This window comes from Taudactylus pleione, unplaced genomic scaffold (assembly GCF_031769625.1).
Source record: "Taudactylus pleione unplaced genomic scaffold, aTauple2 ptg000185l, whole genome shotgun sequence".
Classification (NCBI taxonomy): Eukaryota; Metazoa; Chordata; class Amphibia; order Anura; family Myobatrachidae; genus Taudactylus; species Taudactylus pleione.
In genome coordinates, this window is record NW_028284587.1 from 4325862 (window position 1) to 4397950 (window position 72089).

Below are 72089 nucleotides of genomic sequence, written 5' to 3' on the forward strand. Positions count from 1 at the left end.
TGGGTCATTAGGCCCTGCCCCCTCTGCGGGGAACGCAGATTGCTGGTAAGATTCTCTCCATTCTGCCCACGTCACTAGGAATCCCCCTACATCGTCATAAATGGGCTATATCTCGGAACTCAGAGCTAACTGAGAGTTTTAAATGTCATATTCATTCTTTGCATACTGAAATCAATTAGAAGTAACTATTTTCCCATCGGAAACATTGTCATTGTTGTGCAGTGATAATTAGCCATTAGTATACAGCAAGGATTGAGTATTCCAGGGCTAAAAAGTATGCATGTTGGGAAGGATGAGCTTCAGCCTGACACTATCATGCCCCCTTTTTGTAGGTCCGTGTTTGAATAAGCAATGAATATTGGGACTCGGAGTTATAGTATTCTATGCTGCTGGCCTAAGTGAGACAATAATATTGAGCCTGCCAGCAGTCCTTAGGTTATGACACCCAAAAAGGGAGTGTTCTTGCTCAAAACCGGAGTGTGGGAGGGTCAGGACATGGCGGAATGGGTCCCAATTTCCCAATCGGGTATGATTGACAGCTTTATATGTCCTGTGTGGACTATATTCCAATAACTTTGCTGGCTGACACACTGCTGGGTAAGGGCCAGTCGTGCTGAATTTGCAGCCTCTGCTATAATTGGTTGGCATTTAAAAGAGCATTACACATATTTAGACACAGAAGATGGATGATAGTCTTTATACATCAGGATAATGTATTACCAGTAGCAATAATAATTATGTTAAGAACAGTTCGAGCTGACTTCATCGCTAAGGGTCAGCAGCGGATTCCACGCTAGAACTAACTTTTCACTAACTCGGATCTAGATATATGTCACTTACATTTTTTTTGTAAAAAAAAAAAAAAAACAACTCAGAATAGTAAAAGCATGTCAGCAAATGCGCTATTCTTCTGTCTCAGCACAGCTGCGAGCTCACCCTGCCGGCGTGTGCCCGGGAGATGATTGAAATGTTTTTGAAACAAAACGCTTTTTTGCAAATGACTTGATGTTTTCATGAATAGCGTTATTAGTGCGAGTATGGGTTAAATAAACATGGATACAAATTAGTTTTCAGTAACAAATTTGACACATTGCGACACACGATCAGGATGCTGCAGCAAGGACTGATACTTAAGGATATATCTAATAATAATAGTCCATTGTGTCACTCACGACCAATCACAGCTGAGTGTAATGTCTTTAAAACACAGTTGAACCCTCTGTTCGCTTTGCGTGTGACAAGGAAATTAGAAACAGGCTATTTATATCATGTCATTATCATAATAGCAATTAGGGATTGTCAACTTCTTGACCCAGAACATTGGTCACTGCCATTTAGGGCGGGTATTCAGGATCTGCCCTTAGTATACTGATTTATTCTGTTTGTAGTTTAACGTTTGACACAACGAACATCAGAGACATCAGAAGTCACAATTTATTGAGACATCTTTACATGATTTCTATATTATACAGTATTTTCCTTTATGTCCTCAATTGTCCTAAAATGCTATATTTTTCTAACAATATACAAAAGACACCCAGGTTACTGGTACAAACTAAACCGGTGGTCGTCAACCTTAATTGGGGTGTGAGCTACTCAAGATAAATTAAATGTTCTGAAGAGCTACTAAAATTGTAAAAATAAATTTGTAGCGTTAAGTGGTATAGCAAATGAAGCCACCTATATGCACCGTGCGACGCGATGGGAGATCCGACGTCCAACATATCAGGCGGTCCCCACACATGGTGTGATCGGGTTGCCGACCGCCCGATATGCCGGTTCCCCCCTCCCCCACCCACATAGCGCTGCATGGGATCGCACATCTCATCCCCAGTTCGACTGAACCTGCAGTGAGATCTGGGGGTGTTCTGTACGACCCCACGGGTGCGCGCTCAGTCCGATATCATGTCCATACACGGTACGATAGAGCAGCCAAAACGTACCAATCCGTCAGATCGGCTGCTTTATTGCACCGTGTATGGGCACCTTAACGTTGTAATACTGCAGGCTCTTATTCAGGAGCAATGGCTTGCTTTATCAATTTCATTCTGTCCAGGCAGTGCTGGGCGGGAGTCACTCGTGGTGTCAGTTACATATTTTGCCGCTCCACTGTGGCGTCAATGCTATGGGTGGAGCTGCAGGGAAGCATGTCAGGTGGTTGCCGTAGCAGCTATGGCAATCACTTGAAATGCTTCCCCTTGGCTCCACCCACGGCTTTGATGCCACAGGGGAGTGCGCATGAGCTCAAGCTACTGGTAGCTCACGAGCTACGGGTTGGCGACCACTGAACTAAACTAACATCAGTAAAGGTACGCAGGATAGTGATCCTTATAAAGCCTGAAGAACCAAACACATGATTGCAGAAATAGAGCAGCAGCACCTGTGCTCAGGGCCGGCTCGAGGCACGTTCAACCAGTGCAGTCGGACAGGGGTGCCACCCCATAGAGGGTGCACCCCTCCCAACCATCCCGATTTTCAGCGGGAGACACCCGTTTTCCAGGCACTGCCCGCTGTTCCACCCGTGGGCCGAAGTTTCCCACCGGTGGTCAGGAGGTTGGGTGCCGGCCCCGAAGAAGAGGAATGGATGCCGCGCGCATCCATTCAGTGCAGGGAGAGGGCTGGGGGCAGCCCAGCTACTAAAGGAGTGCTGGGCTCGCCCCCAGCCTGACGTTAAATGGGAGGCATGGCATACAGGCACGCCCCTAATTAGCGTCATTTTTCGGGGGTCTGACCTATGGTAATTAGGCCACGATACCTTTTCACCGCGTGCAGGTTAAGGGGGCATCTGAGACCCTTTCTGCACAGGGCGCGGCTCCTCCTCGAGCCGGTCCTGCCTGTGCTGTTCCCTGAAGCATAAGAGAAGTTGCCTAGCAACGAGCACAGAAGCCCAGTAAGCAGCAGCGACGCTGCCTGAATATCGCTTAGCGGTGGACATAAGTATTGCAGTGATTGGCACTAATCCTAACACGTGACTGGTATGAAAAAGTTAGTTGCAGGGAAACCACTGGCCAGTAGGTGTTAGGGCACAGGGTGCCTGTTCTAGTACAGCCATGTACATCAGTGTTGAACTGGGACATGAAGGACCCACCAGAGCAATGCAGTAGTGGGGGCCCATGCTCAAGGGGAGTGGTCTTCCACCAGAGGGGGTGTGGCCAGCCATCACAGATGCTTGGCTCACCATTAGGCAAATCTTGGCGTAGTTTCTATAGAGGGAACCAAGCCCCCATGCTGATCAGTGGTCCTGCTCCAGCAGGCAACTGACCATCTAGTAGAGTAACCTGACACTTAGAGGATGGGGGTAGGCCCACAGGCAGTGGGGCCCACTGGGGATTTCCCTCGTACCCCTGTGGGCAAGTCCAACCCTGATGTACATGACACTATTTGTAATCAAATACAGATTAAAATGATCTTGGCTGTAATAGGTGTTTGCAGTCTGTATCACCTGTGCAGAAAGTAGCCATCCCAGAGGTGTAGAACGCCCCAGCCGAATCTTTCATGATATTCTGCAAGACAATGTGTGCCTGTCTCTGTTACACAAGCTAGGGCCCTGATTCAGACCCGGACGCAAGCGCTGAGCGCTCGAAACCGGGTCGATGGTGGCCCAGAGCGCATGCGCACGACGGAGCCGGCTACGTAGTGTGCATGCGCGAGACCCGGATAGCGACGGGCAATCCGTCGCTCCAGGTCTCGCACCAAAGGGGGCGTGCTGTCGAAGTTGAGTGACAGCACGCCTCCTTTGGTGGGCGGGCCGGGGGGGTGGCTGCCCAGACGGAGGCGTTCCCATGAGAACGCCTTCCGTCTGGAGGCGGCCCCACTGACATCATAAGTGATGTCAGTGGGAGAGCTTTCGACTCTGTTTGAGCTGAAAGCTCTCTGGGGCTTGCGGCCACGAGACCCTACCACAAGGGTCTCGTCGCAAGCCCGATGGTCGCGAAGACCATCATCCTGGCCGCTCGCATTAGCTGTGGGTGGCAACCCACAGCAATGCGAGCGGCCAGGAGGCCGCTCCATTAGAAAAATAAAAGACGCCCTGATTCAGAGCGAGCGCTCTGTCAGAGCGTCTGGCTCTGAATCAGGGCCTATGTCACTTACCCTAAACTAACATTATAGCCACAATACATAGTTGCCTACCTTTTATAATCTCTTCCCGGGAGAAGCCCGGGTAAGAGAAGCAGCAGGGGGGCGATGGGGCGGGGCCTAACGATTCGCGTCATTAAGCCCCACCCCCTCGTGGCAAAACTGCCGTGATTGGGTAAAATTTATATAGGGGGCGGGGCCAAATGCTGTGATTCACGCAGAATCACATCTTAAGCCCCGCCCCCTTCACGGAGACCCGCGATCGCAGCGGGTATTCTCCTCATTCTGCCCACTTCACTAGGAAGTGGGCAGAATGCGGGAGAAATGCCTACCCTTCTGGGGGTGCGGGGGGTTACCCGAAAAATCGTGAGCCTCCCGCGAAAACCGGGAGGGTAGGCATGTATGCCACAATAGTTCCTTTGAGACTGCTAACACAAATATAGAATATACAGGGACTAGCAATTAGTTTTTTATTTACATTGCAATACAACTGACAGTAACGTTATGTTTGAGCAGGGACCAGCAAAGTCCCTCTTTTAAGGGACAACTAATTTAAGCAATGCACATCACTCGTCGCTGTTAATGTGCAAATTGTACATTACTACGGAAACGATTAAGCCATGAAACATCCTGCATTGTGAGCTTTTCATTTGGAATCATTAAATTCCAGTAGGTTACAAGCAGTTATCAGGTGCGGTGGAATAATACTACATACTGTAGGTGCAGGTACATACTACATAGATATAACAGGACTTACAGCCATAGTTCCTGGCTGCAGAGTTTACTGTGTCTCATAAAAATGTAATTAACTATTGCAAACTTGCGAGGGCCCAGCTAACTCTAATTGAGTGATCAGCGCAGTCTGCACGGACAGAGTCTTGCATACTAATTACTGTATTATCTAACACCTGTTTCCCAACATGGAGTGGGCAGCACAGACTGGAAAGTGTCACTTGCTCGTAGGATAAAACACAGCGTCTTTCCCCGGGACAGAACTGGTATCACTGGGATCTCACAAAGTACAGGCCACACTGTACCAGCAGCAAGAGGACACATTTCTGTAACCTGTACAAATGATCATTCAAGTTTGAGGGAAATATTGAGTTTATCAGACGTTCCCCTCAATACAGGTCACATTTATATTGAAACAGAAGCCATTAACGATAAACATAGATAAATCATCATCTGCAGCTATAAATGATCTTTGAGTGGTTTCTACAACGGGGGGGTCAGCAGTATATTGTACAGGTTGTACAGTAGCTGAATTATTGTTAAACAGCAAAGATGACTATATAAGATGCTGTTCTGATCAGATTTGGGCAAATTGATTTAAGAAAAAAACAATTATCACAATGAACAACATCTGGATGAATTTCTATACAGCTTGTTTAGCAACGAATGGAAAATACATGACTATAGACCCTAACTTCTCAGATGTAATGTGTAACTAGCCACAAATAAATGGACAGTGAAACAGATACTAAGGGACATATTTACTAAATGGCAGTTTTGATTGAATTACGCATTACCCTGATTTGCTGCATGCAGGGAAGCAATGAATAGGAGGTCTTTCTGCATAAGACCAATGACATTCACGGTGGCTTTATTGAAAACTATTAGTGTCAGGGAACAAAGCTCTTCCTCCCATATTTAGGATTCCTTTTTCTTTATGATTAAAGGACCCACATTGTCCCCAGTTTCCTCGTCGTGTTTGGTGTGGGATCCGTCACAATATGGGAACTTTTTAGACCTCCAGCAGCGGCAATACACAGCTTTATCTCCAAGGTCTGCCATATCAAATGCATGTACGACCTTAGGGTTGTCCTTCTGTATCTCTGGGTTTACCATGGATTTACAGCACTTGTCTTTACAGAAGAGAGCTCTGTAAGCCAGATATCCTACAGCTGCAGCACATAACGTGCGCAGTTACCGTTAGTACATTTAACAAACGTACATACATCTACCCCTGTGTCACAAAATTATTTTTAATACATTTCCACCTAAAACTGTTTCCATACGGTAGATTTAAATATAATATCGGCCTTAGCTGGTTGGAGCCGACTGTAGGATGTGGAAGGACTTCTATCAATATAATATCTTCCAGTGAGAAAGTTCTAATCCCTGGACAATATATCAAAGTAGTGCTCTCCGCGCCGTTTACACTTTAAAGTGAAAAGGGAGAACGACAATAATCAGTGGCAAACGCGGGAATTCTAGAGGGGGGTTTCCAAATGCCTGATTTTAGAGCGAGTGAGGCCAGTCCATGAAGACGGTAGAATTAGCACTTAACCAGCTTTAATATGCGTCATACAAAGTATATTGTGTGTCATAGTTCCAGCATACAGTATAGAGGTCCAGCAATCACTGTAACCCATTATATGTAGCAGTAGGGCCAGCCTGCCTGAGCTGAATGGTTTTATTTTAGATGTGGGCATCATTCCAGAGCATTAGAGCAAGTCCGGGAGCCTGGAGGAGCAGCAGAATAACCTAGCACTGCCCTGGACATATATGTACATATTGGGCTCTATAGCAGCACATCCTTAACAGTACATGTTTTCCAGATCTCCAAGTTGGTGCACAGGTTATTTATTACTGGCTGATACATGTAAAAAGATCCACAGGTGGTGCTAATTATTTCATTTGTGATACTAAGAAGAACATGTAGCACTAGTAACATTCTATTATATTACTATTTCTATTGTGGTCATGGTGTGGGCTGGGGAGGGGGGTTTCCAGGCAGACCAACCCCCCCCCCCCCCTGCGTTTGCCTATGATAATATTAACCCTTCTTTTATTATAAGCTGAGTACTGCGCCTCCATCCTTTCTGTGGTAGCACAAGAAATCCCTTCTTTTATTTTAACGTAGGGACGCCAGGAACATAAGCCAAGGCGTTTGGTACGGGCGCAGCTTGAAGACACTGACACAGTGCAATTCTCTCCAAATGAGTTCAGCTAACAGGCTCAGAGAGAGAACAGATATTGAACAGGCTTATGTCGCTGTCAGTACACCGTCCAAAAACCCCAGCCGCAGCCCTATCCTAAACAGCCCATTACTGCGGTGTTTATGGCCAGCTGGAGGCCAGCTATCCCATCCAGAAAAGCGTTAAATATCTGAGCTGCAAAATCAGAGTAATCCATAAACATTTTATTGCGTCATTGCGGTTCCAGATACGGAGGAACAGAGGTGAGGCTGAGCACAAAAACAAGTCCCTGTATAGAATATATGCCAGTGCTATTCCGCACCTGTATCCGGGATACCCTGACTCATTCTTATCCTGGATATGTGGCCTTGGGTTTGCTGTGAGAAGAATCCTGTCAGTTAACATTGACAAATTAAATGTACAAGAAATCAGCCGTGAAAATAGCCAACAAAGGCCCTCATTCAGAGCCGTACGCTCTGAGCAGAGCGCACGCTCTGAATGAGGGCCGGGCTCCATTTTCATGGAGCGTCCTCCTGGACGCTCGTATAGCTGTGGGTCACCACCCACAGGCTATACGAGCGTGCATTGTGATGGTCGCGATGGTCGAGACCATCGCGACCATCGAATTTGCGAGCCGGAGCCTGCGGTTGAGGTTTTCAACCGCAAGCTCCGGAGTGATTTTGGCTCTATCAGAGCCAAAATCACTCCCACTGACATCACTAGTGATGTCAGTGGGCCGGCTTTTGACGGGAGGCGTTCCCGTGGGAACGCCCCCGTCAGGGAGGCACGCCCCCGGCACGCCCACCAAAGGGGGCGTGCTGTCAATCAACATTGACAGCACGCCCCCTTTGATCGGACACAACGAGCGAAGGACTTTCCTTCGCTCGTCGCGTCTGGCGCATGCGCACGACGGAGCTCCCTCCGTCGTGCGCATGCTCAGTCCATAACATCGACCCACTTGCGAGCGGACAGCCGCTTGCGAGTGGGTCTGAATCAGGCCCAAAGTGTTACAGTAACTAAGATTTAAATATTTAACAAGTGGGAAAGTACCTGACCAGCTGAGGGCTTTCTTGTTGTCTTGTAAACGGTTAAAGGACTCATATTCAATTATTACATGGCTGATAACAGAGAGTAGTAGCACTCAGGACCTCATTCAGAGTCGGTCGTTGCGGCCGCACGGTCGTAAGGGAAAAGGGGCCGGATATGAAAATGATGCACTCGCAAGTTGCGTCCTTAAGATCGGATCGTTAGCTGGCCGACCAAGGGGAGGATGCGGCCGTAAGACAAAAAATACGCCCCCTTCTCGTACGCATTACACGTCATCTCCGGCCATATAAGGATTCATCGAGACCATCGGTAACCAGGGGCTGGCTGGCAACTTTTAGCCTGGGGGGCAAATGCATGCAGGCGGCCCTGGCAGAGGAGTAGCGTGTAGCCAGGGTGTCCGAAGAATATGCGTGCTACGGCGCCCCCCCTAAAGTGTTCCAGGGAGGAGGCGGGTCCATATGGGAATAATGTAAAGTAAAAATAAAGATTAGGGCAGCCCCCTGTCGTAGTGCCCATATGCAGTGCCCCCGTGTGCCACAGGAGAGAACACCCTTATGCAGGCCTTCAGTAGTGCCCCCAGTTGTAGTCCCCCCCCTTGTAGTGCCCCCAGTAGTAGTCCCCCCCCTTTGTAGTGCCCCATTAGTAGTAGTCCCCAATTGTAGTGCCCCCAGTAGTAGTAGTCCCCCCCTGTAGTGCCCCCAGTAGTAGACCCCCCCCTTGTAGTGTACCCAGTAGTAGTAGTCCCCCACCCCCTTGTAGTGTCCCCAGTAGTAGTAGTCCCCCCCTGTAGTGCCCCCAGTAGTAGTCCCCTGCCCCTTGTAGTGCCCCCAGTAGTGCCAGACCCCCCCCAGTAAACACAAAATAAAAAAACAAAATAAAAAAAACACTTACCTGAATCCGCGCTCCCGCCGCCATCTGCTCCTCGTCTGTCCTCCCTGGCCGGGCCGCTCTGCATTATGGGAGAGACGTCATATGACATCATGACGTCTCTCCCATTGCCCACTGCGGGAACCGGAAGATGGAGCGGCTCCCGCAGTGGGCGCAGCAGCAGCAGATAATGAGAGTCTGACAGACTCTCATTGGCTGCTGCTTACAACAAACACACAGCTGCCGGAGCCGTCCGGTCAGCGCTACACACGCGGTGCAGTCTGTGTCACAGTGACACAGACTGCACCGGCCCGCATGACGCTGCGGCCCGGGGGGCACATGGCACCCTGCCCCCCGGCCCAGCCCGCCACTGTCGGTAACCATCGGAACTGGTCGTAGAGCTTACGGTTGACCATACCCTCTCTTAAGCACTACGATCATGTCAGTGTAAAAACCACCCATGTCACTTGTGCCATGATGCTACTTTGTTAATTATGCACTCCTATAAACCGTATGCACTCCCATAAAACGCCGTTCGCATAGTTAGGCACGCCTGCGTTCGGATCGCCACTCCCCCGTTATCAAGCACCTTCCCCCGTTACCACCCACAAACTCCTCCATCTGTCACTCAAACTACCGACCTGGCTGTGTTCAAGGAGAGAGAAATTTCTGATCATAGCGGCTAGTTTGCGCACGCGCATTGCGAACTTTACGCATGCGCAGTTTAGCGAACATCGGTGGCGTATGACCGTGCGGCCGCAACGACCGACTCTGAATGAGGTCCTCAGTTACACCAAAAATATGCATATTACAGTTGCATTAAGACAGCTTGTATTATAAGTTTATAATTTACCTACAAATCCTTAATATACAGTAAATGAAGGATGTGAAACCATATAGACACCCTGACCTGATTGGCTTCAACAATATAAGTAGTGCACTTGGTGCTTATCAGATATTTATTACAGGAGTGGGAGCAGTTAGAGCCAGCGTAATAAGGAGCCATAAAGTAAGGTGATCATATAGAAGGCATGAACCATACAGCGGGTATCAGCCATAAGAAGGCATAAAGGTGGCCACATAATAGGCAGGCATCATACAGCGGGTATCAGCCATAAGAAGGCATAAAGGTGGCCACATAATAGGCAGGCATCATACAGCGGGTATCAGCCATAAGAAGGCATAAAGGTGGCCACATAATAGGCAGGCATCATACAGCGGGTATCAGCCATAAGAAGGCATAAAGGTGGCCACATAATAGGCAGGCATCATACAGCGGGTATCAGCCATAAGAAGGCATAAAGGTGGCCACATAATAGGCAGGCATCATACAGCGGGTATCACCCATAAGAAGGCATAAAGGTGGCCACATAATAGGCAGGCATCATACAGCGGGTATCACCCATAAGAAGGTTATAAAGGTGGCCACATAATAGGCAGGCATCATACAGCGGGTATCACCCATAAGAAGGCATAAAGGTGGCCACATAATAGGCAGGCATCATACAGCGGGTATCACCTATATAGTCTTTGGTGGTATGACTAAGGAACATCGCTTGGCTTAGAAATAAGTTTGGGAGTCCAGTCATCTCAGGGGTTAAATGTAGAGGTTTACAACTCCAGAACCTCCGTTCTATGACTGCAGCCCCCATCCTGGGTAACCCCGTGACTGTAATACTCCCACCATGGGTCCAACCCACACTATATCCTGTGTATATAATGCAGATAGAAATAATTCTGCCCAATTTCAGCATGTTTATAAAATGTTTATATTATAGAAAATGCCAGTGCCGCCTCTACATTCAGCCAGTCCCAGGACGCGGCCTATGTGTCCTTTCCACAAGTCTGCGCCTCCTAGATATGCCCGCGGGTAGCGCCATTTGGTATATGTAAGGAAGGGGAGACTTCATAAGCAGCATAGTGGGCTCCTCCATCTGTATAACATCATACTGAAGTCACAGTTGTCTCCCAGTCGATGTCAGGTGTGTGTCCAGCATTAATGCTGCAGTGAGGGGGGGGTATGGATGGACATTACTGATGCCTTGCAGTGTCCCTCCTATACAGCATTACACTTCGCAGCTGTTGAGTTAGGACGCTGTCACTGCGCAGTTCCCGGTGGCATTGTATTCGGAAGTCTGAAAACAAGACCTTCCTTTTCTTTACCTGCGCATGGTCAGACTCGTAGTCAGTCATGCACTTCATATCAGTGCAAATACAGGGCCTGATTCAGAGCCGGACGCTCTGACCAGAGTGCTCGCTCTGAATCAGTGCCCTCCTACCTTAAAATGGAGCGGCCTCCTGGGAATGCCTCCGTCTGGCAACCACGCCCCCAGCACGCCCACTAAAGGGGGCGTGCTGTCAGTCACCATCGACAGCATGCCCCCTTTAGTGCGAGACCCATAACAACGGCTTGGCCGTCGGTATTTGGGTCTCGCGCATGCGCACGACGGAGCTCCCTCCGTCGTACGCATGCGCATTGGGGGAACATCGACCCGTTTGCGAGCGTCCTGCGCTCGCGAGAGGGTCTGAATGACCCCCACAGTCTCCTTCACTCCAGCGTATGTCCAGCACTGTGTGCATAGGTTTTATCTTACTCTACAGTCAGGGTAGGCAGAGCCTCCTGTGTCATACTCCCTCCCCAATCATACACCCTGTGTTTTTATCCAGGTGTGCCTCCCCAGCCATTGACCTCACCGCACGTCACTGATTTTATATATATATATGGAGGTGGACATACACTCGCTGGTCACCACAGTGCAGGGAAGGAGATTGGGGCGGAGTTTCAAGCTGGGACTGATGGGAAAAGTTCCTCCTGACCCTGCAGTTTTGTGATATTTAAGGTTTCTCTTCATATAACGTCATTCTGAGATGGTATTATATATAAAGTACATTTTTATGGAGCATTTTAAAGTTTTATGCTTGCTGAATAGCAAAAAAACGTTAAAGCCTTGTAAAGAGCAATGGCTGGCTCCCTACAAGCGCGATGCTCTGCGAGATGGGAATTAACGAAGAAAATAATTGCGTTATCTTCTCCGTTAACCCATTGCTCAATAGTGGAAATGCTTTATAAAAAAAAAAAATGCAGAAAGGCATTAAGTAAATATGTAATTGCTGAATAGAGCTCTTAGTGAGTGAGTAGATTATACAGGGTTTTAGCATTTCAATCTTGACTTTGATATCTTCCATCCGTTTTCCTGAGCCGCCTGCTGATATGTAAACAGGGACCATTACACAGGACCTGCCTGCACGGTAACTACACGTCCTGTTCCTAATCTGACAGGAGAACGCTTCCAATATCAGACATGGGCAGTGGGTTGTCAGCTCTCTGTAATGCTGTTGCCAGGTAACCATCAGTCGCACGGCCAGCACTTCTATTGCTTTCTACCTAATGCCATTTTACGCTGTTGATTACCATTCCCAGCCCATTGAACCCAGCTACAGCCTGAGACTTCCCTCACATCAGCCTAGTTATTTATTTATTTTTATTTTTTGGCAGTCACCAGCCTGAATCTCCTGGAAAAGTTTCCTCTCAGCCCATTTAAAAACTTGAAATGCTCATTTGAGCTAATGTAAGAGAGTCATTTCAAAACTCCTCTGGCCCAGCACAGAGCCTGGGAACACGGACACTGCGGGATTCACTGCCAAGTCTCTATCACCGTCCGCCAGCCTGGCTCAAAGTCTCTTCGTTTCACGCTCTGGGATCTATGGGCTCGATTCAGACCCGCTCACTAGATGCGTTCGCACGCAGCCGTCAGCTGCCAAAGTATGCAAATCCGGTGATCCCACGGCAAGTCATCAGCACGCCCACTATGTCTTGGCGTGCGATCGCCGTGTGTATTTAGACGCCCACCTGCCTGTCTTAAGACGCCCACTTATACGCGTCATGTCCAGGATGTGTATGCAGCCATCGGTACCATCGAGTAGCATCGGAAGCGAACGCAGTACTTGTGACTTACCATACCCTACCGCAAGCACTGTGAGTGCTTCAGTGTGTAAACAGCCATGTGACCTGTACTACGATGCTGCGTCTTAATTATTAATTAAGACGCTCAGACACGCCTGCGTTTGTACCACCGCACCTCCGTTTCCATCGACCAACCCCTGTCACCACCCCCAAACGGCTCATCCTGTCACTCATTCTGGTGAGCTGGCTATGCGCAGCGAGCGACCGCTTCCCGATCGCATGGACTAGTTGGCGCACGCACACTGTGATGCGTACGCATGCACAGACTGCAAACATCGGCAGGCTGCGTGCGAACGCAGCCTAGCGAGCGGGTCTGAATCTATGTTCTATGCCTTGGAGAGAGATAAAGTACCAACCAATCAGCTCCTAACTGTCACTTTTCAAACACAGCCTGTAACATGACAGATAGGAGCTGATTGGTTGGTACATTATCTCTCTCCTCTTATCTCTCCAAGGCTGAGTACATCTCCCCCTCTATCTCTGGACACAGGTTTGGGGGTTTGGCAATAGAGGAAGGTCTCTAATACCACTTTCAGACATACGACCCAGGAATTTCCCTGCTCAGACCCGAGTTTTTGCTTGAGACCCCCTTTTACACTACACCTGAGACCCGAGAAATTCCAGGGTCGGATACGTTCACACTAAACCTGGGTCTGCCCCTGAATTTGGTGTGGATTTAAAGGGGATACATATTTTCTTTTGTTCACATTAATGACATAATATAAAAATTTGCATTTTTAGAGTAAATACCACAAAGTTTGTTTATTTCCAATGTTTTTTTTTATTGAAAACCAATAAATGTTTACGTTACAATATAAGAAAATTATGACTATAGCCTCTAGAAAGTTGCAGTCTATACAAAGACAACAATTTCACATAAAAAAGTTAAACATAAAATAATACATACTTACATTCGTTTGCTCCCCAGTCATGTGGTCTGGGGGACTGCAGTTGATGTCATCAGCAGGTGCATGGAACAGCCAATGAGAAAGTTTTATAAAAACCCAGGTCTAAAAACCTGGGTCGGATGCATTCACACTAGAGGCTACCTGGGTTGCACCCGGGAAAACCCCTGGTATAAAGCAGGGTCATGGACCCGGGACTTCGACCCGGGTCGTTTCAATTCACACATAGCAAAAACCCAGGTTGATGCAGGTTCTCGACCAAAAACCCAGGTTTTTTCTGTATGTCTGAAAGTGGTATAACAGGGTTGAAGAGGCTGAGAAGTAGATATTTGAAGTATTTGAAGGCCCTAAGTGAATACACTGAATGATGCCCTCCCTAATGGCCACATTATAAAACACTACAGGAAAGAGGGGCTAGAGATTTTCCTACTCACCTGCTTATACAATACGTTATTAATATGAGCGACAAGTCATTGTTAGAGGTGCATTTCGGCGTTGTACTCTGATAAATCGGCTGCCCCTATCCATGTTATGTCCTGGTTATTACTAAATAAAGAACAGCCCTGTGTGCATGGAAAACTTCATATCATTAATTCAGTCTGATACACTATCACAGTAACCTAGTATTTACCGTGGCTGCAGTTTTCTATTAGAAATTGTTTGTATATATAACCTGTCAGCTGTGTGACTGATGAGGACAGGAAAGTAATATCCATTTATAGGACCACATAATAGTCTGATGATTATCATCGCACAGCTGCAGAATTGCTGCTCCTACAAAGCTGAGCCATTTGGAAAACAGAGTGTTAAAAAGTAACTAATTCCCCAAACAGAGGCGAATGGGGGTTGCAGTGAACAGCATGAATGTGGGTGCAGCTGTCATGGGTAGCGTTACCTCCTTACTACTGTCATTTCCAAACCACCCAGTATGTTGGGAGCACTGCTCCCCAGTTTACGTATTTCCCACCAAATGACTGTAGAAGAGAAGGCGTTAATTAGATTGCAACAGTCTCAGCAGCGGCAGCACGCAATTCACCTTCCTTCTGTAACCAGATAAAGCCACGTTTCCATTAGCAGATTACAGCACGATGGTGATGTGTGCTTGTCAGCTGCTGCAATGCTGGGAAACCTACACACTAACATGATTGATTGATAGATGTGGGGCTGTTCCACCCCCCCCACCCACAGGCACAAAAGGCCTGTTATTATGCTTGCATTAACATTTTCATAAACACTCCATGCCACTTGGAGAAGGTAATTACCTGTCAAAACTCCCAGCCTCAGCCTAGGAGACGTGCAGTGCGGCGCTCCAAGGTGGGGAAGCCGAGCCCCTCACTGCTGCTCATTGAGAGCTGATTGGTGGGCCGCAGGTGGAGGGTGAGGTGACAGGCAAGAGAGGAGAGAGCAGTAAGGAGTGAGGGGGGTTTAGAGCACTCACAAGGAACCAGTGACATCACTGAGGCATGAGGAATATAGGGTATATATAGGTAGGTAGGGCTGTATGTCCCTCAGAATAGTACAAATGTATCACTACTGAGAATAACACATATTGCGCCTGAATTAGATGTACACCCACCTGTCCGCACTGCGCATGTCTGCTGAAATGCCTCTGTAATTAATCTATTTTTTCAGTTGAGCACTGCAGCCGATAGGTAAGACTAGCGGCACCACAAGGACTTGTGACTAGCTTTGAGGAGTGGGAATAACGATGATGGTAACACCAGCTGCGCCATCTAGACTATGCTGGTTGCGTTCTGACTGCTCCAGCTGGCACGGATCACCGGTGAGATCGTAATATGGGCCTGATTCAGAGCCGCTCGCGCTGTACGTTCGCAAGCGGCCCGATGTTCTGCGTATGCGCATGCTTCGTTCTGCGCGTGAGCGAACTACACAATGCGATCGCATCCCTCTCGCTCGCCCAGCAAAGGCAGCCCAGGGTAATGAGTGACAGGAGAGGCCATTTGTGGGTGGTAACATGGGCAGGACACTAATAACGGGGGGATGGAGATGTGAACGCAGGCGTGCCTGAGTGTTTCAACGCCGTTTTAGAGGCATGTATAATTAACAGGCAGCGTCATAGTACAAGTCACATGCCTTTTTTTTACACTGATTTCTTCGCAATGCTTGCGGTAGGGTAAAGCAACTGCAAGCGCTGCGTTCACATCCGATGGTGCTCGATGTACCAATGTTTTACTACACTTCCTGGAGATGACGTGTTGCTGGTGGGCGGCTCTGCCTGTGCGATTGGGCGTATGCATACACAAAGTGGCCGCTCGCTAAGACATGGTGGGCGTGCTTATGCTTTGGCGAGCGATCGCTTCCCGTGGCGTCACTTTGACAAATTTGCATATGCATCCAGCGAGCGTACGCAGATAGCGAACGGGTCTGAATCAGGCCCTATGTCTACTTGCAGCTGTCTGACCACATCAGGACTATTGCAGGGAAGACCGTTCCCGTTCGATTTCTACAATGGTAATGTATTGGAGACTATAGGGCCGATGTAAAGTTCGGGGCAAAACCAGCTCCTGGGTGCCGACCTTCACCTGGAGCAAAAAAACTTTTTGTGCTGCAGAGTGTTATTATTATTACGGGTATGTATAATTGGGGGCCCCTATTCATTATATTCACTTTGGCCTAGCAGCCTTCAGCTACTCCCAACGTTACTATCAGCAAGGAGCAGCGGATGGAACAATAATGACACTTATAGACTCTATGCTATACTTTGGGTCCCATTTATTATTGTATAATTGAGGTATAATCCTCGAAAACACCCGTTTTCGGGGGTTAATTACAAATACTAAGTATCCCCCGGATGTATGAAGGAGGGACCGCAGGAGGTGTCTCTGATGGAATGGGTATGAAATACCGCCGGCCGCATGGAAATCCCAATCGTGGATAGGTAAGTATCCACTAACCTAACCTAACCCCCCTAACCCTAACCCTCCTTAGGGGTGCCTAACCCTAACTTCCCCCCCAAGTGCCTAACCCTAATCCCCCCTCTAAGTGCCTAACCCTAACCACCCCCTTCCCCGCTACCTAAACCTAAGTCCCCCGGGGGGGTGCCTAACCCTGAGTCCCCCCCGAGGGTGCCTAACCCTCCCTCCCCTAACCCTCCCGGGGGTGTGCCTAACCCTAAGTCCCCCCCGGGAGCCCTAAACCTAACCTTCCCCCCCTATGATGCCGGGCGCCGGTCTCCCGGGGTCGGGGAAAATGCGGGCGTCTACATCTAGACGCCCGGCATTTCACCCCTGCCGGGATAAGACAGTCGGGAAGCCGGCTGCCGGTATATAGGCAGTCGGCTTCCCTATTGCTTCCCTCTCTGATACCTGCTATGATCCCTCCATTCCCGCTGACAGCCGCTTCCCCCATAGGTTTCTATGGGGGATGTGATGCTACCAGATTTACTAACATCGAGAATGCGATGCACTCCAGTGCTTCGTCTCGCTGGCTGACGCTACCTTCAGATTGTCGTTACCCAATAGAAGTCTATGGGACACATATTGGGACGCCCACTGAGAGGGATCCGAGAGTATCCCCCCCAGCTCCCCCCTCCCTCTAGCTGAGGCTATTGTGGGGAGAGCTGGCCCTTGCGATTTAAATCGCCTTCCTTAGTACATACCACGGTAATCAGCCCTGGTACGTACCCGATCAGAGGCGGGATGTACCACACTGCGGACGCGAAGCTTAGTACATCCCACCCACAAGCTGTGCAGAATAGGAATATAATGCTGCTAGAATATTCTGTGCAGCAAGGCTGTAAATGAGCAACTCTAGACATAAATGTATCGTGCAGATTACAGGTTGCATAACCGCCGTTTATCCCAAGGGTGTCTTTTTGATTATATAATTGGGCGCTCTTTCCCGGAGCCATGAAAATTACAGCCATTAATACAGGAAATGTTCAGCTTTGCGACCTGTTCATATTTTGCTTCGCGATTCCTTAACTGTTTTTAATGAGACATGTTTACCTGGGCGCACAGACGATGGAAATGTCGTGTGCGCTATACGTCTGCAGATCTGCTTAATGCTTAGAGATGTGATACATACCTCCAAACTGTCTGACTGTAGGCGGGTCCGCCTGGATATTTGCCCCTTCTGTCAGCCTATCCCGCTACCTGCATAGATGGTAAGGGGTGCAGTAGTGTACCCCTGACACTGGCGTGGCTGACCATGCAGAGGTGTTTTGACCAATCACTGCCCCCTTTTGGATAGTGTCACGATTCCCAAACGTGAAATGTTAGGAGGTAGGATAGTGTAAGAACAAGGTACAGTAAGCCTTGATTTGGGAATAATAGTACGGAAGGCCTGCGCCTTTAACTTGCAAGTTTTGGCAGAACCAAACGTAAGATTCAGAGAAGTGTAGCTAAAACTTACGTTGTGTAATCCTTACCTGCAGTTGTGTGCACTATCGCATTGAGTCATAAATTGGGGATGTTCATCCGTGATTGTAGTTACAGTGTCTTGTGCGCTAAACAATATTACCACAAGTATCACAAATCACGTGCTATTTATTGGCGGAATATACATTGGTGATGTGCTCTACTTCCCAGAGCTGGCGGTCCCGTCCCCTATGCACGGCACCGTGATGTCACAAGTTTAGGGGGCGAGGCCGGCACAGGGTGCTGCCGCCCTGTTATGGCACTGTGACCAGGTGTTGGTTTATTAACTAGGTACTGTAGAAACAAGTAGCATAAGACACATGGTTAAAACAGGTACAGGCTGTTGATGGTATGCTAGATGCAGCCTGAAGCGTATAGGGTATGCTGGGCCTTGTAGTGTGTCAGGTGTTATATGCACAAACACACACAGTAGATTGACAGCAGGTGGCCTACTGGACTGTGTTCAGGGGCATTTCTAGAGAGGAGGGGGCCTGTGTGCAGTCTCCGACACGGGCCGCCTCCTCTCTGTCCGGTGGCCGGCAGCGCACTGAGCTGTACGCGGCCAGCGCCGGAGTTATAGACTCTGGGTTCTAGACTGCGCCCAGAGTCTATAGAGGATGCGCTGGTCACTGGGAAAATGCCAGCGGTGGCCATTTTCCTGTCGTTTTTACAGCGCTGGACCCCCGCACCGGTGTGGGACTCCGGAGAGGTAAGTAATACTATGGGTGCAGGGCCCGTGTTCCCCGCACACCCTGCACCCATTATAGGTACACCCCTGACTGTGTTGTGGTAGCACAGGGCAATGGGGTCTCTGTACGGCTCCCAGGAGGGAGATTAACTGGCGCACTTCCGGTCATACAGGATGCCAAGGAGGAAAGACGTGGGTTGTAGCCGCGCATGCGCAGGAGGCACGTGTTGGAGGTCAGGTGTCCGTGGAAAGGCACTGGGTCCTAGTGCCCGGCGGCTGCCAGGCTAAAGGGAACAGAGGCTGCACAGAGCACTCCTCTAACACTATTTGTATTCCGTCCTACTACCTTTCATGTAGAGTGCAAGCTCTTTGAATCAGACAATTATTTTCACATAACATCAGATAGGTTTGATTGTGCTGTAAATAACTAATAAGAACTGGCATGGGTCAGAATATTTGACACTTGCCCTCACGTGTCTCCTATATAATGTTCTACAACTGGAAGATTTATTTGTGTCTTATACAGAAATGAAAGAACAAAGAGATAACTTAGCTTTCCTCAAGAAAGTGGGAGATTGCGCAATGTCACACTGTAAAACATACAGGTGACATCAAGACAATGACATCACACAGGTGACATCAAGACAATGACATCACACAGGTGACATCAAGACAGTGACATCACACAGGTGACATCAAGACAATGACATCACACAGGTGACATCAAGACAGTGACATCACACTGGTGACATCAAGGCAAATACATCATACAAGTAACATCAAATCAATGGCATCATATTAGTGATGAAGATGAATGAAGATAGTGACATCATACTGTACTCCTGACATAAAGACATTTACATCCTACCGGTGACAGAAAGATAGTGACATCATCATACTCCTGACATAAAGACAATTACATCCTACCGGTGACAGGAAGATAGTGACATCATCATACTCCTGACATAAAGACAATTACATCCTACCGATGACAGGAAAATAGTGACATCATCATACTCCTGACATAAAGACAATTACATCCTACCGGTGACAGGAAGATAGTGACATCATCATACTCCTGACATAAAGACAATTACATCCTACCGGTGACAGGAAGATAGTGACATCATCATACTCCTGACATAAAGACAATTACATCCTACCGGTGACAGGAAAATAGTGATTTCATATATGTGACATAAAGACAACTACGTCACACGAGTGATATCAAAACAATGGTGCAGAGTTGTGCACAAGTTGAACGCCATTACATTTGCACTGCATGCATGAACATACACATTTATGTGACGGCGCCACTCCTGTCCGTACTCTTGGAGAAATATCAGCGCACCCCTGTACCATCCCTATCCATGATATAGAACATGTCTGTATAGTCAGAACTCTACACAGTCCGCAATTTACTCTACATGACCCTGACACACTCTCACCAACTTACCCACCCTGCAAGCCCCCCCCTCCGTTACCTCCCAGTTACACCAATTCAGATACAACTGAGATGCATATGATACGGAATCGCCCACAAATGAGTATGGTCCATTACAGAGCATGTGCGGCGCTAAGAATTCCAAAACCATTCGCAGAACGGTCTTAGAAGCAACTCTGCATCACCCCAAAGTAGGGGTGAGCGGGTTCGGATTTCTGAAATCCGAACCCCCCCGAGCCCCCCCGATCCGAGTCCGATCCGAGTCAGGCTCGACTTTTCCCGCCTGACTCGGATCTGAAATCGAGGCAAAACGTCATCATCCCGCCTTCCGAGTCTCGCGGGTTTTGGATCCTATATAAGGTACCCGCGTCGGCGCCATTTTCTCACTCGGCTGTGGACAGTGAAGAGGGAGGGTGGGAGTTAGGGCTGTGTAGTGTAGTGTAGTGTAGTGTAGTGCTGCTGTTGTCCACTACTTCAAAGTCCATAGGGGCTGGCTGTGTTGTGCTGTGCTGCTGTTGTTAATAGGGGCTGTGTCCACTACTTCAAAGTCCATAGGGGCTGGCTGGACTGTGTTGTGCAGTCAGTTCTCCATAGGGGCTGTGTCCACTCCAAAGTCCTGTGCAGTGTCCCAGACCTAAAGGGGTGCTGTAGTGTTGTCCAGGGGGTGCTCTGTCCATCAGGGGTGCTCCCCCCAAGTGCTAAAAAAATAATATATTTTCTGTGTTTGTGAATTGTGTGCGCAGTAGCCGCACGTGCATCAACAAAGTAGTGCCAAGCGTGCGCCTGTGTCATAAGTAAAGGGCCGGCTGGCTTGACCGTTAAAGGGTGCTGTAACCCCCGAAAGTACACTCCAGTCCAAACCAAAAAAAAATTATTTTCTGTGTTTGTGAATTGTGTGCGCAGTAGCCGCACGTGCATCAACAAAGTAGTGCCAAGCGTGCGCCTGTGTCATAAGTAAAGGGCCGGCTGGCTTGACCGTTAAGGGTGCTGTAACCCCCGAAAGTACACTCCAGTCCAAACCAAAAAAAAAATTATTTTCTGTGTTTGTGAATTGTGTGCGCAGTAGCCGCACGTGCATCAACAAAGTAGTGCCAAGCGTGCGCCTGTGTCATAAGTAAAGGGCCGGCTGGCTTGACCGTTAAAGGGTGCTGTAACCCCCGAAAGTACACTCCAGTCCAAACCAAAAAAAAATTATTTTCTGTGTTTGTGAATTGTGTGCGCAGTAGCCGCACGTGCATCAACAAAGTAGTGCCAAGCGTGCGCCTGTGTCATAAGTAAAGGGCCGGCTGGCTTGACCGTTAAGGGTGCTGTAACCCCCGAAAGTACACTCCAGTCCAAACCAAAAAAAAAATTATTTTCTGTGTTTGTGAATTGTGTGCGCAGTAGCCGCACGTGCATCAACAAAGTAGTGCCAAGCGTGCGCCTGTGTCATAAGTAAAGGGCCGGCTGGCTTGACCGTTAAAGGGTGCTGTAACCCCCGAAAGTACACTCCAGTCCAAACCAAAAAAAAATTATTTTCTGTGTTTGTGAATTGTGTGCGCAGTAGCCGCACGTGCATCAACAAAGTAGTGCCAAGCGTGCGCCTGTGTCATAAGTAAAGGGCCGGCTGGCTTGACCGTTAAGGGTGCTGTAACCCCCGAAAGTACACTCCAGTCCAAACCAAAAAAAAAAATATTTTCTGTGTTTGTGAATTGTGTGCGCAGTAGCCGCACGTGCATCAACAAATTAGTGCCAAGCGTGCGCCTGTGTCATAAGTAAAGGGCCGGCTGGCTTGACCGTTAAGGGTGCTGTAACCCCCGAAAGTACACTCCAGTCCAAACCAAAAAAAAAATTATTTTCTGTGTTTGTGAATTGTGTGCGCAGTAGCCGCACGTGCATCAACAAAGTAGTGCCAAGCGTGCGCCTGTGTCATAAGTAAAGGGCCGGCTGGCTTGACCGTTAAGGGTGCTGTAACCCCCGAAAGTACACTCCAGTCCAAACCAAAAAAAAAATTATTTTCTGTGTTTGTGAATTGTGTGCGCAGTAGCCGCACGTGCATCAACAAAGTAGTGCCAAGCGTGCGCCTGTGTCATAAGTAAAGGGCCGGCTGGCTTGACCGTTAAGGGTGCTGTAACCCCCGAAAGTACACTCCAGTCCAAACCAAAAAAAAAATTATTTTCTGTGTTTGTGAATTGTGTGCGCAGTAGCCGCACGTGCATCAACAAAGTAGTGCCAAGCGTGCGCCTGTGTCATAAGTAAAGGGCCGGCTGGCTTGACCGTTAAAGGGTGCTGTAACCCCCAAAGAACACTCCAGTCCAAACCAAAAAAAAAATTATTTTCTGTGTTTGTGAATTGTGTGCGCAGTAGCCGCACGTGCATCAACAAAGTAGTGCCAAGCGTGCGCCTGTGTCATAAGTAAAGGGCCGGCTGGCTTGACCGTTAAAGGGTGCTGTAACCCCCGAAAGTACACTCCAGTCCAAACCCAAAAAAAATTATTTTCTGTGTTTGTGAATTGTGTGCGCAGTAGCCGCACGTGCATCAACAAAGTAGTGCCAAGCGTGCGCCTGTGTCATAAGTAAAGGGCCGGCTGGCTTGACCGTTAAAGGGTGCTGTAACCCCCAAAGTACACTCCAGTCCAAACCAAAAAAAAAATTATTTTCTGTGTTTGTGAATTGTGTGCGCAGTAGCCGCACGTGCATCAACAAAGTAGTGCCAAGCGTGCGCCTGTGTCATAAGTAAAGGGCCGGCTGGCTTGACCGTTAAAGGGTGCTGTAACCCCCGAAAGTACACTCCAGTCCAAACCAAAAAAAAATTATTTTCTGTGTTTGTGAATTGTGTGCGCAGTAGCCGCACGTGCATCAACAAAGTAGTGAAAGCGTGCGCCTGTGTCATAAGTAAAGGGCCGGCTGGCTTGACCGTTAAGGGTGCTGTAACCCCCGAAAGTACACTCCAGTCCAAACTAAAAAAAAAATTATTTTCTGTGTTTGTGAATTGTGTGCGCAGTAGCCGCACGTGCATCAACAAAGTAGTGCCAAGCGTGCGCCTGTGTCATAAGTAAAGGGCCGGCTGGCTTGACCGTTAAGGGTGCTGTAACCCCCGAAAGTACACTCCAGTCCAAACCAAAAAAAAATTATTTTCTGTGTTTGTGAATTGTGTGCGCAGTAGCCGCACGTGCATCAACAAAGTAGTGCCAAGCGTGCGCCTGTGTCATAAGTAAAGGGCCGGCTGGCTTGACCGTTAAGGGTGCTGTAACCCCCGAAAGTACACTCCAGTCCAAACCAAAAAAAAAATTATTTTCTGTGTTTGTGAATTGTGTGCGCAGTAGCCGCACGTGCATCAACAAAGTAGTGCCAAGCGTGCGCCTGTATCATAAGTAAAGGGCCGGCTGGCTTGACCGTTAAGGGTGCTGTAACCCCCGAAAGTACACTCCAGTCCAAACCAAAAAAAAAATTATTTTCTGTGTTTGTGAATTGTGTGCGCAGTAGCCGCACGTGCATCAACAAAGTAGTGCCAAGCGTGCGCCTGTGTCATAAGTAAAGGGCCGGCTGGCTTGACCGTTAAAGGGTGCTGTAACCCCCAAAGTACACTCCAGTCCAAACCAAAAAAAAAATTATTTTCTGTGTTTGTGAATTGTGTGCGCAGTAGCCGCACGTGCATCAACAAAGTAGTGCCAAGCGTGCGCCTGTGTCATAAGTAAAGGGCCGGCTGGCTTGACCGTTAAAGGGTGCTGTAACCCCCGAAAGTACACTCCAGTCCAAACCAAAAAAAAATTATTTTCTGTGTTTGTGAATTGTGTGCGCAGTAGCCGCACGTGCATCAACAAAGTAGTGCCAAGCGTGCGCCTGTGTCATAAGTAAAGGGCCGGCTGGCTTGACCGTTAAAGGGTGCTGTAACCCCCAAAGTACACTCCAGTCCAAACCAAAAAAAAAATTATTTTCTGTGTTTGTGAATTGTGTGCGCAGTAGCCGCACGTGCATCAACAAAGTAGTGCCAAGCGTGCGCCTGTGTCATAAGTAAAGGGCCGGCTGGCTTGACCGTTAAAGGGTGCTGTAACCCCCGAAAGTACACTCCAGTCCAAACCAAAAAAAAATTATTTTCTGTGTTTGTGAATTGTGTGCGCAGTAGCCGCACGTGCATCAACAAAGTAGTGCCAAGCGTGCGCCTGTGTCATAAGTAAAGGGCCGGCTGGCTTGACCGTTAAAGGGTGCTGTAACCCCCGAGAGTACACTCCAGTCCAAACCAAAAAAAAAAATTATTTTCTGTGTTTGTGAATTGTGTGCGCAGTAGCCGCACGTGCATCAACAAAGTAGTGCCAAGCGTGCGCCTGTGTCATAAGTAAAGGGCCGGCTGGCTTGACCGTTAAAGGGTGCTGTAACCCCCGAAAGTACACTCCAGTCCAAACCAAAAAAAAAATTATTTTCTGTGTTTAGCCGCACGTATATATCAAATCGATATAACATAAATGGAGGACCAAACTTTCTCCGATAAAAATAAAATAGAGAAAGATCAAGAACCACTTCCTCCTAGTGCTGAAGCTGCTGCCACTAGTCATGACATAGACGATAACATGCCATCAACGTCGTCTGCCAAGGCCGATGCCCAATGTCATAGTAGAGGGCACATACAATCCCAAATGGCAAAGTTCAGGAAAATGACCTTGAAAAAGACATTTAAATCAGCTGAAGAGAAACGTAAACCTGCCAATATGCCATTTACGACACGGAGTGGCAAGGAACGGCTAAGGTCGATCCCTAGTATGTTCATGACTAGTGGTTCAGCTTCACATGACGATGGAAGCCCTCCTCCCACTAAAAAAATCAAAAGAGTTAAGCTGGCAAAAGCACAGCGAAGAACTGTGCTTTCTAAGAAGATATCACAAATCCCCAAGGAGAGTCCAAGTGTGGTGGTGGTTGCGATGCCTGACCTTCCCAGCACTGGACGGGAAGAGGTGGCTCTTTCCACCATTTGCACGCCCCCTGCAAGTGCTGAAAGGAGCACCCACAGTCCACTTGCTGATATGCAAATTGAAGATGTCACTGTTGAAGTACAACAGGATGAGGATACTGGTGTAGCTGGCGCTGAGGAGGAAGTTGGCGAGGAGGATTCTGATGGTGATGTGGTTTGTTTAAATCAGGCTCCGGGGGAGACAGTTGTTGTCCGTGGGATGAAAAAGCCCATCACGGTCATGCCTGGGCAGAAGACCAAACATTCCACCTCTTTGGTCTGGCAATATTTCTATCCAAATCCGGACAACAACTGTCTTGCCATATGTACCATATGTAAAGGTGAAATAAGTAGGGGTAGGGACGTCAACCACCTAGGAACATCCTCCCTTATACGGCACCTGCAGCGCGTTCATAAAAAGTTACTGTCAAGTTCAGAAACTTTGGCTCAGACCGTAAGCAGTCCAGGGACACCTAAATCCCGTTGTCCTGTTGTATCCAAGCGCCTGCAAACCACACCGTCAACTCCCTCCTCGTCAATTTCCTCCTTAGTCAGGATCGGAAGTAGTCCTGCAGGCCATGTCACTGGCATGACTGACTCTCCTATCCGGGATTCCTCTGGAGGATCCTGCATTGCTACGCCTACTGCTGCTGCTGTTGCTGCTGCTGGGAGTCGTTCATCATCCCAGAGAGGAAGTAGGAACACCACTACTTTTACTAAACAATTGACCCTCCAACAGTCCTTAGCGAGGAGGATGAAGTACGACAGCAGCCATCCTGAAGCAAAACGTATAACTGAGGCCTTGACTGCTATGTTGGTGTTAGACGTGCGTCCGGTATCCGCCATTAGTGCAGTGGGATTTAGACAATTGATGGAGGTAGTGTGTCCCCGGTTCCAAATCCCGTCTAGATTCCACTTCACTAGGCAGGCGATACCGAGACTGTACAGAAACGTCAGAAAAAGTGTCCTCAGTGTCCTGAAAAATGCCGTTGTACACAATGTCCACTTAACCACGGACATGTGGACAAGTGGAACAGGGCAGACTAAGGACTATATGACTGTGACAGCCCACTGGGTAGATGTATCACCTTACGCAGTAACAGCAGCAGCGTCACCAGTAGCAGCATCTCAGAAACGCCAGCTCGTTACAAGGCAGGCTACGCTGTGTATCACCGGTTTCAGTAAGAGGCACACCGCCGACAACCTCTTAGAGAAACTGAGGGAAATCATCGCCCAGTGGCTTACCCCACTTAGACTCTCCTGGGGATTTGTGATATCTGACAACGCCACCAATATTGTGCGGGCATTACATCTGGGCAAATTCCAGCACGTCCCATGTTTTGCTCACACAATAAACTTGGTGGTGCAGAATTTTCTGAAAAGCGACAGGGGCGTGCAGGAGACGCTTTGGGTGGCCCGAAAAATTTCTGGCCACTTTCGCCATTCAGCGACTGCGTGCCGAAGACTGGAGCGCCAGCAAACACTCTTGAACCTGCCCCGCCATCACCTGAAGCAAGAGGTTGTGACGCGGTGGAACTCAACCCTCTATATGCTTCAGAGGATGGAGGAGCAGCAAAAGGCCATACAAGCCTATACATCCACCTATGACATAGGCAAAGGAGGGGGTATGCACCTGACTCAAGCGCAGTGGAGAATGATTTCCGTGTTGTGCAAGGTTCTCCAGCCCTTCGAACTTGCCACACGTGAAGTCAGTTCAGACACAGCCAGCTTGAGTCAGGTCATTCCCCTCATCAGGCTTTTGCAGAAGCAGCTGGAGAAAGTGAAGGAGGAGCTAAGACGGAGCGATTCCGCTCGGCATGTGGGACTTGTGGATGAAGCCCTTCATTCGCTTTGCCAGGATTCCAGGGTGGTCAATCTGTTGAAATCAGACCACTACATTTTGGCCACCGTGCTTGATCCTAGGTTTAAAGCCTATGTGGTGTCTCTCTTTCCGGCCGACACAAGCCTGCAGAGGTGCAAAGACCTGCTGGTGAACACACTGTCAGCTGAAGCGGAACGTGACACGTCAACGGCTCCTTCTTCATTTTCTCCCGCAACTGGGGCTGCCAGGAAAAAACTTAGGTATCCTAAGCAACCCGCTGGCGGTGATGCAGGGCAGGCAGGACCAAGTTTGGACATCTGGTCCGGACTGAAGGACCTGGCAACAATTTCTGACATGTCTACTGTCACTGCATATGATACTGTCACCATTGACAGAATGGTGGAGGATTACATCGGTGACAGCATCCAAGTAGGCATGTCAGACAGTCCATACCTGTACTGGCAGGAAAAAGAGGCAATTTGGAGGCCCCTGTACAAGCTGGCTCTATTTTACCTGAGTTGCCCCCCCTCCAGTGTGTACTCCGAAAGAGTGTTTAGTGCAGCCGGGAACCTTGTCAGCGAAAGGCGTAGGAGGTTGCTTCCACAGAATGTGGAGAAGATGATGTTCATCAAAATGAATTATCAGCTCTTCCAGGGAGACCAGCCTCCAGAAGGTACAGAGGGACCTGTGGTGGTGGATTCAAGTGGGGACGAGTTAATACTTTGTGAGGATGAGGATGTACACACTGAAGAGGGTGAGGAATCGGTGGATGAGGAGGATGAGGATGACATCTTGCCTCCGTAGAGCCAGTTTGTGCAGGGACACATTAATTGCCAGCTTGTTTTGTGGGGGCCCAAACGAACCAATCATTTCAGCCACAGTTGTGTGGCAGACCCTGGCGCTGAAATGATTGATTTGTTAAAGTGTGCATGTCCTGTTTATACAACATAAGGGTGGGTGGGAGGGCCCAAGGACAATTCCATCTTGCACTTCTTTTTTTTACTTTGCATTATGTACAGTTTGGGGGCTAGTTTTTCTAACTGCCATCCTGTCTGCCACTGCAGTGTCACTCCTAGATGGGTCACGTGTTTGTGCCGCCCACTCGTGTCGCTTAGCATAGTCATCCAGCTACCTCGGTGCAACCTTTTGGACATGAAAACACTATTGTGAGGTGTGAGGTGTTCAGAATAGACTGGAAATGAGTGGAAATTAAGGTTATTGAGGTTAATAATAGCATAGGAGCAGAAAAACCTACAAATTCTGTGATTTTAGCTGTTTTTATGCTTTTTAAAAAAAAAATACAGATCCAAAACACAAAACCCAGAACCCAAAACACGGAAGGGTGGTTTTGGCAAAACCAATCCAGATCCAAAACACGAAGAAAGATCCAGATCCAAAACCAAAACACAAAACACGAAAAGTGGCCGGTGCACACCCCTACCCCAAAGGCATCATACATGTGACAGAGAAACACCATTACATCATACTAATGACATCACACCGTACCACTCTTCTATACGCAGTGCAGGGGTTAAGATTCATACATTCCCCAGACAGCTAGGATTCATAAAACCAGAATTTTTAGTTGACTTCTTAAAAACTCTTCAAGTGGAAGTTTTCAGAAGACAGAAATAATATGCCTCACAGGCTCCACATTCAATTTTTTATGTCTTTTATCTATACTTTCTTCATGAGGAAAATTACAACTTTTGTAATAACTTGAGCTCGTTTTTTTTATTTCCACAGAGTTCCAATATTCACCTCTCTTAACTTTTTTTTTTTTTTTTAATTTACTTTCTCCCCCATCCCCCCTTAAACCATATTTTATACACACTGGTATAAAACCCAAAGCAAAAGGAAATTAAAAGGAAAACCTCCTAGCTACATTACTGCCAATTATGATCAATGATGCCAGCTGAAGTGGGGAAACCAGGGTCGGGAAGGAGCTATGTGCTCTTTGTAGCCTCGCACCTCCACTTCAGATGTTTCTCCAAAGTGTTCTGTGGGCAGCTGGTAATTCAGGTGAGTTTGTGGGATAGTCCCCCAGTGTCAAAATGCACTTCATATAGTCAGCTCCTGTGTGGCAGGGCCATCTCTTCCATTGGGCTTGTTGAGCAGTTGCCCAAGGGCCCGAAGCTTGTAGGGGCCCGCCAACCCGTCCTCCTGCAGCCACGGCCAGTTGGTAAATTTCTGATATTTTTATAAGCCGGCTGCCGGTGCACTGTATTCTGATCTAACCTCCCCCACCCCATCCCCCCCCCCCCCTGGTGACGAGTACTCACCTCAGTCCCAGTTTCACTTCATCCGCCGGCTTCAGACCAGTCAGACAGAGGACCTCATTCAGAGTCGGTCGTTGCGGCTGCACGGTCGTACGCCACCGATGTTCGCTAAACTGCGCATGCGTAAAGTTCGCAATGCGCGTGCGCAAACTAGCTGCTATGATCAGAAATTTCTCTCTCCTTGAACACAGCCAGGTCGGTAGTTTGAGTGACAGATGGAGGCGTTTGTGGGTGGTAACAGGGGAAGGTGCTTGAAAACGGGGGAGTGGAGATCCGAACGCAGGCGTGCCTAATTATGCGAACGGCGTTTTATGGGAGTGCATACGGTTTATGGGAGTGCATAATTAACTAAGTAGTGTCATGGCACACGTGACATGGGAGGTTTTTACACTGACCTGATCGTAGTGCTTAAGAGAGGGTATGGTCAACCTTTAGCTCAACGACCAGCTCCGATGGTTTCCGATGGTGTAGATTAATCCTTATATGGCCGGAGATGACGTGTAACGCGTACGAGAAGGGGGCGTATTTTTTGTCTTACGGCCGCATCCTCCCCTTGGTCGGCCAGCTAACGATCCGATCTTAAGGACGCAACTTGCGAGCACTTCATTTGCATATCCGGCCCCTTTTCCCTTACGACCGTGCGGCCGCAACGACCGACTCTGAATGAGGACCAGAGTCTCTCTGCATGTGTGGGAGGTCTGATGGGCATGCAGGAGGGTTTAATTTTAATGACCATTTACATTTTTTTCCTGTGAATAGGTGGGTAGGGGCCCCAGTGCATTGTTTGCCCAGGGCCCACACTACTGTTAAGACAACCCTGCTGTGTGGGACAGTATTTGTGTTATAGTTGTGACTCGGACTGTTTCTGCATTGAATGTTTGAACCAGGGGTAAAATCCAGAATAAATGGGAACCATAGAAATAATCTAAAAGGGGGTCTCGTCCTGTCCACCCCAAAAAACTGCATCTTGAAAGCCGCACTGTTAGTTTTGATGAACCGGCATATTGGCTGTTTTGTTGGATTTGCACATTTGTTTACAATAGTCCGAACCTTGAATTGGAGCAATTTCAGCTACAATGAAAGTAGGTGACATCATACTGTAGGTGACATCATACTGGTGGCCAAAAAGTGTGCGACTGTACTTTACAGTGTAACTGTGGTGTTTGCGCTAAAATCTATTACAGTTACAGCCTACTCTGAGGCTAAACTAGAAGCTGGACAATGCTCTTCTGGTCTTTGCTTAAGCTAATATTACTTTTTTCTCTGCATTATATTTGTATAGGACATAGGGGCTTATGTATCGAGATTTTTTCCATAAAATTATGTAGAAACTGCCGTACTAATAGCACAATGCAGGAGATTTCAAAGAAATTTGCAGAAGGCTTATTAGCGCTGCAAATCGCAGTCCCCATTATTATCAATGGGCACTACGATCTGACCCCTATGTACCAAACTCCAAAAAGCAAAGCTTTTCGGAGTTTAGCACTGGTAGTTTACACCACCTTCAGATGGTGCAAACTGCTTTAAGCCTATGGAGGCTTACGAGCAGTAAACAGGTCTTTCGTCGCCTCCAGCCTGCTCCGGAAGCTGACGCTGTGCACATGTGCAGTGTCAGCTTCCCCCAGAGAAGTCATTCACAAACATGAAAGACTTCTACAATATCCTGGGGATGTAACTTGCAAGGACAGTGGTTACTGCAACTTTGTACATAGTGGGGATAATATCCACTGCAATAAGAAACCTTAATAATCGCGGAAGGTCCATGACTATTAATAGATAGGTCCCATCGTTTTAAAACCTGTTACATTGGTTTGCAATATTTTTCCCAGTAACCATGCTTGGCCACAGGTAACTTAATGAGTAACTCAGTAGGTTTGATTTAACCACCTATGCTCAACCATGGATGTAGCGTTCCTGGTAAAACAATTTGCCGGGTGCCGTGTCCCATCGGTGGTGAAAACTGCGGTGTAGCTATCACCGCCGGTAAATAGATGTCGGGCGCATGCACCTGGCATCTATTAACAGAGGAGGGAGAGCTTAGGGGCAGCCCGGCATGTCCGTAAGTGCCGGGCACTCCCCCAAGAGCGATGAAGAGGGGGCGCATCTTAAAGACACGCCCCCTTTCCTTGTGGTCATGCCCCCTTTTTGGTGCACTAGAGTGCCCTTTCGCTATGAACGGCACCCTGCCCAGCGCCGGACCTAGAGTGAAAACCATGGATATCTCTAATACCTGAACTGTTGGGGTGGCTTGTGGACCACGTCTGGGAACCTCTGCTCTATATATATGGTCATAATACTCTAGTTACAAACTACTAATACCCCTAGATACAGGCTGGTAATACCCCTAGATACAGGCTGATAATACCCCTAGATACAGGCTGATAATACCCCTAGATACAGGCTGATAATACCCCTAGATATAGGCTGATAATACCCCTAGATACACGCTCATAATACTCTAGTTACAAACTAATAATACCCCTAGATACACGCTGATAATACCCCTAGATACAGGCTGATAATACCCCTAGATACACGCTGATAATACTCTAGTTACAAACTAATAATACCCCTAGATACAGGCTGATAATACCCCTAGATACAGGCTGATAATACCCCTAGATACACACTGATAATACCCCTAGATACAGGCTGATAATACCCCTAGATACACGCTGATAATACCCCTAGATACAGGCTGATAATACCCCTAGATACACTCTGATAATACCCCTAGATACAGGCTGATAATACCCCTAGATACACGCTGATAATACCCCTAGATACGATAATACCCCTAGATACAGGCTGATAATACCCCTAGATACAGGCTGATAATACCCCTAGATACGATAATACCCCTAGATACACGCTGATAATACCCCTAGATACATGCTGATAATACTCTAGTTACAAACTAATAACACCCCTAGATACACGCTGATAATACCCCTAGATACAGGCTGATAATACCCCTAGATACATGCTGATAACACCCCTAGATACACGCTGATAATACCCCTAGATACAGGCTGATAATACCCCTAGATACGATAATACCCCTAGATACACGCTGATAATACCCCTAGATACATGCTGATAATACTCTAGTTACAAACTAATAACACCCCTAGATACACGCTGATAATACCCCTAGATACAGGCTGATAATACCCCTAGATACATGCTGATAATACCCCTAGATACACGCTGATAATACCCCTAGATACACGCTGATAATACCCCTACATACACGATGATAATACCCCTAGATACTGGCTTATAATACCCCTAGATACAGGCTGATAATACCCCTAGATACAGGCTGATAATACCCCTAGATACAGGCTGATAATACCCCTAGATACACGCTGATAATACCCCTAGATACACGCTGATAATACCCCTAGATACAGGCTGATAATACCCCTAGATACAGGCTGATAATACCCCTAGATACAGGCTGATAATACCCCTAGATACAGGCTGATAATACCCCTAGATACAGGCTGATAATACCCCTAGATACAGGCTGATAATACCCATAGATACAGGCTGATAATACCCCTAGATACACGCTGATAATACCCATAGATACACGCTGATAACACCCCTAGATACAGGCTGATAATACCCCTAGATACAGGCTGATAATACCCCTAGATACACACTGATAATACCCCTAGATACTGGCTTATAATACCCATAGATACACGCTGATAATACCCCTAGATACACGCTGATAATACCCCTAGATACAGGCTGATAATACCCCTAGATACAGGCTGATAATACCCCTAGATACAGGCTGATAATACCCCTAGATACAGGCTGATAATACCCCTAGGTACAGGCTTATAATACCCCTAGGTACAGGCTTATAATACCCCTAGATACTCGCTGATAATACCCTAGGTACATGCTGATAATACCTTAAATTATTCGTACACGGTTCCCGCCCAATATTCTATATTAGTAGATTCATCGATAGTAAAACCCCAGATTATAATACACAACTACACAGCAGAAGATCTAGGAACCAGACTTACAGGGGACTACATGAGGGATAATTCTGTATGGAAAGAGGGAAAGTGGAAGAAGCAGCTGGCGGATGTGAGGTTGATACATACTGTATTGTACAGTATGTGATGTCTGTGTAATCCTGTGTATTCACAGTATCCGGGCGATTGTCGCAAACGACAGCTGTTCAGGTAGTTTGTTATCTTAGTTATAACGCTTGTTGGACAGAACAACCTGTTATATAACCGCACATTGCTCTATTTTACATACAGTGCTTTCTTTTTATAACACCCCCATCTCCCTTGCCAGCGATTTTATTCTAACCCCCAAAAGTGCATTAATATATACTATCTTCATGTATGTCCCTGTCTTTATAATACTGCCCTCGTCTTTATAATACCATCCCGGCTATAGCACCAGTTCTGGCCTGTTATAAATTGGGATAACTGTAGTATAATGTAAAATGTCTGGAAATCAGGCCCCTATCTATGGAAGACACAGAAAATATATTGTTCCTGTGATCAATAGCTGAAAGATGATACCAGTTGTAACAGACTGACAACCACAGCTTGGTGTCACCTCTAGAACTTGTTGTTTCATGAAGCCACTGAAGCCGGGGGTCCCCAAGGTGGCTACATGCCCCCGCTTGTCCACTGAGATGGGAATCTAAGTGCAATTCCCTGCATGAAATCCCACTCACTAATAATAAGTCTGCATGTTCCCACGGAGCTGTGAAATCAGTTCTGAAATTGGAAAATAAGAAAGCATCAATGCATCACAAAGACAGGGGGTCCGGGAGCCTTGTCCACCCTTTGGGTGCTGGAAGGAATATCATTTTCCATATTCAAAAGAACAATCATTGCATTTTGTATCAAGTGGATGATAAGCATTCTTTATTCTCCGCTTTGGCGTCCCCTGTCTCACTTAGGCTAGAGATCCATGGTGATCTCTGCCAGCCACTGTCCTTCAATATGTCTCAACCTTGGCTAGAGATCCATGGTGATCTCTGCCAGTCTCTGTCCTACAGTATGTCTCACCTAGGCTAGAGACCCATGGTGATCTCTGCCAGCCACTGTCCTTCAGTATGTCTCACCTAGGCTAGAGATCCATGGTGATCTCTGCCAGCCACTGTCCTTCAATATGTCTCAACCTTGGCTAGAGATCCATGGTGATCTCTGCCAGCCACTGTCCTACAGTATGTCTCACATAGGCTAGAGATCCATGGTGATCTCTGCCAGCCTCTGTCCTACAGTATGTCTCACGTAGACTAGAGATCCATGGTGATCTCTGCTAGTCTCTGTCCTATAGTATGTCTCACCTAGGCTAGAGATCCATTGTGATCTCTGCCAGCCTCTGTCCTACAGTATGTCTCACCTAGGCTAGAGATCCATGGTGATCTCTGCCAGCCACTGTCCTACAGTATGTCTCACCTAGGCTACAGATCCATGGTGATCTCTGCTAGTCTCTGTCCTACAGTATGTCTCACCTAGGCTAGAGATCCATGGTGATCTCTGCCAGCCTCTGTCCTACAGTATGTCTCACCTAGACTAGAGATCCATGGTGATCTCTGCCAGCCTCTGTCCTACAGTATGTCTCACCTAGGCAGCTAGGCTAGAGATCCATGGTGATCTCTACCAGCCTCTGTCCTACAGTAGGTCTCACCTAGGCAGCTAGACTAGAGATCCATGGTGATCTCTACCAGCCTCTGTCCTACAGTAGGTCTCACCTAGACTAGAGATCCATGGTGATCTCTGCCAGCCTCTGTCCTACAGTATGTCTCACCTAGACTAGAGATCCATGGTGATCTCTGCCAGTCTCTGTCCTACAGTATGTCTCACCTAGGCTAGAGATCCATGTTGATCTCTGCCAGTCTCTGCCCTACAGTATGTCTCACCTAGGCTAGAGATCCATGGTGACCTCTGCCAGCCTCTGTCCTACAGTATGTCTCACCTAGACTAGAGATCCATGGTGATCTCTGCCAGTCTCTGCCCTACAGTATGTCTCACCTAGGCTAGAGATCCATGGTGACCTCTGCCAGCCTCTGTCCTACAGTATGTCTCACCTAGACTAGAGATCCATGGTGATCTCTGCCAGTCTCTGCCCTACAGTATGTCTCACCTAGGCTAGAGATCCATGGTGACCTCTGCCAGCCTCTGTCCTACAGTATGTCTCACGTAGACTAGAGATCCACGGTGATCTCTGCTAGCCTCTGTCCTACAGTATGTCTCACCTAGGCTAGAGATCCATGGTGATCTCTGCCAGCCTCTGTCCTACAGTATGTCTCACCTAGACTAGAGATCCATGGTGATCTCTGCCAGCCTCTGTCCTACAGCTAGGCTAGAGATCCTAGCCTAGCCTAGGCAGCTAGGCTAGAGATCCATGGTGATCTCTACCAGCCTCTGTCCTACAGTAGGTCTCACCTAGACTAGAGATCCATGGTGATCTCTGCCAGCCACTGTCCTACAGTATGTCTCACATAGGCTAGAGACCCATGGTGATCTCTGCCAGCCTCTGTCCTACAGTATGTCTCACCTAGACTAGAGATCCATGGTGATCTCTACCAGCCTCTGTCCTACAGTATGTCTCACCTAGACTAGAGATCCATGGTGATCTCTGCCAGCCTCTGTCCTACAGTATGTCTCACCTAGGCTAGAGATCCATGGTGATCTCTGCCAGCCACTGTCCTTCAGTATGTCTCACCTAGGCTAGAGATCCATGGTGATCTCTGCCAGCCACTGTCCTTCAATATGTCTCAACCTTGGCTAGAGATCCATGATGATCTCTGCCAGCCACTGTCCTACAGTATGTCTCACCTAGGCTAGAGATCCATGGTGATCTCTACCAGCCACTGTCCTTCAGTATGTCTCACCTAGGCTAGAGATCCATGGTGATCTCTGCCAGCCACTGTCCTTCAATATGTCTCAACCTTGGCTAGAGATCCATGGTGATCTCTGCCAGTCTCTGTCCTACAGTATGTCTCACCTAGGCTAGAGACCCATGGTGATCTCTGCCAGCCACTGTCCTTCAGTATGTCTCACCTAGGCTAGAGATCCATGGTGATCTCTGCCAGCCACTGTCCTTCAATATGTCTCAACCTTGGCTAGAGATCCAAGGTGATCTCTGCCAGCCTCTGTCCTACAGTATGTCTCACTGCTGTACAGATGCAAATCATTTCAGTGTAAATTGGAAAATGTGACTCTCAGCAGGTCCTCCAATCTATGAGAACATGTAAGTAGGGCCAGTTATGGTACGTTAGTAAAGTGTGCCACTGGCAGATGGGTCACTGGCGGACAACCTGGTACTGCCAAGACTCATAATGCCAGGACGATTAGATGTCTGCCTGCTTATACAGTATGTGCAATTATATCCTACATAAAGCCTGTATATAATATCTGCCATGTTTATTTTAGTGCTTAGAAATGTATTACCTCACCGTGCACTAAGAACACAGAGATTATACAAAGTAATATACTCCTGCTCTATATATGGAAATTCACACTTGCCAATGGTTTAATATCATTTCAGGGCACATTGCTGCCAAGTCTGTGAATTGGATCATGTCACACCAGTATGTCTCCAGCAACATTCAGCAGTATATCCCAGCAATGTAATGTCATGTTTATTAATTTTGTATTTTCTTTCAATTTAAATATTCCTCTTTAATAAATAATAACTTCTAAAGCACAGGTAATGAGAATAGATGCTCAAGGAGGCATAAAATAAGGAATTATTGATTTGCCGGCAGGCAGTGCTGAAATATATGTCAAATCTGGGCCTGAGGGGTCTATCTATGATGCTAAAGTCTCTATCTCAGGCAGTTGCCTGGGTAGGGGGGGTATTGGTGCCAAAAGTACTGGTACTATCCTTGGATTACTATTGTGTTCCCCTTGAGACGTTTTTAACATGGGAATATCAGTTAAAATAACACATAATTAAAGTAAACACACAGCACAATGTTATAGCATAAAAAACAGAACTGGTTTAATATACTGTAGTTCATAGTCGTACATCACTAGTGAGTCTGGGGGAGCACCGTTGTCAGTTATACCCCTTTTACACCAGAGCAAAAACCTGGGTTTTTGCTGGGTCTACCCGGGTTGCAGATCAATGTAAAAGGGTCCCTGAAAAACAACCCGGGTCAAGTGACCCAGCAATCCAACCCAGATAGCTACCAGGGTCGGATCCAGGATGGGCATGGGTAATGGTGCAGTGTAAAAGGCGCAACCCTGGTTATCCGACCTGGGTCATGCCTAAAATGAGCTTATTGGTGGTTGTGGAGCAGTCACCTCCCACTTTTTATGACCTCACAAGTTTAGCAGGGCAGGCCTGGGTTCAGTGTGAACGGGACTGACCTGAGAATAACCCAGATCGATGGTGCAGTGTAAATGGTGTCTGTCCTGGGTTGGAACCATGTCTGAAAACCAAGGTAAGACCCGGGTTTTTGTTGGAAAAAAGGTATTAGACACACAGATTGAAGAACGTGGAGACTGGACACCATCAGGAGAGGCTACAGTATTTTGCTGAAACCACTTTTTATGCCCTTGGGGGCATTCCCAATCCCCAGTTATGAATACAAACAATAGGATACATACATTAGTAGTTCTCTATTTAACTGCGGGGAGCAATAGCTCCCCAAAGATAATTATAAACATATAATAATGCATTAGATCTCTGATTTACCTACATAAGCAAAATGCCAAGGCCATCACCTGTTGCTGATACCTATTTTCTGCACATTCAGCAATTTTCTCAGCAAATATTGAACATTGACTTCTGTTCCACAAGTTTAGTTGATACAAATGTTCTGCTTTCATTATCTTCAGCTGTTTCTGAGCAATTCAGCGATATACACACATTTACACAAATGACCAGAATGTGGCAAAAGTCACCTATCTATTGTCATTTACCCCTACTGGCAAATATTGCTATCTCAGAGTGGTGAATGCAGGGGGTAGTTAAGGAAAAATATATATATTATATTATATATATATATATTTTCTTTAATTAAAATTGAAAAATACAGCATATCTCCCCAAGAAACAAAACTATATGCTTTTATTTTCTATTATTAATTGTTATTGTTGTAAGTTATTTATCTACAAAAGTGAAACTGGAAGGCCAGATTCGAGCTTCCAGTTCAACTGGAGATGCGCCGAAGGTCTCAAAGTTGGCTGGCGATGTGGTAAGAGTCCTCATACTGGTATGACAACTGCCAGCCAGTAACAGGAGTGTATCCCCCATATGCAAGATTTGTAGATATCACAGTGGTAGTGATGAGTGCTGATAGTAATCAAAGTAAAGCTTTATTCCTGGTACAATAAAAGGCAGAATGCTACATCCAGGGTTTGTCTGCCATCTGAAAAAATCATACCATAGGCAGATGATCAACCGGCCACCAGTGTGCACCCTCCTCGGGCAACCTATGGGTCTATGACTGCTGTGGAACTAGATATCCCTTAAGGACATACAGTACTGAACACTGTGTTTCCATTATGATTGTTCTGAACATTAAAGGGTGCTTCATATGTTTATAACAAGCTTCTTTTTGTCATCTGACATGGTTTTGCTGAGGACATGATGCCTAGGAAATCCATGGAATAGTGTAACACTCCCATTTACTAGTGTAACTGGGCCCCAAAGCAGCTGCACGCCACCCTTGCTTCAGCTATGAGGCTCACTGAAGTACTCAGTAGGAGAGCTTGCGCTCTAATTTTAGCACAGAGCAGAAACCTAAGTAATCTTTCAGCGGTCCATAATGAGCTTGTGTTTACAATATACAACATACCCCGATAGCGACCTGGCTCCACAATAAAGAAAAGGATTTCTAAATGTCACTGTGTTACATGCAGTGCCACACTTCCGCTCTCAGATCTTGAGAGTAAATTGATCTTTGCATCCCATCACTGGAGCTCATTATCTTAAACAACCACATTTCTCAAGCCGATAAAACAGAAAAATGACCAACAGTAATTTAACTGCTAATCATGTAATTAACACACGGAATAGAGAATGTATCAAGATCCTGTCATTTGCATCTCGACTGGCAGCAATGTGCCCCAGTGTCAGACAATATATGTAGTCATTTTAGTTCCTTACAGATCTCCTGGACTCATCTCAGACAAGACAAAAACAGAACTACAGGAACACAGATGCCAGCAAATGCACAGTTCACCCATCATAGTGGCTGTATACAACTGAATACCATTTTTTTGCTACATATATACTGTGTATATTTTTTCCAGCAGATTTGCTAAAAAGGGACCATACTAAAATCTAAAATGAGTATTATTTATATACGTCTTGCATACATTTTTTTTAATATTTCCGATGACCGCAATTGAATTGTTATGACACCAAGTATTGCATTAAAAAAAAAAAATATATATATATTTATTTATTGATAATTAATGATGGTAACAGACCATGAGAATTCCCTCCGCTGTGTGTGAGCATAGCTGCAGCATAAGCCTTGTCTGGAATCACCAGCTGTAAATATATTTTCATGGATGAGCTACAGTGAAAACATTATGATGCCTATTTATTATTAAGAGTGCTTTACAGCGATAAGCACTTTTTTTAGTGTTGCTTTTGGTGGAATAAATGAAAAAAAATCCCTTATCGATGCAATTTATTGGATATATTAAATAAATATATATATATATATATATATATATATATAAATATTGTATTGGAGGAAACTCCAGAGTGCACTCACCAGTCTTCTAAAATATAGCTTTTGTTTAGGCAATTACAAGAAGTAGTTACAGCAACATGAAAATCTATATATATCTATCGCTGAAGCACTGCTATTAAAAAATGTAATTAAATTATTTCAAATATTTCAAATAAAAATGAAACTAAACACTAATGCAGAAATGTTATATATATATATATATATTTATATATATATATATATATATATATATATAAAGAAATTACTTAACTGTTCTATTAGATATCTGGATATGAGATTTTGTGTGTATAATTTAAATGATATATTATTAGTATATTTATAGTTTGGGTCAGTACTGGAAGCTGTGAGTACATGGTGTCCATGTAAATCCTCCTTCGCATTACTCTCTAAACATTGCCAGTGAATATCAGATGTTAGCATAACAAATTTAACTAAAACTCAACACCTAGTGACACACGGCAATTAACAAGAGCCACAAAACCCTACGAAGTGACAAATCCACAGAAGTATTACTGTGCAAAGTCCTGCAGAATGTGTCATAAGAAGTGTTATTTCCAATAACATAGTCCATGGAACATACATAGATCTCTTATATCTACAGTTTTTTCAATGCTTGTTTAAAGGCAGAAAATCACCACACCTGAAATCTTTCCCTCTGTGAAGAAGGTGTAAGCTTATATATAAAATGTTGAGTCCAGTTAAACTTTTAATACTTACTTTTTTTTTTTTTTAAATTGTCTCATATTTAAAAAAAAAAAAAAAAAATCTATTTACACACTACTACTTTACTTAAATTGAAAATAATAATAATACATATATATATATATATATATATATACACAAACTAATCGAATGAAGAGATGGCACTCAGAGACTATATAAAAAAGTATCAATGTACTCAAAGTGACATATTAGGTGACGTTTTGGGGTGCAACCCCCTTCCTCAAGCCCCCACCACAGATACAAACAATGATACTTTTTTATATAGTCTCTAAGTGCCGTCTCATTTGATTCGTTTGTTTATACCTGGATGAGGCACCGGAGCACGTTGATAAATATTGAGAGTGTCGGCATAATTGGGAACTATATATATATATATATTTATTTATTTATTTATTTGCAGGGGTTTGGCACTCCAAAACGAAAATGAAGACAGCTCACCGAGTGCCTTCCAAGAAGATTTAGATTCTTTTGTGAAAAAGACAACAGCCCAATTTGTAACTTCTAGCTGTATATATATATATATATATATATATATACACACACATATATATATATATATACTGTGTGTATATATATATATACATTTATTTAATTAATTTTTTATCTTTCTTTTCTATTTTAATTTATTAAATGAGGTGTATGGTTCTCATTTAGGTAAAGTAGTAGTAAAGTATAATATAAATATATATATATATATATAAAATCACAAACATATTTTCTAATATGTTCCAGAATATCTCCTCCAATAGCTCTCCAGACCGGGGGTAGGCAATCTTTTGCACACCAGCTGTTGTGAAACATCAGGATGCCATGTTAGGTGCTGTAAGATTCATGTAACTTAGCGCATGTTTTAAGCTTTTTACTGTTACAACCCAACCTGGATTCCCAAGGATAGGTTTCCACTGCATCTCTCCACTGGCTCTCTTCATTACAGTATCCGCTATACCTGCATCGTATGTTTACCGCATGCAGCACCTAAGCTCACCACTAGGTGCTGCTGCACTGCAAGCTACAAATGCTGCAGCGCCACCTGGTGGAGAGTTGAGGCTGCACCAATTTCAGAGGGAAAAAGATACACTGGGTAATTCTGAAAATCAGGATAGAATGGAGCAGATGGGGGGAATTAAATCGCTGAGGATAAAGATGGCCTGGATAATTGCTGTTATGTTCAAAACAATATAAATGTGACAATGCTGAGACCTGCGCATATTCTTGAAACAGAGAAAAGCTGGAGACTAGGATGAAACACACTGAGAATAACACGTAGATGTGTTTAATGGTTTGCTTTCTTCTTACATATTAATCCTTTAAGGAGATTAGTTGGGAGTAAGCCCTGTTGAAGCACAGATTGCAGTATCAGTTAAGCAGCTTGCATGCCCATCAATCCACAGGATAAAGAAGGCTGGCCGTGCAGTGTTGAAAGATGGCACACAGTGTATTCCAGGGCATGGTCTCTCCAGGGGAGTGGGTGGGCTGTAGATAGTCTTCACAGGTACCCAACCTGTAGAGCACTGTAAGGCAATGTTACGTATCTAGAAGTTATGGGCCCCCCTGCACTCTTCTATGGGCTCTGGACAGTACAAAACAGCACGACCCAAAGCCTTGCTGCACAACCAGTAAAAGTCTTCAATTCTAGGTTTTGTATCAGATGCACAATACATAAGATGTAAATCACTGCAGCATACTTCCTTGAAGTATGTTCCCTGATCTTTATAGGCCTGTCCCATTCGACTACACAAGCTGGAGAGGCAATAAAGTGGAATCATTCCCCTATGTAAACACGTTTAGCACTGCTCAATATTATTTGCATCATAATTTACTATGTCCTCTGCAGAGTTTCCTGTGCAGGCCTAAAATCATAAACCGCTCAGCCAACTGCAATTAACACAAAGGATTATATAATTCTTTACAAGAAGACAAGACTGCGGAAACTTTTATTGTATGTATATTTATAGGCATGGAGAATCAACAAAGGTATTATTAATGATTACACGTCTAATCCTGAAGCTAGTTCTCACACACACACAATTACTGCAGGATTTTACAGACACATTACAGCAGAAATCTATAACCGCAATATTATTTCTGATAAACCACTGCATGCCAGTGTACCGGCCACCCCCAGCCGGTGTACAAGCCACCGGCAGCCAGTGCACCAGGCACCCCCAGCTAGTGTACCGGCCACCCCCAGCTAGTGTACCGGCCACCCCAACTAGTGTACCGGCCACCTCCAGCCAGTGTACCGGCCACCTCCAGCCAGTGTACCGGCCACCTCCAGCCAGTGTACCGGCCGCCCCCAGCTAGTGTACCGGCCACCTCCAGCCAGTGTACCGGCCGCCCCCAGCTAGTGTACCGGCCACCTCCAGCTAGTGTACCGGCCACCCCCAGCTACTGCACCAGGCACCCCCAGCGAGTTTACCGGCCAACCCCAGCAAGCTGTACAGAGAAACAATAAGGAAAGAATGTGGGTAGTCAGACATTCAAGGTTAATGTACAGGGCATCTCTAAAAATATATGGTTCTACATTTAATTTTCCACATTATTTGCTAATCAAATTTTAGACACTTGATGTATAGGCAATGTGACCCAATGGTGTGAATAATTAATGTGTAAAGCTTATAAAGAATATATATCAACCTGATGATAAATTTACCTGTGTTGAGAAACAAAATTGGGACAACTCAATGGAAATGAGAACACTTATTTTCGACTTCAAACAAGAAAAGCTACAGTATGGAGACTCTGGGCCTGATTCAGAGCCGGACGCTCTGACAAGAGCGCTCGCTCTGAATCAGGGCCCTCCTATCTAAAATTGGAGCGGCCTCCTGGCCACTCGCATAGCTGTGGGTGACCACCCACAGCTTATGCGAGCGGCCAAAAAGATGGTCGCGATGGTCAAGACCATCGCGACCATCGGGCTTGCGACAAGACCCTGCGGTAGGGTCTCGCTGCCGCAAGCCCAGGAGTGCTTTTGGCTCTATCAGAGCCAAAAGCACTCCCACTGACATCACTAGTGGGAACGCCTCCGTCTGGGCAGCCACGCCCCCGGAACGCCCACCAAAAGGGGCGCGCTGTCAATCACCATCGACAGCACGCCCCCTTTGGTGCGAGACCCATAGCGACGACTTGGCTGTCGCTATGCGGGTCTTGCGTATTACGTCACCAGCAGTGTACTACGTCGCTAGCAGTGTACTGCCTCACTAGTAGTTTACTACGTCATTAGTAGTGTACTACCTCACTAGCAGTGTACTACGTCATTAGTGTACTACGTCGCTAGCAGTGTACTGCCTCACTAGTAGTTTACTACGTCATTAGCAGTGTACTACGTCGCTAGCAGTGTACTACGTCATTAGTAGTGTACTATGTCGCTAGCAGTGTACTACGTCATTAGTGTACTATGTCGCTAGCAGTGTACTACGTCATTAGTGTACTACGTCATTAGTAGTGTACTATGTCGCTAGCAGTGTACTACGTCATTAGTGTACTACGTCGCTAGCAGTGTACTGCCTCACTAGTAGTTTACTACGTCATTAGCAGTGTACTACGTCATTAGGAGTGTACTACATCATTAGTAGTGTATTACGTCACCAGCAGTGTACTACGTCGCTAGCAGTGTACTGCCTCACTAGTAGTTTACTACGTCATTAGCAGTGTACTACGTCATTAGGAGTGTACTACGTCATTAGTAGTGTATTACGTCACCAGCAGTGTACTACGTCGCTAGCAGTGTACTGCCTCACTAGTAGTTTACCACGTCATTAGCAGTGTACTACGTCATTAGCAGTGTACTACGTCATTAGTAGTGTACTATGTCGCTAGCAGTGTACTACCTCATTAGTGTACTACGTCGCTAGCAGTGTACTGCCTCACTAGTAGTTTACTACGTCATTAGCAGTGTACTACGTCATTAGGAGTGTACTACGTCATTAGTAGTGTATTACGTCACCAGCAGTGTACTACGTCGCTAGCAGTGTACTGCCTCACTAGTAGTTTACTACGTCATTAGTAGTGTACTACCTCACTAGCAGTGTACTACGTCATTAGTGTACTACGTCGCTAGCAGTGTACTGCCTCACTAGTAGTTTACTACGTCATTAGTAGTGTACTATGTCGCTAGCAGTGTACTACGTCATTAGTGTACTATGTCGCTAGCAGTGTACTGCCTCACTAGTAGTGTACTACGTCATTAGCAGTGTACTATGTCGCTAGCAGTGTACTACGTCATTAGCAGTGTACTACGTCATTAGTAGTGTACTACGTCATTAGTGTACTACGTCGCTAGCAGTGTACTACGTCATTAGTGTACTACGTCGCTAGCAGTGTACTGCCTCACTAGCAGTGTACTACGTCGCTAGCAGTGCACGGCCTCACTAGTAGTGTACTACGTCATTAGCAGTGTACTATGTCGCTAGCAGTGTGCTATGTCATTAGCAGTGTACTACGTCATTAGTAGTGTACTACCTCACTAGTAGTGTACTACATCGCTAGCAGTGTACTACGTCGCTAGCAGTGCACTGCCTCACTAGTAGTTTACTACGTCATTAGCAGTGTACTACGTCGCTAATAGTGTACTACGTTGCTAGCAGTGTACTACGTCATTAGTAGTGTACTGAATCGCTATATGTCGTTAATAGTGTACTACGTCATTAGTAGTGTACTACGTCGATAGCAGTGTACTATGTCATTAGCAGTGTACTACGTCGCTAGCATTGGACTGCCTCACTAGTAGTGTACTACATCATTAGTAGTGTACTACGTCGCTAGTATTGTACTGCCTCACTAGTAGTGTACTACGTCGCTAATTCTGTACTACCTCGCTAATAGTGTAATACGTCATTAATAGTGTACTACCTCGTTAATTGTGCACTACCTCGCTTATAGTGTATTACCTCGCTAGTAGTATACTACCTCGCTAATAGTGCACTAAGGCCCTGATTCAGACCCACTCGCTGCCGAGGGCAGCTCGCAGGGTCTGTGGGCGTATTTTTTTTTGTCCCCAGGCCTCTTGCAAAGCTGTGCGTGCCCACCCACAGCTTGTGTGAGCGGGCTGGAGACCGTCGCGATTATCGCGACCATCGGGCTTGCGAAGAGGCCCTGAGGTAGGGTCTCGGCTGCCGCAAGCCTGAGTGGACTCCCTGCTCTAATAGAGCAGGAAGTCCTAAGGGAACACCTGCATTTGTGCAGCCACCCCCCCTACCCGCCTACAAAAAGTGGCGAGCTGTCACTCACCATCGCGCTTGCGAGCGGCTTTGAATCAGGCCCTAAGTACTTAGGATTAGTATATTTGTTGCAAAAGAATGGGTATTAAGTAACAGAATAATATGCATATTTTAATAAAACAATCACATTATGAGGCTAACGACAAAGTCTGTAGTGCACCAAACTGGACTATGGCGCGATTTGCTGGTGCACTTGGACCCATCTGTAGCAGTGTGTAATTGTCAGTAATCCCTTGATGTATAGGCGGAAGCCATAGGACTAAACACCCTTTGATGAATAAGCACCTAACTATCTCCAGAGATGACAGCATTCAGCCAACAACTTATAAAAACTTTTTCTGAGTTCAGGGAATGTCCTGGCCCCCAGATAAATGTAAGGTAGAACAGTCCACGCTCCGCTGCAACATACAGAAGACACATCTACCTGGTATAAGTTGTGCACTCTTGGGGTCCATGGAGACCGCAGGGCACACTCTGATATAAGATAATAAGATGCATACTGTACGCTGTACATAATGACAAGTAACGACAATAGTTTAATACACTTTGAAATAATTTATAAAGCAAACTTTGATATTTCTGTCTCATTGGCACCTGCTATGATGATCACGATTGTTGGTATGTAAGTAAGCTCAGTGCTCCGCAGCGTTGGGCAGTGGGGAAAACAGGGACATTCCATAAAAACAGGGACATTCCATTTGGACACATTAAATAGGCAGGTGTGAGAACCACCCCCTGTGCATGAGAGAGACGACAACTAAAAGGCCAGCTTATGGCAGATACATTATTCTGAGAGCAATGCGTTGCCAGGCTCTCTCATTGTTAGCAATTTATACCTCACTCGCCCACCTACAGCAGTGATGACTTATAACGCGCTTATTATGTAGCGATGTCACCTGACACGCCAATAATCTGAATGAAGGATTTCAGTAACGTTATGGACTCCGCTCCGGACAGATGGTGCAAGGGTACACCAGCCGCTCCTATTGGAGGGATGAGTTTTGAGGAAATGGGGTTAGTCGGTGTCAGGTGATTGAGGAACCCGCAGGTAAATCAGTTCCACTACTCATTACTCACTGTCACACTTTCACCTCATTGACTGACTATAATCGTTACCTCTCACCGGTTAGTCCCTTTGGTTACTGCAGTAGAATATCTCTCTAGAGGCCAATAACCTCCTTCTTTGGCGACTAATGTCCTTACATCAGATAAGGATATAACATTTTGGAAGCTTAATCCTTTTATTTTGCTGACAATTCAGTAGGGGTCAGCCATGGAGTTTTATGGAACTCGTCCAACGCATTCCTGAGAGGCTAATTTATTATCAGGGCGGCTGAAATGAGGAGAGCTAACAGGAAAATAAAAGAAGGAGAGGTTGAAGAGATGTGACGGGATGTGGGGATCTTGTATCTTAGAAGGCAATCAGAGAATGACTGAGTAAATTGGCTCTCTGCTCAGACAAACTGGTATAACATCGCTTTGATAAAACTATCTGGAGACGATTATTCTCTAGACATAACCACTATCTCCTAGCTAACGTAGAGGTAGCTGCATGGCATGTCTGGTAATGGAAGAGCTACAATGATCCCAGCTATAGATGAATGCTGTTAGGTCTGATACAGCACAGGAAGGAGTTTCAAAGCCGCACACAAGCAGCTTTGTAATCCTGTCCTTGCTAATATGTTAACGGAGAAGGAGGCGTCATGACTCCTACAAGCATTAATGATCAGAGCTGCGTCCGGCTGAGTGACCATGAGGTCACGCAGACCGGCCATCGCAGCTCATTAAAAGAGGCCAGGAAATCTCTGTCAACCAACGGAGATCTTGGCATCTTCTCGAACCCCTCCCCCTCCAACGGCGGCTACACGCATCCGTTTTGCCAAAAAGAAGGCTGTTTCCGCCTCCTCCCCACCCAGAACCGGCAGCAGCTGCCGAACTACTTGCGATCACGCAGACCTGAACTGTAAATGCGCTGTATGGATCCAGCGCGTGTGCAGATTCCCGACCATCAGAGATCTGCGATCAGCCCCATAATGTCAAACACTGTGCAGCTGTCTTTTTGACAACTAGAACACTCTAATGCATCCCAGGTATCACAGTTTAGCACATGTCAGATTATTTGGATGACATTGCTGTACCTTGCCTCCCATTTGACTCTACAGAGTTCTTAAATTTATCTATTAATGAGGAGGAAATTGACCAGGCCATTACTTCCTTCTCCAACAGAAGGGCCTCTAATGCAGATGGCATACTTTTGGAGGGTTATAAAAAAATTAGGGTCTACTAGTGTGAATAGTGGTAGTAGGGTAGGTGTGAGGGTGTACCAGTGTGAGTAGTATAGGTGGGAGTAGGGGCGGTGTGAGTGTGTATCAGTGTGAGAATTATAGGTGGGAGTAGAGTAGGTGTGAGGGTGTACCAGTGTGAGTAGTGTAGGTAGGAGTAGGGTAGGTGTGAGAGTGTACCAGTGTGAGTAGTATAGGTGGGAGTAGGAGAGGTGTGAGGGTGTACCATTGTGAGTAGTATAGGTGGGAGTAGGGTAGGTGCGAGGGTGTACCAGTGTGAGTAGTATAGGTGGGTGTAGGGTAGGTGTGAGGGTGTACCAGTGTGAGTAGTATAGGTGGGTGTATGGTAGGTGTGAGGGTGTACCAGTATGAGTAGTATAGGTGGGAGTAGGGGGTGTGTGAGGGTGTACCAGTGTGAGTAGTATAGGTGGGTGTAGGATAGATGTGTGGGTGTACCAGCGAGAGTAGTATAGGTAGGAGTAGTGTAGGTGTGAGGGTATACCAGTGTGAGTAGTATAGGTGGGAGGAGGGTAGGTGTGAGGGTGTACCAGTGTGAGTAGTATAGGTGGGAGTAGGGTAGGTGTGAGGGTGTACCAGTGTGAGTAGTATAGGTGAGAGTAGGGTAGGTGTGAGGGTGTACCAGTGTGAGTGGTATAGGTGGGAGTAGGGTAGGTGTGATGGTGTACCAGTGTGAGTAGTATAGGTAGGAGTAGGGGAGGTGTGAGGGTGTACCAGTGTGAGTAGTATAGGTAGGAGCAGGGTAGGTGTGAGGGTGTACCAGTGTGAGTAGTATAGGTGGGAGTAGGGTAGGTGTGATGGTGTACCAGTGTGAGTAGTATAGGTGGGAGTAGGGGAGGTGTGAGGGTGTACCAGTGTGAGTAGTATAGGTGGGAGTAGGGGAGATGTGAAGGTGTACCAGTGTGAGTAGTATAGGTAGGAGTAGGGTAGGTGTGATGGTGTACCAGTGTGAGTAGTATAGGTAGGAGCAGGAGAGGTGTGAGGGTGTACCAGTGTGAGTAGTATAGATGGGTGTAGGGTAGGTGTGAGGGTGTAACAGTGAATAGTAAAGGTGGGAGTAGGGTAGATGTGTGGGTGTACCAGTGAGAGTAGTATTGGTGGGAGTAGGGATAGCTCTAATAAAGGAATGGGCTTTCAGTGAACAATAATGATATAAAGCTGGGAGTATATTTGATCAGTCTGGTATAGAATATTTCATAGGTGGTACTGGCACAGGAATAGTCTTGTCGGTGGAGTACTGCACATGAATAGTCTGGTCGGTGGAGTACTGGCACATGAATAGTCTCGTTGGTGGAGTACTGGCCCATGAAAAGTCTTGTCGGTGGAGTACTGGCGCATGAATAGTCTTGTCGGTGGAGTACTGGCCCATGAATAGTCTTGTCGGTGAAGTACTGGCACATGAATAGTCTGGTCGGTGGAGTACTGGCACATGAATAGTCTTGGTGGAGTACTGGCACATGAATAGTCTTGTCGGTGGAGTACTGGCTCATGAATAGTCTTGTCGGTGGAATACTGGCACATGAATAGTCTTGTCGGTGGAGTACTGGCCCATGAATAGTCTTGTCGGTGAAGTACTGGCACATGAATAGTCTGGTCGGTGGAGTACTGGCACATGAATAGTCTTGGTGGAGTACTGGCACATGAATAGTCTTGTCGGTGGAGTACTGGCTCATGAATAGTCTTGTCGGTGGAATACTGGCACATGAATAGTCTTGTTGGTGGAGTACTGGCACATGAATAGTCTTGTTGGTAGAATACTGGCACATGAATAGCCTTGTCCGTGAAGTACTGGCACATGAATAGTCTTGTCGGTGAAGTACTGGCACATGAATAGTCTTGTCGGTGGAGTACTGGCACATGAATAGTCTTGTCGGTGGAGTACTGGCTCATGAATAGTCTTGTCCGTGAAGTACTGGCACACGAATAGTCTTATCGGTGAAGTACTGGCACATGAATAGTCTTGTCGGTGGAGTACTGGCACATGAATAGTCTTGTCGGTGAACTACTGGCACATGAATAGTCTTGTCGGTGGAGTACTGGCACATGTATAGTCTTGTCGGTGAGGTACTGGCACATGAATAGTCTTGTCGGTGGAGTACTGGCACATGAATAGTCTTGTCGGTGGAGTACTGGCACATGAATAATCTTGTCGGTGAAGTACTGGCACATGAATAGTCTTGGTGGAGTACTGGCACATGAATAGTCTTGTCGGTGAAGTACTGGCATATGAATAGTCTTGTTGGTGAAGTACTGGCACATGAATAGTCTGGTCGGTGGGAGTGAGAAGGTTTATCAGAGAAGAAGAGAAACAACTCAGAGTCAGAGGTGCTGAATAGTTTCACATTGTGGAAAGAATAAGCTTTAGATTAAAATCCCTAACCTATTGCCCTAAATGACAAATCTCTCTCCATAGTACGGAGAAGCAGAAGTCATGAAAATCCATTTTAGCCCTGTACAAACCTGTACTTATGTGTCGTAGTGTGAAGGATCAGCCTAAACCTTACTTAGAAATGATGCTTTTGCAGGATCTCTGAAGCCCCCAAATATTTTTTTTACAAGATGATTGGGGAGATTCTTTGTGTTATCAGAAGAGATGGTGGTGCCTAGCACCGGCCCGGGATTAAGAAATGTAATGACAAGAAGCTTATGTACTTTCCTGTGAATCTGCCAGAGTAATCTTGGTACAACACGCTCCCTCCAATCTCCTGACTACACTGCGCAACTTCACTATCCTGACACTAGTGCCAGGCAGACAGTGGCCGTTGTAAGTAGGTCTCTTCTATATCGTTGCCTATAAAGTAGACATATTGGTATAGTTCGGTTTTAAAGTGACACTGCAGATAAAATATGCGTATAAAATATGTACAAGTTATCTGACAATTTAAGCTGCGGGACTGGAAATAAAGATGATATACAGTACATGAAAGGGAGGTGAGAGTGTGGGAGCGCACATGGGGAGAATACACTGGAAAGGGAGATGGGCAAGACAGAAGCAGGGAGACGATACACAGATCCACACATTGTATTCCTTATATTCCCATTTCTGAGATTTATTACACAACACGGCTTCAGCCAGTTGACAGTTAACTATGAACTTTTATCATATTATAGACAAGTGACTTTGTTATTCAATTATGCTGCACAACGAGCTTCTTCCTACTGTATGTATGGTATGTGCATACCATGGACTGTTATTTCTGTTTTGTTTTATTTTTGCATTTAAACACATTGTGATATTTCTCAGAATACAAAGATGATGCAGGGAAAAGATGAACATAGGCTACTTTCCAGAACTCTCACAAAGACAAATGGCGTCACCTCCCAGCAGAGCTGGTTTAGGAGTTTAATGTCTGGGAAAATTCACAAATATTCAGCACAGGAACACGACTTAAATATAATGTCAGGGGAACGCACCAGGATGATACATACCATATCGGACAACGATCTGATGCCAGCACCAAAATGTCTGCACAAAGGATATCATCACCTCAACAAGAATACACCCATCAAGGTCACTGTGTCCAGCCGAAACACCTAGTTCACATCCCCTGGTTGAGATTTGAAGGCAAACTTCATAGTGTTCGGTGACTCTGGGTATGTGATGAGGCAGCATTCGGTGACAGAGGGCCTGATTCAGACCCGGACGCTATTTGCGGCCGCTCGCTGGCTAAAAGGGGCCGGCTATTTAAATCATGTGCTCGCACTGCGTCACGTAAAGCCGCCCACTAAGTAATAGCGAGCGGCCGCACTATGCGCTCGCACCTGTATAAAGACGCCCCTTTGCCACTCGCAACACACGTCATCTCCGGCAGTTGTAGGATTAATCGGGAACATCGAGAGCCATCGGAGCTGCTCGCAGCGCTTGTGGTAGCCTTTTCCCACAACAACATTGCGAGCAGTTCAGGCTAAAATACAACCCAGTCACGTGTGTAATGACGCTACTTTGCTAATTATGCACACCCATGAAATGCCGTTCTGACGGTCGGGCACGCCTGTGTTCGCACATCCACACTCCCGTTTACAAGCACCTTCCCCTGTTACCACCCACAAACGGCACTATCTGTCACTCAAAATAGCGGCCCGACTGCGGGCTACGGGCGAGCACTTTCCCATCGCAATGACTGGTTCGCACACGCACATTGCGACTCATACGCATGTGCAGATTGCGTAAAATCGCTCAATGCGAGCGAGCGCGGCATAGCATCCGGGTCTGAAACAGGCCCAGAGTACACTATAGGCACACCGTTCTAAGGGGCATATGTATCAAAGCTTGATGTGAGATATATATCACCCACCAATCAGCTTCTAACTTACATTTTGCAGGTTGTGTTTAAGAAATGATAGTTTGGAACCCATTGGTGGGTGATATATATTTCACAATTGTATCTCACATCAAGCCTTGATACATATGCCCCTTAGTCATTCTGTGTTTTTTTTTTCAAGCATTTTTCAAAAGGTTAATGTATAAGAAAAGAGGGGAAGAAATAATTTTCTGCGAGTTATTTTATTCTGTAAAAAGGTCAGATTGGAGATCTGGGAATAAGTGGAGATGTTACTCAGCGCTGTAACACTTGATTAGCGGATGAAATTGAAGTGTTAAGTATGCTGGGCGCATAGTGCCATAATTGCAGCAAGACTCGTCAGTGTAAGAAACCAGTTTATATTTGGCAGCACTTAAAAGAGAGAAAATAAAGTTTCCCCAAAAACTGAATTAGACGTAATTATCACTCACAGTTTTTAGAGTAGGGATCATTGATTCCCTACTATACAGGCTTGTGCTTGTACTATCATGTTTATAGGTGTGTACTGGCATGAGGAGGGCTTTACCCACTAGTAGACTGATGCTGTGGGGAAGTAAATCCCCTAGCAGACATCTGTCCACGTCTTTAATGGCCCTATTTATCATTATATAATTGCGGCATATTCACCGAATACACGTGTTTTCGGGGGATACCTGCAAATATTAAGTGTCCCCCAAGTGCACTATTGAACGCAGATTCCTGATGATCCCGCACGCAGACTGCCAGTGATTGACAGTCTGCTGACGTTTGTGGGCGGGGAGGGGGTGGCGATGGCCTCCATTTCCTGAAACGGAGGCAAGTCGCCGCTGTTGGGGGGGAGGGAAGAAGCCAAGATCTCCGTCGGCGGAAGGAGATTTCCTGGCCTTTTACTCTAAGCTGTGGCGGCCCCTTGGAGACACCATGGGTCGCGCAGCCGGTCGATGATACGAAGAGTATCTGATGCTGCGTTGGACAACGCAGCTCAGATATGTAATGCAGCAGGAGGCGTGATTTTGGAATTGGAAGGATAGCAATTGCAAAGCTGCCTGCATGCATACATCATATATATAGCCTGCGTGTATACATCATATCTATAGCCTGCCTAAATACATCATATCTATAGCCTGCGTGCATACATCATATATCTATAGCCTGTGTGCATACAGCATATATCTATAGCCTGCGTGTATACATCATATATCTATAGCCTGCTTGCATGCATCATATATCTATAGCCTGCGTGCATACAGCATATATCTATAGCCTGCATGCACACAGCGTATAGCTATAGCCTGCATGCATACAGCATATATCTATAGCCTGCATGCATACATCATATATTTATAGCCTGTGTGCATACAGCATACATCTATAGCCTGCATGCACACAGCGTATATCTATAGCCTGCATGCATACAGCATATATCTATAGCCTACATGCATACATCATATATCTACAGCCTGTGTGCATACAGTATATATCTATAGCCTGCATGCATACAGCGTATATCTATAGCCTGCATGCATACAGCATGTATCTATAGCCTGCGTGCATACATCATATCTATAGCCTGCGTGCATACATCATATATCTATAGCCTGCCTACATACATCATATTATAGCCTGCGTGCATACATAATTTCTATAGCCTGCGTGCATACATCATATATCTATAGCCTGCGTGCATACATATCTATAGCCTGCGTGCATACATCATATATCTATAGCCTGCGTGCATACATCATATCTATAGCCTGCATGCATACAGCATATATCTATAGCCTTGCGTGCATACGTCATATCTATAGCCTGCGTGCATACATCATATATCTATAGCCTGCCTGCGTGCATTCCCTTCTACAATCATGTTCCTGTTTTTTTCGTCATTATCAGAATAAAGGTTGCAGGTAAATTCAGTATCTTTTAAAGTAACTAGCAATAAACTTATTTTCATGGGTAGAGTTCCCCTCTCAATTTCTCCTGAAGATGTTAAAAAAATAGTTTTAAGCCAAAATGAATTATTTTTGTTCCGTTGAAGACACAGTGCGCTCAGGAAAATCAGAAAAAAAATATCTACAAATTAGTTTTTATTAAAAAAAAACAAAAAAAACCCAATAACTAGAGGATTGCGTGTATAGCGACAGATTGTGTGGGTAGACCAATTGTTCGTCAAATTTGGATGGTAATCTGTTCTCATTAAATATAATCCATTCATCTTTATAATGTTCTCCCTACGATTAGAGCATCACGCAGTTTGTCTCTGCACCATAAAGATGATGTATAGAATATTATTTGCAGAAAATAAGCACATTTTGTGAAATATCATGGCCACAATACATTAGAGGAGTCTTTTTTTTGGGTTGCTTTATTATAGATTTTTCCCGAGTGAGCCGTTATAAGTAATGTTCCTTTTATGTTTAATTAATCTAGAGCTTATAAATTAGACAGATGGGGAGGGGATTTCTATGAGGTCACTGAACAATGTGCTCATTCTATCTACAGAACTCGGTATAAATCTCCATACTAGAGACCAGCGAAGTCACCGCAAAATTTCCAGAAATCAAGTTACAATGTGAAAAGTGTTACAAGGCGAAATTACAGCGATAGGAATATTCGCCATCCCACATTGTAGTTGTAGATGTGCCATTGTCATCTGACTACAACTGAGAAGACACAAGGTCATTCATTTTACTGCGTGGTGCGGTAGGACAATGACTGAGGGTTGTGGGCAAATATACAGGTGACAATAATTAGAATAGTATTTTACATCTTAGGGCCGTATTCAATTAGACACGAAAAGCCGAGATCCGCAACTATCGCCGATTGCGACTTTTCACCTGTCGGAAACTTATCTGCGTATTCAATTACAAATACTTTTCGCGTACGCGGAAAGTCAATGCAATGTAATAGGCGAAAAACATTCGCCTCTGAACAGTAGGTGAAAAGAAATGCAACATTTTTATTTTGGGGTGTAAAGGTGGGGACACCAGTCAGAACCCTGGGTACAGCCCCCAAAGGACAACTGCGTCAAAAAATTCCAGGAAAAAACACTCCAAAAAAAGTACTTTCATTTTGGGGCAAAAAAAAAATACAAAGTGCTGGGACAAATTCAAAAACTAGCGAAATAAGGTTCTGGGGGTGCTCTAAGAAGGAGCCAAGTGTTTTGGGAGATTGCAGGTGCTTTTATGATGGAGGAATTTCACTTTAATTAAAACTTCACTTTAGAGACATTAAAATGCTAGCACCCATTTTCAGGTACCCCAAATTTGACAGGACTACTTATTTTCTCCAAAAAATACTGCTTTATGCCATTCTTCACCACTTGTGCAAAGACACGAATTAGAGATAATTGTACCAACTTAAGTACCCCAAACAGTTTTATTAGGGCTAATCGGGCACTTCTACATTGATCCCCAATGTTACTGCATTATTTGGGGGGATTCAGGATGATTTCCCCGATTCTGACACCACTTTCCGTCTGTTCTTACTTCACGTGTCGCCGTTTTCGCGGCTTTTGGAATTGAATACGGCGGGGACGTGCGCGATAAGTTTCCGCCACCCAATAAATGCGATGTAGATGAAAAGTCCGGCAGGCGGAACTTTATCGCGGGTGCGAAACTAATTGTGGCATGAGGAAAATATTGTTCTGAAAGAAGTTTTGAAAAATTGAATGTGGAGATGGCACTGAGAAGATACCCGGAGTGGATAGTCCAGATCCCGGAGGTCTGATTATGTTGAAATGTGCAAATGTTCTTGGTCAGCTCTGCTGAGAATACTGAGCAACTCGGGGAAGATTATCTGAGCAGCAAACATATTTATGGTGCATATAGAACCCTCAAGTTATTATTGGTAATTAAAGCAATGGGCAAAAATCACCTCCATCACTGAAGCGTATTTTCTCACCTTGTATATGTACTAATAGTTAGATTACCAGTTTAATAACCTCCCCAGAGAGTTGCTGAGAACGTCCCTGTTCTGTACATATACAATATAAATCAGCAGTATATGTAGCTATATCCCTCCCTGATAATGGTGTGTGTGACTGTGAATGCAATATTGTACAGGGAATCGAAAAGAAAAACTGCGTTATCCATAAATACATAAAAAATGTCACTTTGCTTTAAAAAAAACAACAACCAAGATTTATAACAAAATATCATAATCTAAAAACAAACCTTATAAAATAAGCATACTGTGTTCCTTTTAGGTGTGTACTTGTGTTTATCTAAGCACATTGTGTGACACTACTTGTGTGTTTTAAAGATTGTTTTGAAGTTTGGTGAAGGCTTTTATTTGTGCCAATGATAAATTGTTTGCGCTGTCTAGATCTGCCATATGGCATAGTATGTTATGTTGGCACGGCTAGAATATTATAGTAACATCAAATAACACCTTTACAGTTATAAGTGAGTTGAATATTACAATAAGTGGTTGTATCAATCCCAATAAGTACCCACATAAACTCACCGCAAATGTCAGATAATATATGTCCACTCCTTCAGTATATATATAATATATGAGAGATATAGTAATTTGGATAAAAATTTCCAAAAATGTACAGGTAGGTTAATTATTTACTGACAAAAAAATGAACCATAGTGCGTGTGTACATGTGGTGGGGAACATAGAGTGTAATGGTGCATGCACACGGTCAGATAGGTCAGATTAACGATGATCGATGAACGGTTTAACAATTTTTCCTAAATGATTTGAACAATTTTACTAACGATTGAACGATTTTAGCCTGTATTAAAAAATGAATGAACCCGACCTAATCTGACTGCAAACACATCAGATGTCAGATATCGTTATCTGACATGCGGGAACGCGCATCGATCATCGTTACAGGCTGACATGTCAGATTTTCTGTCAGATATGAACGATTGAACGATTTTTTTAATCGTTATCGTTCAAATCTGACCGTGTGTCTGCACCATAAGCTCCACTGGGGCAGGGACTGATGTGAATGGACAAATACTCTCTGTAGAGCGCTGCAGAATATGTGTGCGCTATATAAATAACTGCTTTTTGTAATATAAGTTTCAGAGTGATGTTTCTGTCTTCTGTCTTGCTGGATTTTATATTTGAACTTTGTTTTGGAGAGGGCACTGGACAGCTTTTTATGTTGTTCACAAGAGAGCTGGTTAGTTGCAATAAATATTGTCTATCTCATCCATCCATCTCATCCATCCATCCATCTCAACCACCCATCCATCCATCTATCTCATCCATCCATCCATCCATCCATCTCATCCACTCATCCATCCATCCATCTCATGCATCCATCTCATCCATCTATCTCATCCATCTCATGCATCCATCTCATCCATCCATCTCATCCATCCATCTATCTCATCCATCTATCTCATCCATCCATCTCATCCATCTATCTCATCCATCCATCTATCCCATCCATCCATCTCATGCATCCATCTCATCCATCTATCTCATCCATCCATCTATCCCATCCATCCATTTCATGCATCCATCTATCCCATCCATCCATCTCATCCATCCATCTATCCCATCCATCCATCCATCTCATCCATCTATCTATCTCATCCATGCATCTATCTCATCCGACTATCTATTTCAGCCATCTATCTATTTCATCCATCTATCCATCTCAACTATCCATCTACCTCATCCATCCATCTCATTCATCCATCTATCTCATTCATCCATCCATCCATCTCATGCATGCTTCTATCCCATCCATCCATCCATCTATCTCATCCATCCATCTATCTCATCCATCCATCCATCTCATCCATCTAGCTCACCCATTCAACTATCTCATCCATCTATCTGATTCATCCATCCATCTCATGCATGCATCTGTTCCATCCATCCATCCATCTATCTCATCCATCCATCCATCTATCTATTTCATCCATCCATCTCACCCAACTATCCATCCATCTCATCCATCCATCCATCTATCTCATTCATCCATCTATCTCATCCATCCATCTCATTCATCCATTTAATTCTTCCATCCATCTATCTCTTCCATCCATCAATCTCTTCCATCCATCAATCTCATCCATCTATCTATCTCACATTTATCTCATCCATCCATCAATCCCAATGTCCACAGTGAAAATGTGTCAGCATACCGTTGTGCCCCAGCATACTTTCCTTAATTTCCCGGAAAGGAATTTTTGGGTAGTTCCCTACACAACCTGTAAGAGTCGGCTGAGATCCAGCATCCCACCGACTTACTAGTGAAGTAGGAGGATGTGGAGATAATATCTCGTTTGCATAGGGATTGGGTGGGACTAAAAGGATTATAAATTGTGTCATCTTAACCCTATCCCCTCCTCATGGAGCTGCGATTCGCAGCATTTTGTAGCGACGGGGGCAGGCCCTAATGACATAAGGAGTCCGGTCCCTCCTCCAAAGCGGTCAATTGCATCTCCTCTACGGGCTTCTCCTGGAGTGGAGAATTAAAAAGTAGGCAAGTATCAGCCACGGCGTAGTTCCCTTCACCAGCTTGTCCCCCTAGCCTCCCTCAGATGGGATGCCACCAAAATGTTGACATGTGCATAAGGTCATCAAGAAAGATGTTAACAAATGTGACATGGTTAAAATGTCAACATGTTCATAATGTTGACGTTTAACATGCCGACACCAAAATGGCAACAGTGCATTTTTTGTGTTAATTTTAGGGTTAGGCTAAAGTATGAAGAAAAAAAAAAAATATCGACAATTGTGACTGTCGACATTCAGTATTGCTTGTTGACCTAATGTTATATCGACATTCTGACTGTAGAAATTCAGAACCTGTCGACATTCGGCATGTCCACTTTTCCTACCACGCTGTCCTGAGATAAGATTTAGGTAGTACTGCAGCGGGTCAGCCTCCATCAGTGCACGCAGGCGAGAGCTGGCAATGAAGTGCATTTACAAGAAAAATAACTATTTCAAGCAAACACATAAGCATTACATATAATATATAACATATACTGTATGCATTCGATATGATTCACCACCGGCCGCATGGCCGGCGGTTCAAATCCCGGCAACGTCAGCCCGACAGAGGAGGAAATCCCGATCGTCCTAAAGGTAAGTATAAACTAATCTAATTCTAGATTTAGACGCCTGTCATTTAACCCTCGCCGTGATTAAGTAGTTAGGAAGCCGGCTGTCGGCATTGCGACGGCCGGCTTCCTGAACGTATACCATACTGTATAATGTTTTGGGGTTTTTTCTTACATTAATAAACTATTTTTTTTTCTTCTTTTCATTAATAAACAAATAATGATGATTCTACTAGAACAGTCATGCAGTACTTCATAAAAAAGGCAGACAATAAACTGGTGAGAGCCAGCAAAGGTTAGTGACTGCTGGTGGAGTTACAGTATCTGCTTACTCAGTTGTCTTTGATAAAAAGGAGTAATTGCTGGCGCATGTTTACTTTTATAATGCTTTTTTTGTTTATCTACAAAGATTCTTGTGTAGCCGTGTATATTAAATACAATTCCTGTTTCACTCCTGAACCTAATATTTCTAAAAGAAATTGTCTGTAAGCCATAATGACACAGGAATTGGGGATCTTGTTCCGACTGCAAATGTTTCTTCCATGTAACATTAATGCACTGCAGACCTTTGTGTGATCACAAAGAATCTTCACTTTATATTTTCACCGATAAGAATTGGCCTCTGATCCAAAGAATATCAAAAAAAGAAGAACTGAAGAGGACATACATATTTTGATTCACAAAACCGTTTGATGTCTTCTACTCTATTCAATTTCTATAGAGTGTCACACTTCAAACATCTTCAACTGTAATATCGGGGTATTCTGCACCAGAACAGAATAGGCACCAACTCCTGTCTCAAACTTTATCCTGACCCATTTGTATTGTCACGATGTAATAAACCCCGGGGGGGGGGGGGACATAAAGGATTTCACATTGCTGTAGAAAATGTTTGGAAAATGCTGTCGTTGACGAGCGTTTCTTTGTCGCTCAGGTATATACTACACTATGCTTTTTATGCACGAGTAGAAGCAAAGAGTTGTTTTTGCTGTATTAGATCCGTTTTTTAAGTTTAACCCAGGGCGATTTGGAAACTTAATGCGGCCCTTTAAAAAATGTAAAACTGGCCTCAACTACATGGGACCAAATCTACTGGCGAGATTGACACACAAATAAGGGTGGTTAGCACATAGTTATCTCTAGGAGAGGTCAATGCAACTCTCAGTGACAGGCTGGGTCATAACAATAGCAGCAATTTGAGGGACCTATATACAATGCAGTAGTAGTGTGAGGGACCTATTTACAAGACAGGTCTTTTAGGGAACTTCAGAATATACAAGGCAGACATTTTTGGGAACTGTACACAATACAGGGAGCATTCCATAGACAATTTTAGAGCACAAAGGGCATACATTTGACTGCCATACAATACAGAGAACATTCTTGTGACCACATATTGTACTGAGTGAATCCTAGTGAGCCATATATTATACAATACTGAGGGCATCCCAGTGAGACATATATTATACAATACTGAGGGCATCCTAGTGAGCCATGTATTATACAATACTGAGGGCATCCCAGTGAGACATGTATTATACAATACTGAGGGCATCCTAGTGAGCCATATATTATACAATACTGAGGGCATCCTAGTGAGCCATATATTATACAATACTGAGGGCATCCTGGTGAACCATATATTATACAATACTGAGGGCATCCTGGTGAGCCATATATTATACAATACTGAGGGCATCCCGGTGAGCCATATATTATACAATGCTGAGGGCATCCTAGTGAGGCATATATTATACAATACTGAGGGCATCCTAGTGAGCCATATATTAAACAATATTGAGGGCATCCTAGTGAGGCATTTATTATACAATACTGAGGGCATCCTGGTGAGCCATATATTATACAATACTGAGGGCATCCTGGTGAGCAATATATTATACAATACTGAGGGCATCCTAGTGAGCCATATATTATACAATACTGAGGGCATCCTAGTGAGCCATATATTATACAATACTGAGGGCATACATTTGACTGCCATACAATACAGAGAACATTCTTGTGACCACATATTTTACTGAGAGAATCCTAGTGAGCCATATAGTATACAATACTGAGGGCATCTCAGTGACCCATATATTATACAATACTGAGGGCATCCTAGTGAGGCATATATTATACAATACTGAGGGCATCCTGGTGAGCCATATATTATACAATACTGAGGGCATCCTGGTGAGCCATATATTATACAATACTGAGGGCATCCTAGTGAGCCATAGAGCCTTCCTTAGCCACACAGGACCTGCTTAAACTCACTGTTTGGGAACGCTGTTCCTGTTTATGTCATAGTTAATGAGAGGTTCAAGAACAGGGTTCCTGATGAAAAATAGCACTGGTTTACACCATGGGCAGAAGTGGCACATAAACATTGGTGATTGGTGTAGACCTAGTGCATTTTCTACTGTTGCCCTGCTGGCACGCACTTTACGATAGTTCACGCTTTTGCTATTATCGGAATAGTGGATTTTTAGAGAGTGCAATTTGCGCCTTTGGTCCTCAGCTCTTCATTAAGTGCTTTTTGTACTTTGTAAATATACACCTGTGTGGTTACTTTTTGCAGGTCAATCAAATCAGTGTAGAAACTAAGTGCACAATAGCAGAAACTGGGGCGCCTACGAATAACCTGCAAACCATATTTATTTCACATTGTTTGACCTGAGTTCTGGCACAGAGGAACTTAGTGATGGATTTCCTATGGAGAAGTTGTCATGCTTTGCCTCAACCCGCTGACATGATTTACTGAGCTCTCTGACATAAATTGGGGATTTGTAACTTAATTTCCTAATAAAATCGAGTTTAACACTGAGCTGTGAATGGCAAACTAACGACGGCAATATTACTTGCAATAAAAGAAAGTCTTGCTGGGACGCTGAGATCCCTTACGCTCTCCCACTATAAGGCCGGGAATCCTGACAGCTGCGGATGCTCTAACCTTTCTCACAATCTCTTCACAGTTCACCGCATCCTATATTTAAACCCTATCTTAGAGGAATATCATCAGCCTCATTTGCATTGCATTAAAGTAAAACATTTTAAATGTATTCCCAGCAGAAGTAAATCTGACAGGACTTTATGAAGCTATTATACCTGCCGGTACTTCCTCCACTTAAAATACATTCTACTTAACATAGCGTAATGATATTATTATATGTACTTCTGAACTTTAGTCTGCAGACATATGGAGAACTTAGATATGACGCGTGCAAAGCTTCTCATTGGTGGGCAGTATGTCAGCTAATCAACATTATTACAACAGGGCAGTGGTTCCCAAACTTTTTCAGTTCAAGGCACCCCTAAGCCAAATTAATTACCTGTAGTATTGCCCTTTATGCAGTGCCCCCTGTAGTAGTGCCGCTTATGCAATGCCCCAGTAGTAGTGCCACCAGTAGTAGTGCCCCTTATGCAATGCCCCCAGAAGTAGTGCCCATTATGCAATGCCCCCAGTAGTAGTGCCCCTATACAATGCCCCCAGTAGTGCCCCTTATACAATGACCCCTATAGTAATGGCCGTTATGCAATGCCCAATATAGTAGCGCCCTTTATTCAATGCCCCCAGTAGTAGTGCCCCTTATGCAATGCCCCCAGTAGTAGTGCCCCTTATGCAATGCCCCCTGTAGTAGTGCCCCTTATGCAATGATCCCCGTAGTAGTGCCCCTTATGCAATGCCCCCTGTAGTAGTGCCCATTAAGCAATGCCCCCAGTAGTAGTGCCCCTTATGCAATGCCCCCTGTAGTAGTGACCCTTATGCAATGCCCCCAGTAGTAGTGCCCCTTATGCAATGCCCCCTGTAGTAGTGCCCCTTATGCAATGCCCCCTGTAGTAGTGCCCCTTATGCAATGCCCCCTGTAGTAGTGCCGCTTATGCAATGCCCCAGTAGTAGTGCCACCAGTAGTAGTGCCCCTTATGCAATGCCCCCAGAAGTAGTGCCCATTATGCAATGCCCCCAGTAGTAGTGCCCCTATACAATGCCCCCAGTAGTGCCCCTTATACAATGCCCCCTATAGTAATGGCCGTTATGCAATGCCCAATATAGTAGCGCCCTTTATTCAATGCCCCCAGTAGTAGTGCCCCTTATGCAATGCCCCCAGTAGTAGTGCCCCTTATGCAATGCCCCCTGTAGTAGTGCCCCTTATGCAATGCCCCCAGTAGTAGTGCCCCTTATGCAATGCCCCCTGTAGTAGTGCCCATTAAGCAATGTCCCCAGTAGTAGTGCCCCTTATGCAATGCCCCCTGTAGTAGTGCCCCTTATGCAATGCCCCCTGTAGTAGTGCCCCTTATGCAATGCCCCCTGTAGTAGTGCCCCTTATGCAATGCCCCCTGTAGTAGTGCCCCTTATGCAATGCCCCCTGTAGTAGTGCCCCTTATGCAATGCCCCCTGTAGTAGTGTTCCTTATGTAAAGTCCCCTGTAGTAGTGTTCCTTATGTAAAGTCCCCTGTAGTAGTGCCCCCTGTAGTACTGCCCATTATGCAATGCCCCCTGTAGTAGTGCCCCTTTATGTAAAGTCCCCTGTAGTTGTGCCCATTATGCAGTACCCCTTGTAGTAGGGCCTCTTAGGCAGTGCCCCCACTAGTAGCCCCCACACCCCTATGCAGAACTTACCTGACTGAAGTTCACGCTGGGGACCGCTCCTCCTGCTGTCACTCCCGCTGCAGGCGCGCAGGATCCTTACAAGTTCCCAGTGATGCATTGCGCGGGGCCGCGGGTTCACGGGTGATGTCATGACGTCACCCGCTCCCCCGCGTACTGCATCACTGATAGTTTCAGGGCCAGCGTTCCAGTTTTTGTAGGAAAGTTGATCACGACCTACCGGCGAGAGCTCCGCGAGCTGCCAGTAGATTGCGATGGACATTTTGGCCAGGCCTGATTAGATGCTTAGAAAAAAAACTGACAGCCGCTTCCCTCTGGCCGCTAAACCCAGTGCATTATGGGAAGGCAACGTTTAGTTATGTAAAAAAACAGCTAACAATTAATGTTACCACTTCATACAGATGACCATTTGTCTGTGTATCCTGGCCTGTGCTGTATAGATACTTTCACCACTGGGCCAAAATAAATGTGTCCGTTCCATTTGCAACAGACCCAATATTATAAAGAAGTTTAAGTCGTCCAATAAAGTGTAAAGCGTTTGCCAGGAACACTCGGAGGGCAGCTATTGTCCCGCAGGTCACCGGTCGGACAGTCCTGCAACAGGCCCTCAGCGTGCACAGCACAGAATAATCGTGTACTGCAGGAACCAGACTACAAGGTCATGTCTTCTTCAGTATAGCAATATAATTCTGTGTACCCCACTGAAAGTCATTCCTCAGTCAGGACACACTGGAGCAGAGCAATAAAACAAGCAGTCACAAACTGTATCCCAGGGGGCTCCACAAATGTGCTTATTGCGGAGCTGCACACAGCGGGTGCGTCTTATAGGACCACCTCAGGTTCCGGCGTGCCAAAGAGATGTAAGTGACACCGATGAAGAAAACGGGGGTATATCTATAGCATCTGTCACGAAGCAGCTGAGAACATGTTTAAAGCTCCACATCGGAGGGTGGAGATCACTGGGGATAGCATGTGATTACTTACAAGTGATTGCTGTTGGAGCACGGTACTGTACTAGCTTCAATACTTGAGGACAGTGTTTTGTTTGGCTTTAGCCTGTTTCTGCGATACTCTCATCCCACTGATTACTTCCTGCTGGATAAACTGACTTCATGGAAGAACAATAAATGTGTTTGTTGGCTGTTAATCCCAGATCTCGAAGAAATGTCACCATGCAGACGCATCACCTTTTCTTAAGTATCCTGTCTGAAGATAGCGTTAGCCGCTGTAGTCTATGGCAACTTACCGCATAATTAGCCAGCGGAGGGATCTCACGGAACCCTCCGCCGGCATGAGAGCCGCTCATGTGCAGTCCGCGGGACTGCGCATGCGCAACAGCCCCGACTGCCCTCCGGAAACATCGCAGACATCCTTTCGGAGCCCGTCTCCCTGCATGTCCCGGATAATACAGCCAGCAGATAGGATGGCATTTTGCAATGCGATCAGGGGCATTACTGGCATGCCCTGATCGCATTGTAAAAGCGATCCTTGATAATTGGGGCTCAGAATAACTTGGGAGTAGGATATTTGGGTGTATGGCAGGACTCCCATTCCCTGCGCTATTCTATAGCCCGTAACCCAACTGCTCTCAATTAATGGCTGAAAAATGGAGGATTTGTTTAATATAAATGTAATTCTATCCCAGTTGATTTATCTGCCTTATTTTCCAGGTCATAGCCTTCGAGAGCTGGTTGCTGATGGATTTATGCAGAGCCCACCTTTTGGGGAATCGCACATGGGGGTCTATTTATCATTGTTATAGCGCGGCCTTGCAAACATATAATTTCGTATCGCCACATCTGGCAATGACCACAGTGATAACGAATGATTTCCTGCACTGAACTGTTGCCGGGACAACTTGGACATTTTGCAAAAGTAGAGATGGGAACATATCATTAGCGATCGCGCCCACTTCCGGAGCTTGATACATTGGCGCTCACGGCAGCCCCCACTTATAAGTTATAATTACGGGGACTGACGTCTGTTAGTCTTACCTAAAGCAGCAGATTTGTCTCTTAAACTGCCCCCAAACTAAAAGATGCCTGAACCCTACGGAAAAAAAACACATTTCTACATGCTAATAATTAGATCCTATAAATATGTGTTCTGTGCTCAATGAACCTAAAGAGCCTGAGAAATAAAAGTAAGAGGTAAGACATGTCTCCTCGTAGGTAAAGTGGTCTCTGGTCCTGTGTGTGAAACAGTGGGGAGAACTGTAGCAGTGACGTGCGGTGAGGTCAATGGCTGGGGAGGCACACAAGGAGGTGGGTCTAAGGGCTGGAAGCTTGTCTCACCCCCTACTCCCTATAACTCTCCCCTCACTACACTAAGCTTCAGTGCCCATTGATTCTCCTACTTCCATCACTGTGTCTTCTCTTGCTGCTGCTGACTGAGCTCCGGTCTCTAAACACTGCAGTGCATTTCCTGGTCACATGACACATCCAAGGTGTCCATCATGCCTCTATTAGCGCTCTTTCTGTGCAGCTTACTGCCTGTGCTGTGGCCCCACCCCCAGCTCTGCAAGCAGTGAGGATGAGCTGTTGCTGCCTCTATTCTCATCTCCCTGCAGTCCCGAGGAGCTTCACACAGCTGGTGAGTGTCAACTATATAAATGATTACAATAAACAATTAAGATGTTTATAAGTTATAAATATCTTCTTTGTATTATTCTAACTGACTGCACGTCCCTGAACTGTAGATATTAATCCCCCTGGTCACATCCAAAACAAAGACTGCGTTCATAGTACTGCGCAGTGCATAGGATACATTGTAGCACCTTACTTGTTCACAGGCTATGATCAAGGGAATACAAATACTTTTCCAGCTAGAAAACAGCGCACCATAGTGACACAATTAAACCAAAGGGAAAGCTTGGCATATACTTGTACAGTGAGCTAGAGAGAAGATAGCATCCAATGCGCCTGTCTGACACTGCCCAAAACTGCAACACACTCCACGTTTCCCTAGTATTTCCAACTTGTGCTGCTGAAAACATTTGCCGAATGTCATACAAACTGATGGAGAGAAGTATAGGGTATTACACAAGGAGACAATTCATTACACGGCCTCCCGGTAGTGACACAAAACCCATAAAAGTATTTGAGTCAGGCAGTATCAACTTTATTTTAGTCTTAGATTAATTTCTAAATTGATGTTCCAGGCGTTCGCCCCTCTCCTGGTAAAAAATAGAGGAGGTAATGAGGCAGGAAGCGCACGTCTTTTCTCACCCACTGCAGGGATAGTTAAACGTTTCAATATCGAGAGAGAACTCTAAAAAGTGTTATCAGTGAAGCATGGCTCATATCAACTTAATCTCAGGGGATATTGCTAAGCTATGAGGAGGAGTGGATGTGATTAATATCCCTCCTTTCCAACACCAGATTCACACAATATATGGAATATTGTAAGGCTTGAATGCAAGGGCACGACAATGTAAGGAGTCATTAACTCTCCAAGCTACTAAATTTGGGCAGCACGGATGGTGTAATGGCTAGCATTACTGCACTGCATCACAACACTGAGATCTTGGGTCCACCACGGCCCTAACTGTGTGGAGTTTTTATATTCTCCCCGTGCTTGCGTGGGTTTCCTCCGGGTGCCCCGGTTTCCTCCCATACTCCAAAACTATACTGGTAGGTTAATTCGTTCCTGACAAATAATTAACCTTGTGTGTGAGCATGTGGTAGGGAATATAGATTGTAAGCTCCTCTGGGGCAGGGACTGATGTGATTGACCAAATATTCTTGTTAAAGCGCTGCGGAATATGTGTGCACTATATAAATAACTGGTAATAATAATATGGTAAATGGAACCATATCCCCGTCCACTATGCAAAAAATACTACTGATGTCTCATTCCAGTCTGCAGAAAAGTGTAACCATGCCAGTTATTTGCTGCTGGGAAGAGGGACTGTGGACCTCATTCAGAGGCGGTCGCTCGGGAGCGATCGGTCGCACCCAAAGTGATCGAGAATATGCTAAACGAGCGCTCAGTCGCAACGCACATCGTAAGCGCGGAAACACTCACAACAATGAAAGCACACCTCCTATCTCTACGGCCGAATTCAGAGTCGGTCGCAAGCGGCAACCTACGTCAGCACGATTAACACCTGTTACATTGTTAATTGCCTACAAACATCGGTTGAGGCAGTAACCATCGCCTGCACTTGCAATGCTTAAGGTAGACCCTGGGCTACCCTTAGCTCTGCGAGCAATAGCGTCGTTATTGCAACGAGATGACCTGGGTGATGACTCGCTCAGTAATATATGCACGCCCTTAAAACGCCCTTCTTAAGGTCAACCACGCCTGCGTCCGCACCACCACACCCCCGATCACAAGCACCTTACCCTGTAACCACCCACAAACGGCACGAAATGTCAGTCACCGCTACGACCTCGTAGTGACTAACGAGCAAGATTGCGGTCGGGAAGACAGGCTTGCGCACGCGCACTGCCATGTATATGCATGCCCAGTTGAAAAAAACATCTCGCTTGCTACGACCAATCGCTCCATGCGACCGCCTTTGAATGAGGCCCTGTGTGCTATGTACCGTCACATAGGGCAGAGGACCCTGTGTGTGGCACTGTCACTGTCCCACGGCCCTTGCTACTGACTTTATATATACTGTATATATATCCTCTGCCAAGTCACTGGGTGGGATGCAGGACGCAGTGCAATTTGAATGAGCCTTAACAAAACATAATATCACATGAATAAGATACTTTGAGAGCATATACTTGTATTTTAGGTCAAAGAGAAAAGGACTGGAGACTACAGTAATGCAGGCTCTGTAAGCAGGAGGTACGGCCATCAACCATTGATAGCTAGCAATCATCGGTGGTTTGCAATTGATGGCAGAGTTCCGATTGTTTTCCACCATTGATGGTAGGAATTTTGGCAATTGTTTTTTTCCCGTACGCAGGAGGTAAGGAGCAGAGCTCCGTCCACGTGATGCGCTGCTTAGGTTATGTCCCCTCTTCCCGTCCCTGCCCCTCTGCCAAATCCCCAAGCAGGGCTGGCTACCAATGGGGTAAATCATCGATGTTTCCCCGTCATCGAAGAAAAGCACCAATTCACCATTGATGGTTAACCATTCGATAGCCGTCCCTAGTCAGCAGGCTTAATAGAGATTGTAAGATTGTGGACAGGGATGATGATCTTACTTCTTTGCCTGTTAACACCTGGTGGTCTATATATCAAATAGAATTGGATAGGAGTTAAATTTACGCAATCAACATATGCTGCTTCTTATGCGTACCTAAAGAAGTGTTACACCAGATACTGGTACTCTAATAGACATAACAAATTGTAAGCAATTGGATGCGCTCTGTTGTGAATAAGTGATTCTGATACAAACTGTATCTATTTACCCTTTAAAGGAAAAACACCCTTTGATAGTGGGGGAATTCCAGATAATAAGGGAAGTATCACTTTAATAAATTACTGTATTAAACAGTTGTAGAGGGAAATACATATAAAATATACAATTTGATATACAATAAACAATAAAACAAATATGGACCAAAATAAGTCAGGTGGCTCATACTGTAACATAATAGGCCTATTATTGTGTGAGCCACCTGACTTATTTGTGGTAAATAGATACAGTTTGTATCAGAATCACTTATTCACAACAGAGCGCATCCAAGTACTTACCATTTTAGGTCTATGTATCAAAGGCAGAAACCGTGACCTTGTGCTGTAGAATCTCTCACCCGGGGACTCTGGTGATACTGGGTGCATCAATGTATTACATTGTGGCCAATCCAACCCCACATGAGTTTAGTTACTTCTAACCAATCAGAGTCACTTTTCTCACACTCTGACCAATCAGGGCAAAGCCACTCTGTTTGGTTAGGCGCACAGTCATTCCATGGCAAGACTCTTTCTAGGAGCTGTCTAGCATTGCCTATGTGTTATTCCCAAGTGCATTAAAAGCCTGGAACATACAAGAAAAAGAGGGAATGTGCCAGAGAGTTTACCAAAAGATATTTTTATTTGCAATGTTTTTTTTTTTTTTTTTTTTAACAATGCTTTTTTTACAGGTGGACCACAGGTCCCAGCGAGCCCTGACTCCGCAAGCATGCTGCGACATGTAGTTGTACCCAGTTACATCCTATGTTTGTCTAAAAATAATTTGTCAACAGAGGATAGGGTCAGCAATAGTGTTCCTCAGTGTCCATTGGGCCCTAGGCTGTAGCTTTGGCTGCTTGATGGATAACCAAGCTCTGTTATCACCCAATGTCAAAGGTAGGATCACTAACAAACATCATTTCCATGTGTTCTCCAGCAATAGTATCTACTGTGCAATATAAAGTGCAGTACATCCGTGTAAACTGAGGGGGAGCTGTTCCGGAGCGCTGTGTACACCTCCAGCACGCCATGAGCACGGGTAACTAAGTTACAATTAACTTCGCCTTCTTCCAACACGTCTCTCTGGGTGGTTGATTTGTGATTATAAGAGGAAGTGTTAAAGCTTTCCTAGAAACTGGAGGTCACTGGAGACTGGAGGAAAAAACAGACATGTCAGAGAAATTGTTTCCGCAAAGGATTTTGGGTTGCTGATCTGTCAATCTCAGCCTATAAATCCAAACAGCATCAATACATTCTAATGCATCTTGACTGTAATTCCAGTAAAAGGCAAGTGTGGAGCTGATGGTAAACCAATAATGGTGTGTATTTAGTTTTTACTAGCCTAGGAATGGGAGGGTAATGTAACATCCGCAGAGCCTTCAATGCTTACCACTGTAATGGAGGATTAATCGGTAATATGCAGCTATATGCAGTGGTAGAGTAAATCTTCCCTTTCTAAAGTGATTATGGGTTTGTGGTGTGTGAGAACCCACTGACACCCTCACAATGCTGTACTATCCACTCTAGACCAATCACGTTGTATTTGCCAGTTGAATGCACACATGGATGTAGTTTAAATCCCGGCTCTCAGAATTCCGAGGCCGGAATCCCGACATCAGTCAGATTACTGGCTCCAGCATTCTGACCGCCGGCATCTCGACGGTAAATTACTGGGGTTAGGGGGAGGGTTAGGGCTTAGGCTGGTATCGGGATTCTGACCAACGGTATCCTGAGCACCGGCATCCCGTACCCGACCGTTACTCATATAGGGTCTGATTCTGTGGTGCATGCAACGCTAACGCTCACATAGTTGGGTGATTTCTTTAGCAACTGCGCATGTGCCAATAATTCCAAAAACTGATCGGGCACTTGCGTTACATAGAGCGTACACAGAGAGGTGCTGTTGCGATCGGAACAGATGGCATGAATGATAGGGTTGAGGGGGGTGATGGGTTGTGGCTAGAAGTTAAGGCAAAAAAAAAAAAGTCCATTTCATGGGCGTCCTATGACTGTCGCGGGCATGTCAATGCCAGCAGCTGCCTTTCCAGGAGCACAGCCACAGGAGGCAGGCGGTGAGACTGCGTCTGTCATAGAGCTGGTGCGAGTGATGGTGCGTCAATGGTGGTATCTAACAAATCACCAGCGGTACTGCATAAGAAAGTGGGCGTCTCCCTCCTTGTACATTCAGACGGACGCTTGAACACCAGGGGGAGGGCCGATACTAGCTTTTCCATATGCCGCAAGGCGTAAAAGAGCGAAAGCAACTGCGTCCGTCTCTGAATCGGGCCAATAATCAGCAAGCGTCCTCTTCAAATTTTGGGAATATCTGTCCAGGTTCCTCACCGCAGCAAACGCTTCATTCCAAGTTCGCGTTATATGATAGCTATAGTAGCGGCCTCCGCTAGTGCGGGGAAAGGTCGTGGCCTCCTTACAGCTTCAATTATGTCGCGCCACAAGCTGTATCCCAGGTTGCAACCGGTTAAGCTGAATAATTCTTCATCTGTACAAAGTCACGCTGTTCATTTCACTA

The 72089-nt window shown here is 45.6% G+C and overlaps 1 pseudogene; it reads right to left on the reverse strand.

The window, feature by feature from the left end:
- Window positions 1-5721: 5721 nt before the first annotated feature.
- Window positions 5722-38532, reverse strand: LOC148519683 (CDGSH iron-sulfur domain-containing protein 1 pseudogene; annotated as a pseudogene).
- Between the last annotated feature and the right edge of the window lie 33557 nt (window positions 38533-72089).